The sequence below is a fragment of the Scyliorhinus torazame genome, chromosome 3, assembly GCF_047496885.1.
Source record: "Scyliorhinus torazame isolate Kashiwa2021f chromosome 3, sScyTor2.1, whole genome shotgun sequence".
In the NCBI taxonomy this organism is placed as follows: Eukaryota; Metazoa; Chordata; class Chondrichthyes; order Carcharhiniformes; family Scyliorhinidae; genus Scyliorhinus; species Scyliorhinus torazame.
The window spans coordinates 58,691,014-58,761,073 of record NC_092709.1 but is presented as its reverse complement, the minus strand read 5'-3'; the positions used below and the strand labels follow the sequence as shown (position 1 = coordinate 58,761,073).

At 47.0% G+C, this 70,060-nt stretch overlaps 1 protein-coding gene across 5 annotated transcripts; it reads left to right on the top strand.

Annotated features, from left to right (window-relative positions):
- The first annotated feature begins 24,879 nt into the window (after positions 1–24,879).
- On the top strand, positions 24,880–42,396 carry spry1 (sprouty homolog 1, antagonist of FGF signaling (Drosophila)). Of its 5 annotated transcripts, none has more exons than XM_072495692.1 (2): positions 24,880–25,081; positions 39,589–42,396. In XM_072495692.1, exon 2 carries the CDS (start codon positions 39,644–39,646, stop codon positions 40,616–40,618), a length of 975 nt encoding a protein of 324 aa, XP_072351793.1. In that variant the 5' UTR covers positions 24,880–25,081; positions 39,589–39,643; the 3' UTR covers positions 40,619–42,396. The 5 variants fall into 5 exon arrangements, 4 of the variants coding, with proteins under 4 accessions (XP_072351793.1, XP_072351794.1, XP_072351791.1 ...); XM_072495693.1 differs by lacking the exon at positions 24,880–25,081 and adding an exon at positions 25,738–26,204; XR_011940113.1 differs by lacking the exons at positions 24,880–25,081; positions 39,589–42,396 and adding exons at positions 27,046–27,872; positions 32,038–32,932.
- The last annotated feature ends 27,664 nt before the right edge of the window (positions 42,397–70,060 follow it).

Below are 70,060 nucleotides of genomic sequence, written 5' to 3'. Positions count from 1 at the left end.
CATACCAATGACATACCTCAGCTCTTTCTCTCAAGTTGGCATAAGTCACATTGAAGCTGTTCTCACAAGCGTGGGGGAGAAATCCCTTTGAATAGTACAGTGTCTGCTTTTCTGGCCTGTGGCCAGGAGTTTCAGTCATTTCCAATAAACTGTTTCAATGCTCTTAACAAAATATAGGGAATAAATGTGAAATGAAGCCAGCTTCAGACCTTAAAATGTGTCTAAAATAATGGAAGGCTTCTCATCAGCATCAGCCATGACTGTACCAGCAGTATCTTGTACTTACTCATGGTCTCATATTGTGCGGGTTTAGTCAGACAATAACAGACCACACCATCGACTTGAGGAAATGAAGTGTAAGATTGCTGAACCTATAACCTGTGACGCAGCCAGAGTCACCATATGTAAATTACATTCCACTTGAGCGATTCTTCCTGCCACCACTTCCATTGGAAAAATGCTTACTGAGTCACTTGATGGAGAAAGTAGCATCAGAACCCAACATCTCTCGAAAGAACCCCTCTCCGAAAATGCATTCAAATATGCCCCAAAACAACCAGCAGTCATTTGATAACAAATGCTTTCATTTGGAATGAGTTCTGTATGCAGTCATCAGCCATCTTTTACATCAGATACAATCAAATGGCAAAACCCATTTGAAGCTATCAACTGCGCTCAACAACCTGCATTGAAAAATACAAAGAAAGTGATTACTTAAATAATATCTTAATTTAGCCAGTTTTTTTCATTTAGTCCAAAAGTACATCACCAGATCTCCATCAGTTCTTAACTCATTTTAGTTTTGGGGTCGATACTTCCCACATACCCCCATCCGCGCACACCACAGTCTCAGGTGTTATGGACGCCTGGTCAGCTCTCAAACAGAGGCTAAGTGGCTGAACCAGATGCCATAACTTTTTTAAGTTTTAATGCGGTGCGGAAAGATCGATTCATTCCAGAAGTGATAATATAAGGAATAAGGCTTGGTTATTTTATGAACAAACTTTATTAAAACAAAGGAAAACAATATTTAAACTTTTGATTCAGTTCTAACACTAACAGATTACATTCAGTTTCTTAACATTGACACATTAGTTCCCATTACACAACAGTGTACATGAACATGCAGCTCTTGTTCCACTATCACAGTCAGACAAAGGAAATATTTGCATTTACAGCGCACTTTTCTTCTGTTAGGGACATTTGTTCAGAATCTTTTTTTCAAAGTCTGTCTCGGTGACAACATTCATGATCTCCATGGTAGATTTCCACAGCCTTCTGCCTGTAACTGTTCAAAACAGCATTTCCTGTCTGTCTCTCTCACTCTCTCTCTAAGCTCCGCCCATTCCTGCAAATAAAGGCTCTCCCCTGAGGTGGCCAGACTTGAATCTATTCTCGTTATCTTGGCTGATTGCCCACTCCCATTTACACAAAAGGACAGAGCTACGTGATTTATATGCAGCTAATTTTCCACTGACAGATAGATCATTGACTCTGTGATGGGTTGATGGCTGGTCAAACACGGTTGTCCCGAATGACAATGGATCTTGAGTGGATCATTCTGGCTGAACCAGGGCATCCTGTGTATTCCCACTAATGAGGTTAAGTCTGAATGGGACAAGGTAACTCAGGCTGAAGGCATATCCCTCTGACTCTGCTGCTAGCTGTCTTTTCCTTCAGCCTGTTTAACCTCCAAATTGCCTGCTACATATTGGACTCCATTTCTGGATCCAAGTTTCTAATATCTCCCTATCAGGACACAGGGTCTAAACTTCCAACACCACCACCAACCCCCCACCCCCACTAAATCCCCTGTCTCAGATAAGACGTCTGCCCCCCCCCCCCCTGCCGAATGTCAAGGTCTAAACTCTGACTCAGGGTCTAAACTTCCACCAACACACTCCACCCCCATTCTCAGGTCTAAACTCCCCTACCCCACCTCTCTCCAGTCTCACAGCCACACCACTGAACTTCAGGTCCCTGGCCCTGCTGCTGAACTCCATGCCACTGGCCTCACAGCTGCTAAACTCTGGGCTCTTCCATGGCCACCCCCATCCCCTGATGCTCCAATCCAACTTGAACCCAATATTTATCTTGCTCCTGCCACCATTGCTGCTGGGAAACTGCAGCAGAGTCAACTTCACTATCACTTGCAGTTCAGCCAGCTCTGCAACCGGAACTCTCCATCTGAGTGGGTGGGGGGAGGGGGGGACAGAGAGAAGGGAGGGAGAGAGGGATAGGGGAGGCGAGAGAGGAGGGAGAGAAAGAAGGGGAGGGGGAAAGGGGAGGCAAACAAGGGCGGGAGGGGAAGAAAACTGATAAGATTTGGGGGGATGGGATTATTTGGGGGGTTGGTAGGAGAGAAAACTGTTGCAAATGATGGGCAGGGGAAGCTCAGGGATGTGCTGCACCAGTTATAGGTTGTGAAAAAAAACATAAAATGAGCTTATCAAAACATATGTTAAGACAGAGTCTGCTTTGTCTAAAGTTAGCTTAGTTTTAAGATGTTTGAAGCTATCAAAATTCAAAAGTATAGAAAATAAACTCTGATCATTTTTGGTGTCTGAATACTCTTAGCAATTGTTTGAGCAGTGCAATTTGGGGAAATTGATGATAACGATGTTAGTTACACTACTTGCAATGTTAAATGGGTGCAAAATAAGTACCTTTGAACGTAATTTATGTCAAACGATAGCAATATGATTGCTTTTGAGCACAATTGATGTCAAATGTTTCCAATGAACGCTATTGAACGATGTAGGGTATGTGGCATAAAACCCTCATACGATTAAGAAGAACCTGAAAATGAAACTTGTGATGGTCAGCTGTTCTGTCCAGGTGGACTCATTTTATTGTCCAGTGGAGTTGATATTGTCGGAGGGACTGACATTTCGAGAGTGATACTGAGCTTTGGTGCATCTAAGCTGCTGGTAATTATGACATTATTCCATCTTGCCAGTAGTGTGATGACAATCTATTAGTCCCAAGAGAGGAACAACACCAGGCACTACATAGGTCTATGAAGGGGCAATACCAAGATAGAATAAGACCATTGATTCCTAAATGGACAAGGGTGCTAATGCTCTTCCATTCAATCATTAAAACACCATGAGCAGTTTATGTAATCAATTGCTGTTTTCCTCAAAAGGCCTTCTTTCCTTACAGAATCAGAATCACAGAACAATACAACACAGAAGTCTGCACCAACGCATGAAAAACACCTGACCTGCCTACTGATCCCATTTGCCAGCACTTGGTCGAACGCCTTGACTGTTATGATGTGCCAAGTGCTCATCCAGGTGCATTTTGAAGGATGTGAGGCAACCCGCCTCTACCACCCTCCCAGGCAGTACCTTCCAGACCATCACCAACGGCTGGGTGAAAAAGCTTTTCTTTAAATCCCCCCCCAAACCTCCTGCCCCTGACCTTGAACTTGTGTCCTCTCGTAACTGACCTTTCAACCCAGGGGAATAGCTGCTCCCTATCCAAGCTCCTCCTAATCTTGTACACCTCAATCAGCTCACCCCTCAACCTTCTATACTCCAGCAAAAACAACCCAAGCCTATCCAACTTCTCTTCATAACTTAAATGTTCCGTCCCAGGGAACATCCTGGTAAATCACCTCTGCGCCCCCTCCAGTGCAATCACATTCTTCCTATAATATGGCGACCAGAATTGCACACAGTACTCCAACTGTGGTCTCACCAAAGTTCTATACAACTCCAATGTGACCTCCCTGCTTTTGTAATCTATGCCCCAATTAATAAAAGCGAGTGTCCCATGCAAGGGAAATTTGCATACCTCCGTTGTGGTCACCCTAATTTGAAGGTACTTTGTGGAGGAGCTGTTGTCAAGTGACACTTAAACCCGAAACACTTCTTCAGTGTTTCCCTCCCTACCCCCTCCTCTAACCAAAAAAAAACAACCGCTGTGAAGATCAAGAGGAAGACTGGAGGTCAGTGACTGGTAAGTAGTGTTTCTGTTTTCTTTTCATTGGTATATTGATTTTTTTTTTTCTTCGTTGTTTCTTTATTTATTTAATTTTTGTGGGTAAATTGTAATTGTTGAAGTTAACCAAAGGTTGAAGACATGGCAGAAGATCTCAGACCCGCGTCATGCTCCTCGCGTGCGATGTGGGAGCTCAGGGACACGTCCACTGTCCCTGGCTCCTTCACATGCAAGAAGTGTGTCCAGTTGCAACTCCTGTTAGACCACTTGACGGCTCTGGAGCTGCGGATGGACTCACTTTGGAGCATCCGCGATGCTGAGGATGTCGTGGATAGCACGTTTAGCGAGTTGGTCACACCGCAGGTGAAAGGTACTGAGGGAGATAGAAAATGGGTGACCAAAAGACAGAACAAGAGTAGGAAGGCAGTGCAGGTGTCCTCTGCGGTCATCTCCCTGCAAAACAGATTATATCGCTTTGGATACTGTTGAGGGAGATGGCTCACCAGGGGAAGGCAGCAGCAGCCAGGTTCATGGCACCATGGCTGGCTCTGCTGTGCATCTGGGCAGGAAGAAGAATGGCAGGGCTATAGTGATAGGGGACTCAATTGTAAGGGGAATAGACAAGCGGTTCTGCGGACGCAATCGAAACTCCAGGATGGTATGTTGCCTCCCTGGTGCAAGGGCCAAGGATGTCTCGGAGTGGTTGCAGGACATTCTGGGGGGGGGGGGGGGAGGGTGAACAGCCAGCTGTCGTGGTGAACATAGGCACCAACGATATAGGTAAAAAGCGGGACGAGGTCCTACAAGCTGAATTTAGGGAGTTAGGAGTTAAACTAAAAAGTAGGACCTCAAAGGTAGTAATCTCAGGATTGCTACCAGTGCCACGAGCTAGTCAGAGTAGGAATGTCAGGATAGATAGGATGAATGCGTGGCTCGAGAGATGGTGCAAGAGGGAGGGATTCAAATTCCTGGGACATTGGAACCGGTTCTGGGGGAGGTGGTGGGACCAGTACAAACCGGACGGTCTGCACCTGGGCAGCACTGGAACCGATGTCCTCGGGGGGGTATTTGCTAGAGCTGTTGGGGAGAGTTTAAACTAATGTGGCAGGGGATGGGAACCGATGCAGGAAGTTGGAAGGTAGTAAAACAGGGACAGAAACAAAAGGCAGTAAGGGGGAAAGTGTAAGGCAGAGAAGCCACAGTCAAAAATCAAAAAGGGCAACAGTACAAGGTACAGTGACTGAGGGGAGCTCAGTGAATAGGACCAGGAATACTAAAAGGAATAAAACGGGAAGTGAAAACATTAATGGTAAGCGACGCGGCAGGTTGTTACATGAAGATATGGGTTCAACGACAAGGAAAATTAGGAGAAAGGTTAAGAGGAAATATAACTTAGGAGAGGTTACTGATCGAGGTGTTAAGATTCAGAACAGAGGTAAAAAAGGCCAACTTAAGTGTACTTTACCTGAATGCTCGTAGTATTCGGAATAAGGTAAATGAGTTGATGGCGCAAATCGTGAATGACTATGATTTAGTGGCCATTACTGAAACATGGTTAAAGGATGGTCACGACTTGGAGTTAAATATCCGAGGGTATCAAACTATTCGGAAGGACAGAGTGGATGGTAAGGGAGGTGGTGTAGCTCTGTTATTTAAGGATGACATCCGGGCAACAGTAAGGGATGACATTGGTGCTATGGAAGATAAGGTTGAATCCATTTGGGTGGAAATCAGGAATAGTAAGGCGAAAAAGTAACTGATAGGAGTAGTCTATTGGCCACCAAATAGTAACATTATGGTGGGGCATGCAATAAACAAAGAAATAACTGATGCATGTAGAAATGGTACAGCAGTTATCATGGGGGATTTTAATCTTCATGTCGATTGGTTTAACCAGGTCGGTCAAGGCAGCCTTGAGGAGGAGTTTATAGAATGTATCCGCGATAGTTTCCTAGAACAGTATGTAATGGAACCTACGAGGGAACAAGCGGTCCTAGATCTGGTCCTGTGTAATGAGACAGGATTGATTCAGGATCTCATAGTTAGGGATCCTCTCGGAAGGAGCGATCACAATATGGTGGAATTTAAAATACAGATGGAGGGTGAGAAGGTAAAATCAAGCACCAGTCTTTTGTGCTTAAACAAAGGAGATTACAATGGGATGTGAGAAGAACTAGCTAAGGTAGACTGGGAGCAAAGACTTTATGATGAAACAGTTGAGGACCAGTGGAGAACCTTCCAAGTGATTTTTCACAGTGCTCAGCAAAGGTTTATACCAACAAAAAGGAAGGACGGTAAAAAGAGGGGAAATCGACCGTGGATATCTAAGGAAATAAGGGAGAGTATCAAATTGAAGGAAAAAACATACAAAGTAGCAAAGATCAGTGGGAGACTAGAGGACTGGGAAATCTTTAGGGGGCAACAGAAAGCTACTAAAAAAGCTATAAAGAAGAATAAGATAGATTATGAGAGTAAACTTGCTCAGAATATAAAAACAGATAGTAAAAGTTTCTACAAATATATAAAACAAAAAAGAGTGGCTAAGGTAAATATTGGTCCTTTAGAGGATGAGAAGGGAGGTTTAATAATGGGAGATGAGGAAATGGCTGAGGAACTGAACAGGTTTTTTGGGTCGGTCTTCACAGTGGAAGACACAAATAACATGCCAGTGACTGATGGAAATGAGGCTATGACAGGTGAGGACCTTGAGAGGATTGTTATCACCAAGGAGGTAGTGATGGGCAAGCTAATGGGGCTAAAGGTAGACAAGTCTCCTAGACCTGATGGAATGCATCCCAGAGTGCTAAAAGAGATAGCTATGGAAATTGCGAATGCACTAGTGATAATTTGCCAAAATTCACTAGACTCTGGGGTGGTCCCGGCGGATTGGAAATTAGCAAATGTGACACCACTGTTTAAAAAAGGAGGTAGGCAGAAAGGGGGTAATTATAGGCCAGTGAGCTTAACTTCGGTAGTAGGGAAGATGCTGGAGTCTATCATCAAGGAAGAAATAGCGAGGCATCTGGATGGAAATTGTCCCATTGGGCAGACGCAGCATGGGTTCATAAAGGGCAGGTCGTGCCTAACTAATTTAGTGGAATTTTGTGAGGACATTAACAGTGCGGTAGATAACAGGGAGCCAATGGATGTGGTATATCTGGATTTCCAGAAAGCCTTTGACAAGGTGCCACACAAAAGGTTACTGCATAAGATAAAGATGCATGGCATTAAGGGGAAAGTAGTAGCATGGATAGAGGATTGGTTAATTAATAGAAAGCAAAGAGTGGGGATTAATGGGTGTTTCTCTGGTTGGCAATCAGTAGCTAGTGGTGTCCCTCAGGGATCAGTGTTGGGCCCACAACTGGTCACAATTTACATAGATGATTTGGAGTTGGGGACCAAGGGCAATGTGTCCAAGTTTGCAGACGACACTAAGATAAGTGGTAAAGCAAAACGTGCAGAGGATCCTGGAAGTCTGCAGAGGGATTTGGATAGGCTAAGTGAATGGGCTAGGGTCTGGCAGATGGAATACAATGTTGACAAATGTGAGATTATCCATTTTGGTAGGAATAACAGCAAAAGGGATTATTATTTAAATGATAAAATATTAAAACATGCTGCTGTGCAGAGAGACCTGGGTGTGCTAGTGCATGAGTCGCAAAAAGTTGGTTTACAGGTGCAACAGGTGATTAAGAAGGCAAATGGAATTTTGTCCTTCATTGCTAGAGGGATGGAGTTTAAGACTAGGGAGGTTATGCTGCAATTGTATAAGGTGTTAGTGAGGCCACACCTGGAGTATTGTGTTCAGTTTTGGTCTCCTTACTTGAGAAAGGACATACTGGCACTGGAGGGTGTGCAGAGGAGATTCACTAGGTTAATCACAGAGCTGAAGGGGTTGGCTTACGAAGAGAGGTTGAGTAGTCTGGGACTGTACTCATTGGAATTTAGAAGGATGAGGGGGGATCTTATAGAAACATATAAAATTATGAAGGGAATAGATAGGAGAGATGCGGGCAGATTGTTTCCACTGGTCGGGGAAAGCAGAACTAGGGGGCATAGCCTCAAAATACGGGGAGGTAGATTTAGGACGGAGTGTAGGAGGAACTTCTTCACCCAAAGGGTTGTGAATCTATGGAATTCCTTGCCCAGTGAAGCAGTAGAGGCTCCTTCATTAAATGTTTTTAAGATAAAGATCGATAGTTTTTTGAAGAATAAAGGGATTAAGGGTTATGGTGTTCGGGCCGGAAAGTGGAGCTGAGTCCACAAAAGATCAGCCATGATCTCATTGAATGGCGGAACAGGCTCGAGGGGCCAGATCGCTTACTCCTGCTCCTAGTTCTTATGTTCTTATATGCCCTTTTCACCACCGTATTAACCCGCCCTTCAGCCTTCAGAGATCTACGGACAAACACGCCAAGGTCCCTTTATTCCTCAGAACATCCCAGTGTCATGCTATTAATTGAATACTTCCTGGTCACATTACTCCTTCCAAAGTGATTCACCTCACACTTTTCAGTTAAATTCCATCAGCTCTTTTCTGCCCATTTGACCATCCGATCTATATCTTCCTGTAACCCAAGACACTCAACCTAACTGTGTTTTTAAAAAATGTTTTTATTAAAGATTTTTAATGTTATACAAAACAAAGGTAATTGTGAACGAACATCAAATAACATTTTTTTTTAATATACATTGATTGTCTTTCGTTATTTACAATGGTTCTGGCTTCTTGTTTGGCATTCTCCGGAAGGCTCTCACTTCCAGCCAGGTCCCCAACACACAATCTCACTGTTAATCACCCGGCCAACCTTTATGTATTCCGGAATCTTACTGATCCTAATCCCCATGGTCATGGTACCTTTCTTGTTTTCCACCAAGTGCTGCCTCATTTGCCAGTCCCATTGGGCTAGCTGAGCTTCTCTTGATACTATTCTTCTATTGATTGCTTACAATGGTGACTCATCACCTAAACTTTTCACCCATTCTCTCTACATTGATACAGCATTTTAAACATTGCGAAATGCCCCAGCATTTACAGAAACTAATATGGACACTGAGGGCTCATAAGCATAAAATTAAGAGAAGTTGGTGGAAGGTATGGTGAGAGAGGGAATTTTTGAAGGAGGGACAAATGACAGAAAAAACAGAACAACGGAAGGTGAAGAATCAAAGTCTTAGGATGCGAAGGCATTAAGATCTAGTCCACAAGGTGCAGGGAAGAGAGGGAGACTGCAAAGCAAGTCAATGTTAGAAAGTTTGTTCAAGCACAAAGGGCAGATGATTGCAGAGGTAAAGAGGAGCAGGGCTGAGAATGAGCATCTTGGATGAAAGGGTCTACAGGTTGAATGAGCTGACTGATCATCGCACGTGGTACAGGAAGCCATTCAAGTGGTGGGAGCACAAAGGAATGTTGTGGTGGTACGGGTTACTATAACAAAGGGAAGAAATGTGATGGGTTTTATACTGTTTCAGAGCAGGTGGAGCAAAGTAGAAGGCCGTGATCGATGTGAGCTCGAAGAGATTTGACAAGATGTTTAGGGCACAGGACAAAGGGAATGTTAAGGAATATTGAAGGTGCTGATAGTGGCATAAAGGTAATAGAGAATAGTATGCTCATAGAAGAACAAAGGTCAGTACTCAGTAAAATCACAACTTCGGAACAAGATGGCTGTGGTGAATGTATTCACCTAAGTATGAACTGTCTGCATAGTGCTGTGATCTATGACCTGGAAATGATAATACGGTCTACTTCCAGGTACTGTACTGGAATCACCGGGGGATATCTAGACCGGCCACCTGTGGGTGGCACTCATTTGTACAACAGATACTGGCAGGCGAGTTCCTGGTTAATAAAGCCTAGTATTCACTCTTTCTCACTGTCTCACAGTGAATTGACGGTATAACAATTTATTATCCATCGACAGCACCATGGAAGCCACTCTAAAGCCAGATAAGCTCGAACTCGACGCGCGAGCGACAGAGGCCAAGGAGATCTTCGAACACTGGCTTCGCTGTTTCGAGGCCTACCTCGACTCCTCCACAATGCCTCCCTCTGAAACCCTCAAGCTGCAACTCCTTCACGCTCGGGTGAGCCATCGAATTTCCGTGATGATAGAGAAAGCTGCCACGTATGAGGCTGCGGTCGCGACCCTCAAGGCGCATTTCGTGAAGCCCGTAAACGAGGTGTTCGCCCGACACCTCCTCACTACTCGCCGTCAACACGCCGGGGAATCGCTGGATGAGTACCTGGAAAACCTGACCCTACCAGCAAGGAACTGCAGCTATCGGGATGTGACGGCGGAGGAGCACATGAGCCTACAGATCCGGGACACCTGCGTGGCTAGGGTCTGATCGAACTACATCAGGCAGTGCCTGCTGGAAAATGGGACCACTGACCTGCGGGACACGGTAAAACTAGCCACCTCGTTAGAGGTGGCCTACCAGAGCCTCAGTGCGTTCCCCGCGGACCCAGCGAAACACTTGTGGACACCATCGTCGCGGCCCCCATCAGACCCGACTACGTCACAGGCCTGTGCCGCGCGGCTGCCCGTCCAGACCGGGGAACCGCAGTGCTACTTCTGCGGCCAGAGTCAACACCCCCGGCAGCGTTGCCCAGCCTGCCCAGCGACGTTCAGTGACTGTGGCAAAAAGGGACACTTCGCCAGAGCCTGTCTGGACCGACCTAAAGCCCAGAAGTCGAAAACTCACCAGGCCCGACCCATGGACTCACAGGCCCGCAGACCCCACAATGTGGCTGCGTGCCAGCCGGGAATGCCCCCTTCAGATGCGTCATCAGCCTCGTGCGACTCATGGGGGCCGCCATCTTGGTCGCCGGCTCCAACACCGACCGGCACGTGCAACTCATGGGGGCCGCCATCTTGGCCACCGGCTCCGGCACCGGCCAACACGTGTGATTGATGGGGGCCGCCATCTTGGTCGCCATATTCGACCCAGCCCGACACATGCGACTCATGGGGGCCGCCATTTTGTGATACTGCCGACCACACAGGCTACCCACAGCTTGGCGCAGTCACCCTCGACCAGCCAAAGCACCTGAAAAATTCCATGATGGTCGTCTTGGTCAACGGGCACGAGACCCCCTGTCTTTTTGACTCCAGGAGCACGGAGAGCTTTGTTCACCCTGACACGGTAAGGCGCTGCTTACTTCACATCTACCCGCATCCCAAACAATCTCCCTTGCCTCCGGATCCCATTCGGTTCAGATCCGGGGGTACTCTATTGCTAACCTCGTGATGCAGGGCGCCGAGTACGCTCGTTTTAAGCTGTACGTCCTCCCTCACCTCTGCGCCCCCCTACTGCTTGGATTAGACTTCCAATGCAGTCACCGAAGCCTGACCCTACAGTTCAGCGGACCCTTACCCCCCCTCACGGTATGCAGCCCCGCGACCCTCAAGGTCCCCCCCCACTTCCCTCTTTGCGAACCTCACTCCCGGCTGTAAGCCCGTCGCCACCAGGAGCAGGCGGTACAGTTCCCAAGACATGATTTTTATCAAGTCGAAGGTCCAGCGACTGTTGAGGGAAGGGATCATCAAGGCCAGCAACAGCCCCTGGAGGGCACAAGTGGTGGTCGTCCGGACCGGGGAAAAGAATCGGATGGTTGTGGACTACAGCCAGACCATTAACCGGTTCACGCAGCTAAATGCATACCCCCTCCCCCACATAGCGGAGATGGTCAACCAGATCGCACAGTACCGGGTGTTCTCAATGGTCGATCTGAAGTCGGCCTGCCACCAGCTCCCGATCCGCCCGGGAGATCGCCACTACACTGCCTTGGAAGCAGCCGGCCGACTCTTCCACTTCCTCAGGGTCCCTTTCGACATCACTAATGGGGTCTCGGTTTTTCAGAGAACGATGGACCGAATGGTGGACCAGTACGGGTTGCGGGCTACATACCCGTACTTGGACAATGTTACCATCTGCGGCCACGATCAGCAGGACCATGACACCAACCTTCAGAGGTTCCTCCAGGCCGCCCAATCCCTCAACCTCACATATAACAAAGAGAAGTGCGTTTTCCGCACTACCCGACTAGCCATCCTCGGTTACGTCGTGGAGAATGGAGTCCTAGGGCCCGACCCCGACCGCATGCGCCCTCTCATGGAACTTCCTCTTCCCCACAGCCTCAAGGCCCTCAAACGCCAACTGGGGCTATTCTCCAATTAAGCCCAGTGGGTCCCCAACTATGCGGACAAAGCCCACCCACTTATTAAAACCACCACATTTCCCCTGACGGCTGAGACCCGCTTGGCCTTCAGCCGCATCAAGGCTGACATCTCTAACGCCGCAATGCACGCGGTGGATGAGTCCGTCCCCTTCCAGGTAGAGAGCGATGCATCAGACGTCGCCCTGGCCACCACCCTCAACCAGGCGGGCAGACCAGTAGCCGCCTTCTCTAGAACCCTCCATGCTTCCGAAATCTGACACTCCTCGGTCAAGAAGGAAGCACAAGCCATAGTGGAAGCCATACGGCACTGGAGGCACTACCGAGCCGGTAGGAGGTTCACCCTCGTCACCGACCAGCGGTCGGTTGCCTTTATGTTCGACAACGCACAACGGGGCAAGATTAAGAATGACAAAATCTTGAGGTGGAGGATCGAATTCTCCACCTACAATTACGATATCAAGTATCGTCCTGGGAAGCTCAATGAGCCCTCAGATGCTCTGTCCCGCGGCACATGCGCCAGCACGCAAGATAGCCGACTTCGGGCTATCCACGATGACCTCTGTCACCCGGGGGTCACCCGGCTTACCCACTTTATTAAGGCCCGCAACCTGCCCAACTCCACTGAGGAGGTCAAGGCCATGACCAGGGACTGCCAAGTCCGCGCGGAGTGCAAACCGCACTTCTACCGGCCAGACAAGGCCCACCTGGTAAAGGCCTCCTGGCCCTTTGAGCGTCTCAGTATTGACTTCAAAGGGCCCCTCCGCTCTATCAACCATAATGTATACTTCCTATCCGTCGTTGATGAGTACTCCCGCTTCCCCTTCGCTGTCCCCGCCCCGACATGACCTCGGCCACGGTTATAAAGGCACTGCACAGCATCTTCACACTGTCCGGTTTTCCTGCGTACGTCCACAGCGACCGGGGCACATTGTTCATGAGCGATGAGCTGCGTCGGTACCTGCTCAATAAGGGCATCACCTCGAGCAGGACTACGAGCTATAACCCGCAGGAAAACGGGCAGGTGGAGAGGGAGAACGCGACGGTATGGAAGGCCGTCCTTCTGGCCCTCTGGCCTAGAAGTCTCCTGATCCCCTGCTGGCAGGAGGTCCTCCCCGACGTTCTCCACTCCATTAGATCGCTCCTCTGCACAGTCACGAATGAGACCCCTCATGACCGCGTGTTTGTCTTCCCTAGGAAGTCCATCTCTGGGGTCTCGCTTCCATCCTGGCTGACAACTCCGGGACCTGTCCTTCTCCGGAGGCACGTGAGGAGCCATATGACCGACCCCCTGGTCGAGAGGGTCCAGCTGCTGCACGCCAACCCCCAGTACGCCTACGTTGCGCACCAGGACGGACGGCAAGATACGGTCTTCCTACGTGAACTTGCGGCAGCTGGTTCCCATGCCAAGGTGCCCCCCGCCACCCCCAGCACCCCTTACACCCCCTGGGTCTCCTGTATTGCCCCGCGCCTGCACTGCACCACCCACCACCCCCCTGCTTACCCCCACCCCTCAATCGTCTCCGACACGCCGGACTGAAGCTCAAGCTCCAGACAACACGCCCCCGGAGTCACCACCTGCAACAACCATGCCCGCCGCATCGCCAGAGCTGAGGAGGTCTAAAAGAACGATCCGGCCTCCAGACAGACTGAACATTTGATGACCCCCACGTCACCCCCGCTGGACTTGATTTTTTTAAACATGTATTCACCTAAGCATGAACCGTCTGTATAGTGCTGTAACCTATGACCTGGAAATGATAATATGGTCTACTTCCAGGTACTGTACTGGAACCCTGGTGGGCTCCGCCTCTGCTCCAACCTCACAGGGGGATATATAGACCTGTGGGTGGCACTCATTTGTACAACAGATACTGGCAGGCGAGTTCATGGATAATAAAGCCTAGTATTCACTCGTTCTCATGGTCTCACAGAGAATTGACGGTATAACAATGGCTCTGTGGGGGTAGAGGTTGGTCTGAGGGAAGCCGCACCCTACTGGCAACCCAGTGTAGCACATCTCACAGCATCTGAAGTTGCAAATTGTGGAAAATGTTCTTTCTCCTTGAACTAAGATTCACCACATTGATTAGAACAAATATTAATCCCAAAACATGAATTTAACAACTAGTCCCTGGTCGGCATTGAACAAGGTCTTCAGTTTGCTTTTAATTACAGTCCTTAAGATGTTCAGTGAAACAGGAGTAGCTTGGTTAATTTAGTTGCTGTGAACATAAGTAGGTACTGTCGTCTGATCAATTTAGAATCAGCTTTATTCTGGTAATTTGCATATTATATAAGGTTTAGTGCAAACTTATTTCACAACAATTTCCTGACGGTGACATTCCTAAAGTGACCATTGTGTTTAATATGTTCTGGACATTCAGTGAAAGGCAACAAATTACATAATCACTGATGTCAGGGACGATAATTATAAAACTAATGAGGCATAAGAAAATACAGATACTGATCTATCAGTGGAATCGGAAATCATAGAATTTATCATAGAATTTACACTGCAGAAGGAGGCCATTCGGCCCATCGAGTCTGTACCGGCTCTTGGAAAGAGCACCATACCCAAGCCCACACCTCCATTCTATCCCCATAACCCAGTAACCTCACCCAACACTAAGGGCAATTTTGGACACTAAGGGCAATTTATCATGGACAATCCACCTAACCTGCACATCTTTGGACTGTGGGAGGAAAGCGGAGCACCCGGAGGAAATCCACGCACACACGGGGAGGATGTGCAGACTCTGCACAGGCAGTGACCCAAGCCGAAATCGAACCTGGGAACCTGGAGCTGTGAAGGAATCGTGCTAACCACAATGCTACCGTGCTGCCCCACAATGCTACCGTGCTGCCCCCACAATGCTACCGTCTGCCCCCACACTGCTACCGTCTGCCCCTAATGAAGCAGTTGCTTAGATCCATCAGTTATGTGCCAACAAAGCATTTGAAGTGGTCATTGAGGCTATGGAGTAACGATGTAAGGAGCGGATTGCTGAGGTATCTCACCAGCGCTGGAGGCTATCATACAATTCAAGGTTAGTGGTGAATGAGAGCGAACAGAAAATACAAAATCTCAATAAATCTTTTCCAAGGTTGTCAATGTTTTCCATTTTATTAATGATGTATTGATTTTTCGCTATTGTTTTAATATACAAAAGGCAACCGGGATATAAATTCTCCATCTCACTCCCGGTCTATCGTTTATTTCAATTAAATACAAAAGTGCACATTTATCAAATTGCAATCAAGATTGCAAGCAGTGGCACCGCGATCATATTGTACAGCAGTTTTGTCAGTGAGTAAATTACAAGCATGATACAACCTGAGATATGCTGCAACCATCAGCACTGTGGATCTGCTCATTTTCCTGCACTTCATTCATTGACAAACTTCAAGAGCAGGTCCCATGGGCCAAAGAAATCTAAATTCAATTATAATCCTGGCCACTGCTATTAGCACCTTCTGGCTGCTGCAGGTGAGCTGTTTTAAGAAGTCACTGCGACCTTTTGATCATAAAGGAGGGAAGAAGGAATCAGTAACCATTTTTATGCTTTCCTGAACAGTCATTAGTCCACACCTAGGATACCTGAAGAACTTCTGATCTGTGGGTGTTTCGACGCAGTACTTTGCACCAATTTTCTTCAGCAGCCTCCCCCACCATTCTCCACAACGGGGTGCTTATTGAAAGCAACCATGGAAAAACTAAACAAGATGCATGGTGCTATCACTAATTCACTATCACCTTAATGATGGATCTACTAAAACATAGGCTTACTTACAACAACTGGAGAAGTCCTTTGAGAGAACAACGGAAGTGCACACCTTAAAAAAATGTTTGAAAAATAAATTTAGAGTACCCAGTACATTTTTTCCAATGAAGGGGCAATTTAGCGTGGCCAATCCACCTAGCCTGCACATCTTTTGGATTGTGGGGGCGAAACCCACGCAAGCACGGGGAGAATGTGCAAACTCGACATGGACCCAGAGGCAGGCACGAACCTGGGACCTCGGCGCCATGAGGCAGCAGTACTAACCACTGTGCCACCGTGCTGCCTGTGAACATCTAAAATAACGGTTATCTGCCCCATTTACCTATAAACCACACCTGGGAAACTGATTCCCAGCTGAAGGGGAAAGCTACAATTGCAAATTGCAATTTTCCTTGTTAGCACATTTTAACGGGAGAGTCCAAGACCACAAGCCTTAGAATATGCAAATAATGACAAGTTTCAAATCTGTTGATGTTAATTTGTAGTTTTGCGTGGGATTAAAAGGGAACGGTGTTCTCGCAAAAATTTTTGACAAACTGTGAGATCTTTATGCGGAACTTAATAGCACAAACCACGTTGAATCTTATCATCGTAACACAGTAACATCATTATGGAAATGATATGCAATCCCTTCTGGCTTGTCTCACCTCCTGTCCTCCCCTATCTCCTCCCACCTTCCTTTTTAAAATAGTTTGCACAGGACGTGCCCATTGTGTAACTAACTGCCAAGTTAGAAGTTTACCCTGAGTTAAACAAATAGCTCTTAGATTGCGTCTTTATTTGATTAGAGATTCTTTTTGAAAGATTTGAAGTAACTTATTCAGGACAATTCCGTGGCAGTATAGCAACTCAAATAAAGTTGAGCGTGTCTTTCTGCAAATAGTTTGTCAGTTTGACTAGAATGAATAAGAAAGACAAGGCACACTTCTGTTCAAAGGAAAAGTACACTGTGCATGATTATTTGAAATACTGTCTTCTGTAGTACCCTAGTGTCTTCCCTCAATCTGCACGGCCTTCTGTCTCAGTTACCCAACTAAATACATCATTCACAAGGAATGGGTTTGATATTATAACGTATTTTATAATGTTTCCAATGTGTAAGGGTGCTTCCTGTTCATTTCCTTTTTCCCCCTTCTTCATTTTTGCTGTTATCATTTTGACCAATGGATGCTTAATGGACATGCATCTTTAAGTCAAGCAGCAGAGAGAAGGAGGAAATCAAGAAGTCGCAACATAGTATATGGTGCTGCTAGCTTTGGACAGCATGACCCACATTTTTCAACACCCGAGAGATGGGGTGGGTCTCGGTTCGATAGATTGGCTGGCGGCCAATGAATTGGTCGAAAGGCCGTATTCTGCTCGGTAACTGGTCATGATTGGGTCCAGCCTGAGTGGGATGATTTCCAGAGACCTAAGGAAAGCAGAGTTTGACTCTTTCGTTCTCTCTCCCACCCCACCCCCCACCCCTCCCTGGCCCTCTCTCTCTCCCTCTCCAGAAAGGCTGTAAATTGATGTATTCCTGAACCTGCAGAGAACCTGAACAAATGAATCCACAATGAAACCAACACAGGCTGCAAACAGAGACATGGATCTGAAAGCATACTTTAAAAAAGATCTGCTTTAAGACAACCATCTGAAACAAAGACCCTTTTCCCTTTAACTTATATTTTTACACTGTTCTCCTCCCCTCTGTGTGTCTTGTGCATGTGTGTAGAGGGCGGGGGCAAGTTAAAGTGGGGGTTAGGAATTAGATAATAGTTAACCAGTTTTATTTGCTGTGTATTTCATTATAGTTCTTGTTATAAATAAAAACGATCGCCATCAAGACCTGTGTCCTACATGAAAATGCCACCAGTCGGTACTCCCATATACAAGCGGCTGAAATGGCGTGGCAAGGTCCCCACGAGGCGGAACAGGTCCAAGTGATTGAGCACCTCCAGGGCCTCAGCCTGGATGAGGGCGGCCATTTCGCGCGCTTTTTGAAGACGCCCGTACTTGTACACACCAAATGAGGGGACGGCGACATGGAGGAACGTAATGCGCAGGCGCGCACCACCATGACCACACCGCGCATGCGCGGTGGCGCAGCGAACATGCTGATGTCACGACGTGCGGCAACTGTGGCTCCGCCCATTTAAAGCGGCAATGCCCCGCAAAATCTCGACAATGCCTACGATGTGGAAGACTTGGCCACTATGCTGTCTGCTGTCGAGCAACTCAGCCTGCCAATTCATATCGCTTCAGCCAACCTCGTAGGAATGTCCAGGCAATTCAACCCACGGTCACCGAGTCCAATTCCGACCTCCCACACAGCAGTGACACCGAGAACCCGAAGGCGCCTTTACGAGTTGGTGTCGCAACGAAAAACAGGATGTCCCCGAAGCAAAGACACCAGCCGCTGTCGGTATACAGCATCGATCCAGACGATGAGTGGTGTGCCACCCTGATGGTCAACCGGTCCCAAATACGATTCCGCCTGGACACTGGTGCCTCCGCCAATCTCATGGCGTTGTCTGCTTTCCAAAGCCTTTGTGTCAAACCAACCAATCTCCCATCGGCCTGCCAGCTATTGGACTACACTGGAAACATCATTCCTGCTACCGGCTCATGCCAACTCGAAGTGACGCACAAGTCACGAAAAGCCATCCTTCCTTTCGAGATCGTGGGCTCCTTGAAGGACTCTCTGCTTTGCGCACAGGCGTGCAAGCTGCTAAACCTTGTTCAAAGAGTTCACTCTCTCTCTCCTGATGACACGTCTGCCTTCCAGGATGCTGACTTCAGGGCGCAACTCAACGCCATCATCGACCAGCACCGCGACGTCTTCGAAGACATGGGCACGCTCCTATATACTTACAAGATCCTTCTCAGACAGGATGCCACACCTGTGGTGCATGCACCTCGCAGAGTCCCAGCACCCCTCAAGGACCGCCTCAAGCAGCAGCTGCAGGACCTCCAAGACCAAGGAGTGATCTCCAGAGTTACGGAACCAACCGACTGGGTCAGTTCCATGGTGTGCGTAAAAAAGCCTTCCGGCGAGCTCAGAATCTGCATTGATCCAAAGGATCTGAATCGCAACGTAATGAGGGATCATTACCCAATCCCAAGCGCGAAGAGATCACATGCGAGATGGCTCGCGCCCAGCTCTTCACCAAACTTGACGCCTCGAAAGGATTCTGCAAAATTCAACTAGACAGATCCAGCAGGAAACTCTGTACCTTTAACACCCCTTTTGGCAGATATTGTTACAACAGGATGCCATTTGGGATCATATTGGCATCAGAGGTGTTCCACAGGATCATGGAACAAATGATGGAAGACATTGAGGGTGTTCGCATCTATGTCGATGACATAATCATTTGGTCCACCACCCCGCAGGAGCATATCAGTCGCCTCCAGCGCGTGTTCAAACGCATACGGGAGCAGGACCTACGCCTCAACAGAGCCAAATGCTCCTTCGGCCAGACGGAACTCAAGTTCCGAGGGGACCACATCTCCCAGTTGGGTGTGCGGCCGGATGCGGACAAGGTGGCTGCCATCACAGCCATGAAAATGCCAGAGGACAAGAAGGTGGTCCTCCGATTTCTGGGCATGGTCAACTTCCGAACGAAGTTCATCCCTAACCTCGCCTCTCATACCACAGCTCTCAGGAACCTGGTCAGGAAGACGACAGACTTCCAATGGCTTCCTGCCCACGAGCGCGAATGGAGAGAACTTAAAACCAAACTTACCACGGCCCCGGTATTGGTCTTTTTTCATCCAGCGAAAGAGACAAAAATTTTGACCGATGCCAGCCACTCTGGCATTGGGGCAGTGCTCATGCAACGCGATGAGGCCTCATCATGGGCCCCTGTTGCATATGCGTCACGCACCATGACCCCCACGGAACAGCGCTACGCGCAGATAGAAAAGGAGTGCCTGGGCCTTTTGACCGGTGTCATCAAGTTTCATGATTATGTGTACCTCGTTCCCCAATTCACCGTCGAGACCGACCATCGCCCGCTGGCCAATATAATACAAAAAGACTTGAACGACATGACGCCTCGCCTCCAGTGCATTCTGCTCAAACTCCGGCGATACGACTTCCAGCTCGTACACACCCCGGGCAAAGACCTGATCATAGCCGACGCTCTGTCCAGGGCAGTCAACACCCCGTGTGACCCAGCGGGATTCGTCTGCCAGGCTGACGCCCATTTGGCCTTCGTGGACTCCAATCTACCGGCCACGGATGAACGCCTCGTCCAAATTCGCCTCGAGACTGCGGCTGACCCCCTGCTACAGCCTGTCATGCGCCACCTAACAGACGGGTGGCTCAAGGGCCAATGCCCGCAGTTCTACAACATCAGAGACGATCTGGCGGTAGTCGATGGTGTCCTTCTGAAGCTGGACCGCATTGTCATCCCGCACAGCATGTGCCAGCTTGTCTTGGAACAGCTACACGAGGGCCATCTTGGCGTGGAGAAGTGCCGCCGACGGGCCCGAGAGGCAGTGTACTGGCCCGGCATCAATGACGACATCGCCAATACAGTGCTCAACTGCCCCACCTGTCAGCGGTTCCAGCCGGCCCAACCAAGTGAGACCCTACAGCCCCATGAGTTGGTCACATCCTCTTGTTCCACGCGCTGGGCAGGGACTATGTTCTGATTGTAGACTATTTTTCAAACTACCCGGAGGTGGTACATTTACACGACATCACATCGTCTGTAGTCATCCGTGCCTGCAAGGAGACCTTTGCTCGTCACGCCATCCCACTCACTGTGATGTCGGACAATGGCCCCTGATTCGCAAGCCAGGAATGGTCCAACTTTGCGAGGAGGTACAATTTTGTGCATGTGACATCCAGTCCCCTGTACCCCCAATCCAATGGCAAAGCGGAGAAGGGCGTCCACATAGTCAAACGGCTCCTCTGCAAGGCTGCCGATGCGGGATCCGACTTCTACCTGGTAGGCCCTGCTGGCCTATCGCTCGGCCCCACTGTCCACTGGCCTGTCGCCAGCCCAGCTGCTCAGGGGTCGCACTCTGTGGACGACGGTGCCGTCCATTCACGTCCCAGACCTCGACCATTACATCCCGATTTAAATCCTGGGACGCCTTAGCCCTCCATCAAAAGATTGATCGAAAATAACCATGTTCCAAAGGTTTTATATTTTAAATAATGTTATTATGATCTGCAGGTTGGTGAAAGCAGATTCAACAGTGACTTTGAAAGGGGGGGGGGGGGGGGGGGGGTTACATGGGGAGAATCGCAGGGTTGGAGGAGAAAGAGTTGGAAATGAGTCTAATTGGCGAGGACCAGCTCGGACGCGATGGTCCAAATGCGCCTCCTGCGCTGCATGGTTTTCTGATTCAGTGGCTCGGCACTCTGCTTTCCAAAAATATGAGTCATTTGAATTAGAGGGTGCCTCAGCAGCACTTTGTTCCAATGCTTGAAAGTTCCTCTTGGCTGGTGAACGGTATGGATTAGCCAGACAGACAAAACGCTTCAGCCACTCATTTATGCGTCTCAGGTTGATTTGCGATGAGTTCCCGTCTCCGGAGCATTTACCGTTCCACCCCGCCCGCCCCACCGTACATCCACATTTTAGTTTGAACCCTTCAGTTCAGGATATGCGAAGAAGGCTGTTTAGCTGGATTTTAATCCAGCTGCTATCACGGAGGCAGCTTTGCCTCAGTTAGATTTACAGAAAAGCAGTTCGCTGAAAACACCGCCCAACATGTCCCCCGACACACGCTCGTCGTTTGCAAAGTGCTCGCGCGATTTTAGATGGGAAATATTTGCACGGATAAATTGAAAACCTTTCAATCTGTCATGAAATGTGTTTCTTTTCTCGCTGTAGGAGAGTGATGACCGAGGCCAACTCATTCGGGACCACGGGCTGGGTGTGACTGAGAGGCAAGCCCGCGTGTTCAATGTTGGAGCAGGTTTCCAGTGAGGTTATTGTTGGGGCGAAACCCATATCGCGCGTCCTCGCCCCACCGCGCACACACAATTCCCCCCCCAAAATTCCTCTTTCGTTCCTTTTTTGTCTTATATTGGGTTAACTGAGCCCCTTTCAAACTCAGCTTTTGTTGCCAGCTTCCTCTGTGCTCTGATTCAGTTTAATCTTTGGCAATGTACATTCAAGGAGTTCGCCCTATTATAGACGTTTCCACAGAGGGTGGATTTCTGCTTAAAACTTCACAGAGGCTCTGTATTCATGGTTAAATTACTGGATGCTTTTTGCTGGTGGAATATGAATTCTACAATTTCTATGGAGCTCGACATACCGGAGCTTAACTCTAACTAAGTGGACGGGTTGAGGGAGACAGTAAGATGTGGGGTATTTAGAGTAGGACACCCTGAGTCCAGTGACACTCGGTAACAACGCAGCGAACATTGGCGCCCCTGCAGACTGCAAATCCATTGAGAGGAATAGATCACAAGACAGATGCAGTTGAGGAAGGTCCCTGGTTAGTTTAGCCATCCTTGTCTTCCCGCCGTCACATTAGACTGTTTGCTAAGTGATTCCAGAGCTTTCATCTGCCCGAACGCCCATTCCATACCTCGGTCACTCTTTGTGAGCAGCTTCCTGAGATCTGTCCGCCTTTTGCTGGTTTGTCTTTTATCGTGGTTTAGTTTGAAGTATTGTCCCAATCTTCTCTCCCCCCCCCCCCCCCCCCCCCAACCGAAAGAGCTTGTGTTCTTTGTTTACAAGTTGGCAAATGTTCTACCCAGTGCGTATGTTACAGTTTACAAAGTACATTGCTGCTAATGAATGAACTTTGATTCAGGGCGAATCCAAACTAGTAGAGAATGAAAACAGCTCCTAGCTTTGAATTCGCTTGTGTAGCAGACAGTGGAACAGCCTCTCCAGTAAACGGCTTCTCCAGGGGCCCTTCAGCAGTGCATTGTGATTCCGGTGCGGTGAGATTTTCCACGCTTAGTTGCAGAGTGGATTCTATAAATGTGAAGCAAACTTTTTTTCTCTCTCCCTAAAGCATGTTTCGTTCCCAATAGTTGTCACGGTACAATACGCGTGTAGTAGTAGATATGGTGAAATACGGATCACTTTGGCTAACAGCTGTGTCACATTTACATTGTATTAAACAGCGGCTTTTCCACAGTTCCCAGTCCATTCAGGTTCTATGGTGGGAGGGCTCTCATCTCCGGCCTTTCCCTGGTCTATGTGTGTCTTGGGGAGACCATAAGAACACCTTTGCCTTAGTTCATGGTCCTCCAGCAATAGTTGACATTTGTCTCAGGGAGGGTCCATCCCTTGGAACAGTCAGCAAAGCTCAGAGTCCCGTGTTACTGAGTTGGTTGGGATGGACTTTGACAAAAATCACCACATTTCTTTCCCAACATTCTTCGCAAATGCAGATTTCAGAAGGATGGGGGCCTTGCCTGGAGATCAGGATGCTGTGGTGTGGTGTAGAGGGAGGTTCTGATAGGGAGTACAGTAGAATTCCCTTTTCCCATACTTTTCAAAGGGCTTTTTCTGCACAAACGTTTCCACGAGGGGCAAATGATATATATGGCAGTAAAGTAAAGTCGCCTTAGACCCATGTGACCATAGATTGTTTTCCCCTTTAAGGGGGAACGCTGATTGGTGGTGATTTAACCTGAGGGTCACCACACGAGGGGCAAAGTAGAGAGGGGCCTTCATGAATAACCTCAGCCTGTTGGCCTCCCTCTGCATCCCAAACCAGCTGTCTAGCCAACTGAGCTAAACCGATGGTATATATGGCATAGTCTATCTGAATGGGGTGGGCGTGACAACGTTTCCAGAGCTAGCTTTCCCCCTGAGTAACAGTTTAGAAACAAAAATCCCCTCTGAATCTGCTGGGCATTTAATCAATGGCACCCACTCCAGTGTCACCTCCAAGTCTGAGACGGTCAAATGTGCAGTTCGAAATCAGATTAAGACCTTTCTCCAGGAGTTAATGCCATCATTTGCATTTTATCCTGATGTTGACTACTCGTCAATTTCTATTCGCTAAAACTGGTATTCAGGAAGGCATGGCCTATTATTATTAAGGGTTTGGTAACTTGTTACCACAGCACCCCTTACAGCAGCCCCGATGTGTGATGGAGCACAGTGGCTCTGCCTGGGCTCTCTGAATGACCCATTTACCAAATGAAAAGGTAAACAGAGTCCATCAACGCCAAGATAACCAAATCACAGACCAGGCGTACCGTGAAGCTTGGATCCAATCTGCCCAACTCATTCGAGCGAAAACATCTCTCACCTCCCGCCCTTCCCCAAGCCCCGAGTCCGCCCGCCTCACTGACGGGCGGAGAGTGCGGGGGGAAGCGCTCGCAAAACCTTCCGCTCACCGCGACAACAGCTCCAGGTGACCCCCCCCCCCCCCCCCCAGGCTTGAGGACACAGCCCCGGGACCTTCAGCATCCAAATGGGGTGGATATCGCGCCTCTCTCTCTAGATACATATATATGTTCACCCGCGTGTTTGAGCCCAAAACAGTGAGTCGGTTGCGCAGCGTCCGACAGGAAGACAACACTTTAATTCCATTGATCACTTTCCTTGTTATTTTGGGTAATAGTCGCGGAATGTGTATGTCTACCTGGGGGGAGGGGAGGAGCAGCAGAAACCCTGAAGCGTCTCTCTCCGATCGACCTCGAGTGGAGACTGGGAGACTTATTTTGTTCCCAAAGAAAGTACTCCTGCCCCAAGAACAGGAGAAGTAAATATGTTCAATTTAAGGGGGGACATTGATGTCTCCATTGCAACTACCCTGAATATGCAGCAACCGATTGTGTTCCTCATTCAGCACGGCGAATTCAATTAAACAGCGGATGATGACCCCGCGGTACCCAGGAAGTTGACGCCTATGAATATAATTGAAGATTAGTAAAGGAAGTCCCCGCGCTGTTCTGGGAATAGACGTGAAATGGGTGGGGGTGGTGGGAGGGGTATTAAACATGTTACATTCGCCTCTGTGTGGACTCTATCGGAGGGAGCCTGTGGTTAAAGTTGGCACTCCGTTAACCAGCTTGTCTCTATCCGTGTCACATCCGATTCTAATTGTGCTGCCCCCTGTTTTCCTGATCCCCTCCCCGGGGACGGTCGGAAGGACGAGCTTTGTGGTTTGATAGACACACGACGGGGACAGAAATGAGTCAATTAAGATATCAACAGCACACATACCATTAAGTAGATCATGGGAGGTCAGTATCTGTCTTATTTTTCGAGCCTCTTTAAAATATACATTTGACGAAATAATGACCAATTTCCAGTTTTGGAATGACTTTATTTAAAAGGAGAGGGGGTTGGGTCATCTCCGACAGGAAGGGATTTAAGTCTGAATGTATGAAATCGATTAGACTAAAGGTTCTTCTCTGCTCCTAATGCTCAGCCTGTATTTATTTATCTGTTGTCGAGTGGATATGTCTGTGTTTCATCATTTCTGCTCGCTCACGCAGCGGGGATAGTGTTGTCTCTTTAAACCCTACCTGCAGCTCCTGCGGAACTTGGCGTTGTGATTTACAATCCTTTGAAGCCCCAGCCGCCCCCCCCCCCCCCCCCGCCCAAATCGGTCAGTTCCTTCCCCTCCGGGCCTGACATATTCTCGCCTGATGAAATCCCTGATAACTGGTCTGGGAATGAGATGATGGGCTAAACAGATAAATCCCTTCATTTCTTTAAACGTGTCTTCAGCCGTTCCGGTGAGAGAGGGCGGCTTAATGATCAGTCAGACTTCAGATGAAAGGGGAGCCAGAGGGTTAATGAATGAGCGATTTCCTGCGCGAATTAAACCAGCCAAAGAGGCACGGGTCGCCCCAAAGGAACACTCAAGAGACAGGACAGTAACAAAGGAGGTGTCTGTAATTCATAATACAGATATACTGTACTCAGGGTGAACGGAAGAGGTTCAGTACCATCTGCCCGATTCTTAAATATATCATTAAAATATCACTGTCTACCTATCTATTTATATATAAGGTTACCCCACGTCGCAGTCCAAATTGGACGAGCAAGTATAACCAGGCATTATTTAACATTGCACATAAATTATACTAGGAGGCACTCAGTGTAAGGCTCCCCGCCCCATGCAGAAAGTTTGGTGGATTTGCATTAACATTCTCAGCATGTGTTCGGTGGCAGGAGACAGTTGTTTTTGGTGTATTCAAATGACTGGAGCAACAACAAAGAGTTTAGGAAGTCGGGATCTCCCCCCAGTGTGATCTGAGCACAAACGCATTATTCAAAGGTAGGGGCTGTTGAATGGGTTCAGCTCGTCGCTACCTGGATTTTGTAATATCCCGACCAGCGGATTTATTTATATGTTTGGTAAGTAGATAAACCCCGAGCTAAGTTCAGAAGTTTTAAACTCCTAATGTATGTTTAAGAAGGGCCTTTGAAAGCGAGATTTCTTCGTCGCTGGTCTTTTATTTTTGATGAATATTTCCTCTGCCTCTTTTGTAAACCACATTCGCTTTTCTCATCTGAAAGCTTTTTCTCCCTGTATAATGGGAAGCAGCAGGATGCGAGAGAGGGAGGATTGCGCTGAATTCCGGTCTGCGGTTTATTTTACAAATGAATAATAATACCGCCCAGGGCCGAAGGCACTGAGGGCTCATTCAATATTAGGGACATTTTTCTTAGTAATATATGGAGTGCTGTGTGTGTGAGAGAGAGAGAGCGAGAGTGTTTCAGGAGCCAGGTGTATCAAGAACCAAAGTAAGAACATGTGTATTTTCTTGAATCTCATTGCGATGGAGTGGAACACGTTAAACAAACTCGAGTGAAATACTGTATTTGTAACTAATCGTACTTTTTTAAAAAATGTGGTCTCCATTAACTTAATATTGCAATAAAATTCAAGTGAACCGGTCTAGGCTGGAATATGGATTCTTTCAATATATTGAGTTGATGTTGCAATTTGTTGTTTGGTTGAAATAAAATCGACATCTAAGTGAAATCAGACCAACAATCTTGCAGCGATCATCTCTGGTCGGATGCGCCGTTTCCTCTGATCCGATTAGCGGGACATTTCCCACCAATCTAACTTCAGCGTCAACCCTGTCGCCCTGCCCAGGCCACCAATCCGTTTCATTGACAAAAAGAAAAGGGGGGTGGCGCCTCCTCTGTTCCAATCTGAGGCCGCTGTCCCGACGCAGCCAATCAGCATCCACCGGATATCTTGTATCCTTTTTACTCCCCTCGGGGGGACCAATAGGCGGCGGTGGAATGCACATTGCCGGCCAATCAGCAGCTGTGGAATGCGAGGTGTCGCCCAATGGGGGTGAAGGGAAGGTGGTGTGTGTTTGGTGGGGAAGGAGCAGGAGGCAGTGGCGGTGAGAACAAGTCCAGAGCTGGGGGAGGAGAGGGAGGCTCCGAGGGAGCACAGCAACTAGCCACTCTGTGGACATCTAAAAGGGGAAGGAGCCTCTCCTGTTTGCAGAGACACCGGTCCCCCGAACACAGCCTCACAAGCAGGCGCACCAATAACTTACACAGGAGCCTTACACACACACATAGTTGTCATAACACACAAACACATCCAGCCATACCCAGGCACTGGTGATTGCTTTAGATAGGAAATCAGGTTTCCGGACGGGAGACTGCCACAGGGGAAACAGAAAAGGATTGCTCTGTTCAGCAGAGAGTGTCATTAAGGGGGGAGAAAAAGCTAAGAGCCCCCCCACCACCACCCTAGCCCCTGGCACGCAGCAGTGCAGTGTGGAGGCAGAGGCAGCGCCGCGGAGGAAGTCACCGAACGGACGGTGTGCAGACTGGAAGTGCTGCCAGCATCACAGCCCCCACCACCGGCCTCCTTGTGCAACCGGACCCGCTGCAGCCTCACCTTCACTCCTACCGATCCGGCGACGCATCAACGGCGTTCCTGCCAAACACTGGGTGATATAAGGCTTGAGACTGGATCTACCTCCTTGGAAAAGACTTTTGTGTACCGCGCATAATAAAATGGATTTGTACTTGGTGGATATATGGAAATAGGTAAGATTCCTTGACATTGTGTAGCATATAAATAGTTTTTTAAAAATCGTGGCTAGCTTTGACAAAACGCGAATTGGTATTCATGGCGCAGCTTAATTTAAAAAACGAAAGATTTTTGGTTTGAATCCGTAAGTAAAAATGGGAAAGTTGCCGGAGATGACAAAATCTTCAGGTTGAATCCTCTTCCACTTGTGAAAATGGCCAATTGAGTTGAATGACCCCGGTGTTTGGAAGTGGAAAGTCCGCCCCCGTGTGGTGTTCTCCATCGCCTGGAGTGCCAGCCTGTTGCTGCTCGATTCATTCATAATTTCCCTCCCCTCTCGTTTCCCCCCCTCTCTCTCTCCCACTTCCCTCGGCTCGGTGAACGACCAGAGCTGAGAGGTGCTCTGGGAGGGCGCTGCTGGTATTCGGCTGCTGTTGGTATTTGGCTGCTGGTCTCGTCTTCCTTTGCGCCTGAGCCGTTTGCATTGAACTCATCGGCGGGAAGCTGCTACCAATGCAGCAGGAATTGACGAGGAGGAAGGGAGGGAGTGCAAGATCCTTTCCCCCTCGCCCACTGCCTGCCGCAGAGAATACGGCTCTTTTTGCAGCGAGTTTCGCCACAGCAACTGCTATTTGTAACCAGGTGATTTGTGTTCTGCGGGGTGGGGGAATCAGCCTTGTCGGTGTGAGTGAGGCAGCTGGAGAGAGGGATTCGGCTACATGCAGCAATACTGCAGCGGTGTGGGGCTGGAGGATCTTTACACTATTCCCAGATGAGTGTGTGAAGGGCCGGGAGAGCTGAAATGATTTTTGCATGAGTGGTCCGAGCTGTTGAATGAGTGAGAGGACGGGCGTCTTCTCCCCCCTTTCCAGCTGCCTGGGAAGTCAGTGAGGGGGGTTGCGGGACTTGTTGTTTCTGAGTGCTCTTGACTGCAACATTGCCCAAGGATCAAGGGCGCCCGTTGTGTGCGTGTGGGGAGGGATGTGTTGCCTTCTCAGACATTCTGGCTGTCTGCAGTGGGGAGCTGCCTCTGCTCTCTCTCCCCTCCCCTTACAGTCACTTCCAACGTTGAATCGAGTCTGACGAGGCAATTTGTAACCTTCAAACATGGGTTGACTGAAAGGAAAAATAGTCTGTATGCGACGGTGGCTTTTTGTTGTTCTGCAGGAAACCCCAGGGCAGAGCGGTCTGCAAAAACATAAACCCCAGAAAACACAAATCCGGGTTGTTCTGCAACTCTGCCAACACAGGCCACAGAGCAAAGTCAAATGCCAAGGTCAGGGGCTGGATCTGAATTTGGGGAGGGGAGCGAGCTCAGGGCGGGGCGCGGGGGTGGGGGAGTTCTGTCCATTGCAGCGACTAAGATGAAAGCTGAAGTTTTGAAGTGGAAGGCAGTGATCCCAGGTCAGGGGGTGGCCGAGGTCAATATGGGGAATTCTCTGGGTGCACGTTGCGTTTCCCAGACCAACTCCCTGCCTGCAGCTCCTCACTGCACAAGGCAGCGAGTTAGAAAGTTCGAAAACGCTGGCATTCTCCCGGGCTTTGTTGAATAACAGACACCGTTTGAACAAACGTTGTTATTATAATTAATTGGCAGGTGCCAGCCTCCGTGTCTCTTGTAACTTTTTGTTCCACGCTGCTGGCAGAGCCATGTTAAAATCTTCAGCGCCCAATGGCTCCTTCGGGGTGCAGTTTCCAGCGAGACGACATGTATTTTTGAGTCAACATGCTGGAGAATTCGCCAGGGTTCAAGTATGCTCTTCTGGTGAGGGTTTGACTTCTATCTAAACTTGGCCGTCATCCATCCCAGTTTCACCTTTAAACTTCTATTAAAAGGTAACTTGCAACCTGCTGGCCACAAAGCAGAATAGACAGTGCCTATAGAAGGATATCATTTAGAAAGAGCACGGTGCTGTAATTCACTGTTGCATACACAAAACTGCTTTTGGAAGAAAACCGCGGGATGACGCTGTGAAATATGTTCAAAGATATTACATTCTTATAAATGAAAGCTAATATGTTGCATTCTTCTGTGGAAATTTTATTCACTACTGAAGTATAACTTCCTGTCTTTATCACACTTGTGATAAAACTGGGGTTTTGGATATGAGGTGACTGGTGATTCCCAGTGATTAGATATATTCTAATCATTTCATAATCAAATTGTGCCTGCAGAAAAATGAACCTGATTTGTCCTCCCACTCTGCTTTGATGGAATAATACACCTCCCCCTCCAATAGAATCATAGTGGTTACAGCACAGAAGGAGTCCAATCGGCCCATCATCTTCATGCTGGCTCTCTGTAAGAGAGCTACTTCGGCACCCCCCCCCACCCGTTCCCTGTTTTGCTCAAACTCATGCCAGGTTGGCTAAAGTCTCATCAGATGTGGGAATGCCACCATTTTATTGTTGGAAACATCCAGAAACCTTGACGGACATTCTGTTCAGACACCTGTGAAATACAGCATCACAACTATTTACTTCAGGCCACTGTTCTATCATTCATCAATCCTGATACTTTTAAACAGTGTGATAGACTTTGGGTTAAGAACAGAAAGTGCTGGAAAAACTCAACTGGTCTGGTAGCCATCTGTGGCGAGCGAACGAGTTAATGTTTCGAGTCGAATACAGCTCTTCTTCAGAACAAATTCCAGTGTTTTGCTTTTGTGATAGATCCTCATTTGAGGTAAAGTGGGGTAATGCCTGTTTTTCTCCATAATTATTAACTCTTGACAGCATTGCAGGAACATGCACCTTTGAAGTTAGTTTGTGAGAGTATATATTCTGTTAGTAGGGCATTAATTATCAAACCCCCCACATATTCTCCTTGTTTTTGATGAGAGAAATGTTATGTCCTGTTTTAGAAGCACCAAAATCTCTTGGGAGTAGCAGTCCTGTTATTTGATGGGCCTCTGAATTCAGTTTTCACTCCATTCTGGCCCCCTGGTGCCTTTCCCCCCTCTCCAATACATACGCATTCCCATGCTCCATTTCGCACACCATCCACTGATCTTTTGTGTGGTTGCCCACAGCACTGAAAGTCTAATGTTGAAAACATTTTGTCCCTTCCCTCAATCAGATATGCTTAAGCTTTGACTTTTCAGGGAGACGTTTGATCATCCAAGTCATTGCTTCAGGTGCTGTTTTTGGCGTTGGAACACAGGCTGAAGTTGCTCACTTCTGGATATATATATTTGCCACTTAAACTCAATGTTGTCACTCATCACGGGAGGCAGACTCCGAATTCTTATGATTGTGCTTTGCAAGTTTAAAAAACTTATTTTCTCAGCCGATCTCATCAAGTCAGATTGAATGGGAAAACTTGTTATATTTGGCTCCAACTAACTTACCCCTTAGTGCCTGTCCTCCATGGGGAAGGACGTTTATCACAATAGTCTCTCACCCCTTGCGTTGTGCAAACTGTTCTTGCATGTGAAGCAAAATGAAAAACCTTTGCGGTTTTGGTGGACGAGAATTTTCCAACCTAGTTGTTAAATTATGAATAATTTTCCAGTTGTTTTTCCCTCCCAAATCTATTATATTTGTGCTGGAATTGAAGGACTGAACTGTATTTATTAACCATACCACTATATTATTCAACTTCATGTGTGGAAATCACTCAGTAAAGTGGTTGCATTTTTGTGGCATTTTTAAGGCAAGAATGCCTCCTGCACAAAAATAAGCTTGCACTGTGCAATGTTGCGGAAGCTCCCAAATTAAAACCGCATTATGGATACCACATGGCAGTAGTTTCTTAATTCAGCCCTGTTTGTGCTGACCAGGATCCAGTGCTTCATTGTCAGTATAATCCTTGTGCAGTGAGAGCAGAGTACCAGGTGCTTATAGAAATCCAGCAGATCCTGGCAATTCTGTGCAAGGCAATTGTTTTAACCCATTGCTGTCCTCATTGTGGTACAACAACCTACACAGTCTGAAATTTCAGCAGTTATTTATAAAAATATAACTTTTCAGGATGAGGGAGAAATGGAGAGGGAGATTGCCTGGATAATGTGGTGCTGGAATGTAATCAATAGCTACTTTGTAGGAATAATGGTTCTGCATTAAATATGCAAGTCATTAAGTGTGCTGCAGTTGTGTTATCGACATTTCTAATAGACAGTGCCTTTAGAAGGCTATCATTTAGAAAGAGCACGGTGCTATAATTCACTGTTGTATACACAGAACTACATTTGGAAGAAAATGGGGAGATGATGCTGTGAAATATGTTCGGTACTTGGTGAAGGATGACGACATTGAGCATTATGATTCTTTTCATCCCGCCAGTGTCAACAATAAGAAACAAGTACATTAACCCTGCAACAACTGACTCCACTTTGTGTGGGTTTTTTTTTTTTAGTTTTGAACATCAAAAAAAGTCATGAATTAGTTTCTTCCCTTGCCTTTTTTTAGACTGATTTTAGTCTTTTCGGAGTTATATGGTACTTTTAATTTTCACTGTAAAATGTAGCAGGAAAACAGTTCTTTAGTGGCATATGAAGCTGGATTAGCTCAGTGAGCTGGACATCTGGTTTGTGATGCATCGCGAGGCCAACAGCCCTGGTTCAATTCCTGTGCCGGCTGAGGTTATTCATGAAGTGCTCTGCCTTCTCAACCTTGCCCCCTCTCCTGAGGTGTGGCGATCCTCAGGTTTAATCACCACCAGTCAGCTCTTCCACCTCAAAGGGGAAAGCAGCCTATGGCCATATTATTACTACTATTATAATTAATACTACACTTCTGTATGCTTCACCCAATGCCAGTGTCTATGTAGTTACATTGTGTATCTTGTGTTGCCCTATTATGTATTTTCTTTTTATTTTATTTTCTTCCATGTAATAAATGATCTGTTTGAGTTGCTTGCAGAAAGATACTTTTCACTGTACCTCGGTATTTGTGACAATAAACAAATCCAATCCAATATATCAAATTATTATTATTATCTATGAGTATGGCAACTTTACTTTTTTATGTATCCCTATTACAAGTTGTGAGTACATTTGTATCCTCAGAACTGACTTTAATGCAGTGGCCCTGTTCTTAAGGCCTTCCTCCACTTGAAATAAATAAAATAAATGTCCTCTTATTGTGCATTCTTTGCTGGGTAATGGGGCGTTTTGAGCTGCGACTATCTTCATTCCTCTTCTGTGGTGCCCAATAGGATGCATAGTTTGAAGAGACTGCATCGGATGATGACAGTTCTTCTTCTCTCTTTCTTTCTTTCTTTGCTGCCTCCCCCCACCCACCCTTAAGATAAGGTTGTTTTATTGTGGGCATACCTAGCTGAGGCAGGTGAGGCCAAGGTCATGGCACCTTTAGAGGGGTACTTGGAAGTATGGCAATCCTTTGGGTGGGAATTGAAATCAGTCAGTTAAGCTTATGCCTTAATCCCCATACCTTTGTTAGATAATTTAAATTCTAAAGAATCCCATCCAGTGGGATGTACACTGCTGCTTATTTTTCTTATTCAGCTTTGACAGCGATTTACTGAGCTGGTTTTAGGATAATCTGTTATTTAAGATTTTATGGTGGAGAAGGGGGTCTTCATTGACTTAATGCTAACACTTTTGGGTAGTGTATTCATACTAATGCATATTTTACTCTTCATCTCCTGAAGATACTGTTTAAAGCTCAGTATCCATTCCATGCGTATTAACAACCCCTCTGGTATCTCGTCCCAATTGCCATTTTTCATTTATGAATCTAGATAATGGGTGCTGACAGTTTATGTGGGATCTGGGGGAGGGGGAGGGGGAGGGGGGGGGGGGGGGGCACGAGGCTGTAAATCGCAGCCAAACTTGATCCCGCTACCACTGAGTAGTCATCAGCAGTAAGTACTTTGATTTTGTTTCTTTAATTCCATAGCCCAGAAATGTAAAACCTTTACTGCTATTTCAGCAGAGATCGGTTAACAACATAGAGCAGGGACTGAACATAAGACCTTCCGGAGGCACCGGTGAAGTGATCTATTGAATGTCTAAATCATTTTTGAAATTGGAAAAGGTTGAATTTATAATCAATTTGAAAGCGTTCTCTTTATCACAACATAATTTGCACTTCGGTTGCTTAGCAATACTCCTATATTAAATTGTATTGATCTTTATTACGCAGCGATTTTTATTTTTGGTAATTTTGTAACAATGCAAAACTTGTTGAAAAGTGGCCCCACTTCAGCGCTGCAAGTGATTAGCTGTATAGTGTGGGAGTTGATGCTGGTGACCTTTCCTTTCACCGAGCCACTTGTGTAAACTTCCACCTACTGTATGAGTAAAGGTTGGAAGAAAGAAAACACCATAATGGTTCTGGCCTTGGCACGGGTGTACTTTTATCCACAAGGTAGTGTAAAATTTAAAACAAATTGCAACTGCTCAGGAAACAATCTTTTGGGAAGCCAGCTGTTTTCTTATGGCTATCTGGGGCAATATTTAAACCTATAGTACTGTACAGCCTGAAGGAAAAATAGGTATAACTCCATGAAACATATTCAAAACTTTCATGCTCAAAGAACAAAGAAAAGTACAGCACAGGAACAGGCCCTTCGGCCCTCCAAGCCTGCGCCAACATGCTGCCCGTCTAAACTAAAATCTTCTACACTTCCGGGGTCCGTATCCCTCTATTCCCATCTTATTCATGTATTTGTCAAGATGCCTCTTAAACGTCACTTTCGTCCCTGCTTCCACCACCTCCTCCGGCAGCGAGTTCCAGGCACCCACTACCCTCTGTGTAAAAAAACTTACCTCGTACATCTCCTCTAAACCCTGCCCCTCGCATCGTAAACCAAATGCCCCCATGTAATTGACCCCTCTGCCCTGGGAAAAAGTCTCTGACTATCCACTCTGCCTATGCCCCTCATCATTTTGTAGACCTCTATCAGGTCACCCCTCAACCTTCTTCGTTCCAGTGAGAACAAACCAAGTTTATTCAACCTCTCCTCATAGCTAATGCCCTCCATACCAGGCAACATCCTGGTAAATCTCCTGCACCCTCTCTGAAGCCTCCACATCCTTCTAGTAGTGTGGCGACCAGAATTGAACACTATACTCCAAGTGAGGCCTAACTAAGGTTCGATGCAGCTGCAACATGACTTGCCAATTTTTATACTCAATGCCCCTGCCAATGAAGGCAAGCATGCCGTATGTCTTCTTGACTACCTTCTCCACCTGTGTTGCCCCTTTCAGTGACCTGTGGCCCTGTACACCAAGATCTCTCTGACTGTCAGACTGTCAATACTCTTGAGGGTTCTACCATTCACTGTATATTCCCTACCTGTATTAGACCTTCCAAAATGCATTACCTCACATTTGTCCGGATTAAACTCCGTCTGCCATCTCGCCGCCCGAGTCTCCAAACGATCTAAATCCTGCTGTATCCTCTGACAATCCTCATCGCTATCCGCAATTCCACCAACCTTTGTGTCATCCGCAAACTCACTACTCAGACCAGCAACACTACGAACAGCAAAGATCCCAGCACTGATCCCTGCAGAACACCACTAGTCACAGCCCTCCAATCAGAAAAGCACCCGTCCATTGCTACTCTCTGCCTTCTATGACCTAGCCAGTTCTATATCCATCTTGCCAGCTCACCTCTGATCCCGTGTGACTTCACCTTTTGTTCCAGTCTGCCATGAGGGACCTTGTCAAAGGCCTTACTGAAGTCTATATAGACAACCATCCACTGCCCTACCTGCATCAATCATCTTTGTGACCTCTTCGAAAAACTCTGCTGCTGGACTGCTGTATTGTAGTTTTAGGATCTGGGATAGGTAATCCTCTGATTGATATATTGGGAATTCCTGGGTCTCAGCTCTGTGATCAAATAGAGATGCAGACAGCAGTCCAAACATAAAAAACTGGTAAGCCCAGGCGTTCTAGGCTAGAGTGGAATATTAAAGTTTATTTTATTCATTTAGGCATGTGGATGTCGCTGGCTTTGCCAGCATTTATTGTCCATCCCCAGTAGCCCCAGAAGGTGGTGAGCTGCCTTCTTTAATCGCTGCAGCCTCTCAGGTGTAGGTATGCCCACAGTGCTGTTAGGGAAGGAGTTCCAGGATTTTGCCCAGCGACAGTGAAGTAACGGCGATATATTTCCAGGTCAGGATGGTGAATGACTTGGAGGGAAAGCTCCAAGTGGTGGTGTTCCAGGTATCTGCTGCTCTTGTCCTTCTAGATAGTGGTTGTGTGTTTGGAAGGTGCTGCCTAAGGAAACTTGGTGAGTTCCTGCAATGCATCTTGTAGATGGTACACACGGCTGCCACGGTGCATCGGTGGTGGAGGGATTGAATGTTTATGGAAGGGGTAGCAGTCAAGCGGGCTGTTTTGTCCTGGATGGTGTTGAGCTTCTTGAGTGTTGTTGGAGCTGCACTCATCCAGGCACGTATTCCATTACACTCCTGACTTGAGACTTTTAGATGGTGAACAGGCTTTGGGGGGTCAGGAGGTGAGTTACAATATATATTTCTATCGTGCTGCTAAAGACAGGATGGCATCTCCAAGCACTACTTTATGGAGGGAAAAAACAGAGTGTGTTGACCAAGTAAAAAATATAGGATTGAGGTGAGGGACTGGGGGACATGGCTGAGGAAGAGGTTTTAAACAGATCTTTGAAAACAGGGAGGGAAATGACAAGGTGGGAGAGCTAGAAAAGGCATGCAAGAGGACAGGAAAATTAGTGCTCATCCATTCCCGTTGCAGATTTCATTTAGATATTTTCACCCCTCAGCGAAGGCTCTTGTCATGTTTGTTGTGAAATAGGCGACAGGACCTGTAACATGAAACTCACAGCCCATCAACGATGATGAACAATTCTTGGCTTTCCTTCCCATGTCAGCATGGCCAGAAGACATCATCCTCAGTCACTGGGGCATGGTCTTGGTAGACAAATGGCATCACAGTAATGTCACTAGACTAGTATCCCCCATTCTTTCCTGATCTGGCCTGATGACTCCGTACCGCAGCAATGGGATTGGTGAATCTCCTCTAAAATGGCCGAGGCAGACCTCTCATTTCAAGAGCAATTAGGGATGGGCAACAAATGCTGGCCTTTCCAGTAATGCCCGCGGAAAGATATAAATAATTTCTACTCCTCATATGTACAATGCCTCTCAGGAACATTGTTCATCTCTGTACCTCATTGCTACAGAAATCTCCAGGTAATAAGTGTCCAATACCGTTTAAAGTAAAACAGAAGAACCTCTGCTTATTTTATATTCAGTTGCCACTATGATGGGCAGATAATGAAAATTGTTGTAATCATGCTTTTCCTAACCAGTACGTCGATGTGTTGCCTGAGTCAGCCTTTGATTGATAGCCTTGGTTTTTCGGAGACTCAAGGCCATTTTCACTTTCAACACCCGAGCAGTGATCAGGCAGAGCTGATTGCCATTGCACTGTGGGACCCACCTGATGTTCCGCCACATTGAATGAGATGCAAATGGCAGGTGCTAACATGGGTGCACAAGTTCGCTTGAACAGCTTACCATCCAGGCGGCGAAGGTGAAAATGGCCTGCTCGATGTGTAACTGTGCCAGTGTATTACTGTTCTTGCTGCATGCTTATCTGGGAATGCAGGCTGATGTTTGCAGCAGCATAAGAAATGTTAGGTGGAATTGGCCAACGTGATTTCATGCTCACTCGACGCAATTCAATGTTACCAAGTGTGAGGCTATCCATTTTGGGAGGAATAACAGCAGGATGGATTATTATTTAAACGGTAAGATGTTAAAACATGCTGCCGTGCAGAGGGACCTGGGTGTGCTGGTGCATGAGTCGCAAAACGTTGGTGTGCAGGTGCAACAGGTGATTAAGAAGGCTAATCAAGTTTTGTCTTTCATTGCTAGAGGGATGGAGTTCAAGACTAGGGAGGTTATGCTGCAATTGTATAAGGTGTTGGGGAGGCCACATCTGGAGTATTGTGTTCAGTTTTGGTCTCCTTACCTGAGAAAGGACATATTGGCACTGGAGGGAGTGCAGAGGAGATTCACTAGGTTGATCCCAGAGTTGAGGGGATTAGAATATGACGAGAGGTTGAGTAGACTGGGACTGTACTCATTGGAGTTTAGAAGGATGCAGGGGGATCTTATTGAAACATATAAAATTATGAAGGGAATCGATAGGATAGATGCGGGCAGGTTGTTTCCACTGGTCGGGGAAAGCAGAACTAGGGGGCATAGCCTCAAAATAAGGGGAAGTAGATTTAGGACGGAGTGTAGGAGGAACTTCTTCACCCAAAGGGTTGTGAATCTCTGGAATTTCTTGCCCAGTGAAGCAGTTGAGGCTCCTTCTTTAAACGTTTTTAAGAAAAAGATAGATACCTTTCTAAAGAATAAAGGGATTCGGGGATATGGTGTACGGGCCGGAGAGTGGAGCTGAGTCCACAAAGATCAGCCATGATCTCATTGAATGGCGGAGCAGGCTCGAGGGGCCAGATGGCCTACTCCTGCTCCTAGTTCTTATGTTCTTATAAGATTGGAAGGCCCGATGAGATTTTGGCAATGAGCTGTTTTAATGAGATTTCATGAGATGCAAATGAATGTAAATGATATTCCCTTCACCAGGCAGTGGGAGAATGCAAACTGTTTTTACTCAGTCGGGTTTCTGACTTTTTGGCTCCCACTGGACTCTACAGTCCCACCCACCACCAAACCCATTGTGGGTGGGGTGGGAGAATTCCACCCATAGTCTTGAGCACTACAGACTGTGCAGGTCTCCTTTTGGGGGGGGGGGGGGGAATCCAAATTGTGTTTTTTGTTTCCTTTCCTGTCAAAAATAAAGTCTGGAGGTGCATGCACACCCCATCCATTAAGTGGGTACAGCATGCACCATGAGCTTGAAAAATAAAATAAGTACCAGGGATTTTCTTTTTCTCACATTCTGATGGACATTGTTTTTCTTTTAACTGATTCAAAACCTGAAAAGCTCCAGGCATTTTTTTTTGGTGAAAGTTGTGGAAAAAAATGACTTTAGTAATTCCTTTCAATACTAACTTTGCTTCCCCAGCATGTTAGTACTCGCGATCTTCGGTAGCCCCCTCTCCCCCAGCAGACTTTCTACAAAATTCTCAACTTCATTCGTACATCATTCTACTTCTGCAATCTCCAGCACCTCTGCGTCTCGGGATGTATGTTTTCCTCAGCTGTCCGAATTCTTTATGCCTCCATTTCTGGCAAAGTGTTTAGCCTCTGTGGCCAGCAAAATAAATTCTCTGCCTTTCTATGTCTCTCCCCAACCTTATAGGTCCTTATAATTCCCCCACCTCCCCTATTTCATATCACACCTTTGGCTGTCTGCTCCTGTGCTGGAGGACATCTTGCTCGCTACAAACTGCTAAATTAAAAAGAGAAAAACATGTTTTTTTTGCCTCAAACCTTTATCTGGCTCTGTGCAGATCTGCAAAATTTGACTGGGCTGCATTAACCCAGCCTCCTTCCTTACAGATGGAACAAGCTTAGCAAGAAATAGGAAAACCTTCTATTGCTGGGTAAGGAGTTTGAATGAGTGTGCAGACTGTTAATCAGTATCTGGCCCAAAGTAGAAATAACTTTTGTTGCCAATAAGGCTGCCTCGTGCATCCAAATGCAACTTTCATTGTGGGAGCTGTGGCTATAGTCCAGTGGGTTAAGTGCTTTCTGAATCTATTATTTTACCATAGCCTGGGATCCTTGTGATCCCTTAAGTGATCGTTGAATGTAGCAATGTGATTGTAATATATCTTTTTCCTCTCTACTTGTTTTGGCAGAATTTCAGATGCATGCCAAGCCTACGGTGAATGCCGGAAGTTGTGATCACCACAGATGGAGGCCCGTATTCAGCACGGCGGTGGTGGTTCATTGGTTGTGATCCAGCAACCCTCTCTCGACAGCAGGCAGAGACTTGACTATGAACGGGAGCTGCAGCGCACTGCCATTTTATCCCTCGATCAGATTAAAGCAATCAGAACCAGCAATGAGTACACAGAAGGCCCTGCTATTGCGAAGAAGGCGACTAGCCTTAGTAGTAGCAGAATCACACAGCGGCATGACAAGCATGAAAGGACTCACGAAGTGATACCGATCAATGTGAATAATAACTATGAGCATCGGTCCACTCACCACACACACGCCGGCCACCACTCCTCCACCAGGATGCCTGTGTTGAGCAGGTCAACCAGCACGGGTAGTGCAGCTAGTTCAGGGAGCAACAGTAGTGCGTCATCTGAGCAAGGACTTCTGGGACGTTCACCACCGATACGGCTAACATCCAGCCACCACAGAGCAGACCGGACGATTAGAACACAACCTAAAGCATCTGCCTGTACAACGGAGGTGCCAAAATGCTTGGGGAAGGAGGATTTGGCAAAGCATAGATTTATATGTGAGCAATGTGGGAAATGCAAGTGCAGGGAGTGCACAGCACCAAGGACCCTGCCTTCGTGTTTGGCTTGTAACAAGCAGTGCCTGTGCTCAGCAGAGAGTATGGTGGAGTATGGTACATGCATGTGCCTGGTAAAGGGAATCTTCTACCACTGCTCCAATGACGACGAGGACTCCTGTGCAGATAATCCTTGCTCGTGCTCCCATTCGCACTGCTGCTCCAGGTTTTTGTGCATGGGTTTAATGTCCTTGTTTCTGCCCTGTTTACTCTGCTACCTGCCAGCCAAGGGCTGTATCAAACTTTGCCAGGGGTGCTATGATCGTGTAAACCGGCCCGGGTGCCGATGCAAGAACTCGAATACTGTGTATTGCAAACTCAAGAGTTGTCCCACTCCAGGGGAGGACAAACCCTCCTGATCCGGGGCAGCAGAACTCTTTAACACTTCCTTTATTTTTCAATTTTGAAATCATGCCTGTGTGTTTACCCACTTCAGCCGAGGACTGGATATCATCAAAATACAGCCACTGTTCTAATCTTAGCCCATTCTACAATTGGGAGGTGGCTGCTTTCTATCAACATGGAACAGCTTCAGTTCTGCCTGTCAGGCTTAGGGTCATGAATGTTGCTGGTCCCCAGAGGTAAAGAGACATCCGCATCACTTCAGAGAAGTAGACCATTGCTTTCTCACTTGCAAACAGCCCCCTTTACTAGTTTGTACTGTCCACAGATATTTTATGTTACACAAACTATACTGGTATTCTTTACAAATCAATAAAAAAAATTAGCATTATTGAAACTAATTAACCAGATTCTGAGGGGTGTCTGATTTGTTTAATATATGGATGTTACAATACAATTTCCGACATGCCGAGGTAATTGGGGGAAACCACTGATGCGATGGTCACAAGGTACTGACCTGCACCAGACTGGCCATCAGATAAGTTTAATCAGGTCCTGTTACTCTTAATAAAATTGCTACCTGACATTTTCTAATCTATGCAAAAATTCTCCTGAAATTATCCAGGGTATATTTTTCCCTGTTCACTTGTTTTTAGTGATGAAGCAGATGTGATAATAAAGCTTGTGTTCTCTGCTTTGCACTCCATGTGCTTTACTGTGAACCTGGGTCCTTATTCTGCCCATTTCTAAAACTACTTTTAACAACAGTGTATCATATTAGTCAACTGTATTACTGAACGAGAAGATTTCTGGTGTTTGCTATTTGTGGAGAAATTGTTGACATGCCCTGTATGTTGGGTTTATAATTTTACAACACTTAGCCAACATTGAAAGTTTTCACCTGAGTTACAACGCAAACGTACTTGGCAACCTTTATAAACTTAGAATACAGGATCTCAAAGAATTCCATTTGCTTCATTGTATAATACACAGTGAACCAGATTGATTTCTGAAGTATAATACATGCCACAAGTTCTGAACACATCTCTGTAAGTTAATTGAACAGGAGAAAAGATTAATATTATCTTAAAAGGAAAGTTGAAGGACTTGTTTTGTCATCGTTCAAAGATCTGCACTGGCCCAAACAATTGCAAATTGCCGTGTTCTGAACTATGTCCACCATATTGTAAATCTCTCCCCATTTTAAGTCTTGGTGTTATATTCCAACCTAATCCACAGTGGGTGTTTAATGCAGTGGTTCAGAATACCCTTTAATTTTGTATTGATTTAATGGTGTGTTTTATACAACGGAGTAACAATATGTTCTGAGAGATGATGACTGGATATCAGAGTCATTCGCAAAATGCTTGAAAGGCTCTTGATATATATAAATTACCATTTTATTGTGACATCCATAATTAAATATTGGGTTGCCTTTAAATTGATGGGATTGTACTTTGGTTTATGTCGTTAAATTTGCCCCGTTAACTCTCCATCCTTCTGTCTCAAGCCAAATTGTGGTTTTCTTTGTGTATATATTTTATGTAAAAAAAAAAGAAAGTTTTGAGGAATCCTGACTGTTTTTTTAAAAAAAAGTCTCAAAACTTCTTTTGTTGTAAAGAATATTTATTATGTGAAGCTCTATTATTTTATGGTATTTATTTCAAAAAGCTGTCTGAAATTTTACTCATTTCTGAATATAACAAATATTACTTACTGCGAAAAATTAAGGGTGGCACAAATGAAAATGCATATGTTAACTATAAGGCAGAAATATATAAATTAATGAAAATAACATCTTGTGTGTTGCCTGAATCTTTTATTCTTACTTTGGATTCTCATGCAATGTTCTAAAAAGACGACGGGCAGGATTTCCTGGCCCTTCCGCCGGTGGGGTCTTCCAGTTCCGGAGAAGGTGAGCCGCTGATTCCCCGCTGGGGAGCTGCCTCCGCTGCCGGAAAAGGCACTGGGGGGGGGGGGGGGTTTGGAGATGGAAAATCCCACCCTACATTTATAGATCCTTATTCCTTTCCTCAGAAATACCCCAAAATGCTTGCGAGTAATCACTTTGAAATGTAGGCTGGGATTGTCTGATCCCTGTCTGCGGTGGGAATTGTGGGTGGGACAGAAGATTTGATGAGCCAGCCAAAGGCCTGTTGACTTTGGGCGGGAATTTCCGGTCTCCCATTGGGTAATGCGGGGCCAGAAAATCCCGGAATTAGTCTAACTACTGGAAAGTGAGCTGCAGCAAGTTTCAGGTATTTGCACCACTACCAATTCAATCAATCATTCAACTTTCTGTTGAAGAAATTTCCTGCCCCAAAACTGAAGGATCACTCAGCAGACAAATGCAGAATGTTGGTGCAATACTCAACTGCACATATCAGATAGGATATGGTGTGATCTATAGGCCCGGACTCTCCACCCATGTTTTTGACAGGCAGGAAAGCCAATGGGGTTGGAGAATTCAAGTCAAATGGCTTGAATGCTGGCAAGATTTCCTGTTCACTTTGTCCCCACCAATGGTGTAATGGGGTTCCTGCCCAGAAAGGACAGGAACCCCATTAACATACATTAGCGGCCTTCCCCACTGTATTTTCCCCTTGCGGTAGGGTTTACAACTAGTCTGGACCAACGGGGACCTGGCAAAGAGAACCTGCCTGGTAAGTACTGCCCCCCCCCCTCCCCCCAGGGGGCAGTGTCAGGGGCACTGCTGCTGGGATGTGGGTTTCAGGTTGGGAGGCCCAGGAGGAGGGGGGTTCCCAGTGTTCTCTTTGTTGAGAGTTGGCAGTGTGCATGGGGAGGGGTCCTTTAATTTATTTTTTGAACACCTGCGTGACATTGTGGGACCCATCTTCAGGGTTTGTTTCTAAATTTGAGTTTCAAAAAAGCCACCAGTGGAGCCGACAGGCTACAAAACGCTTTTCCCGCCTGAGTTGACATTCAGTTAAAAAAATGAGAAAATCCTCACCCAGGATATTTTTCTAAACGCATGCTGCTGACTGGTGATGGTGAATTTGACCATATTTAGCGCTGCAGAACACTAAACACTAGAAAACATAGATTGTTTTCCAAGTTTTTTTGTTGGATCAGGAATTCCATCGAACAGAATGCAAAGTGGTCTCGCCTGTCAGAATATTGTGGTTGGATTTGGCATGTGTTTATGCCGAATTTTATGGTCAAGCCAAAGATTTGAATAAAGGATTTATTTTATCCCAGGTATTGATAATGACTCATTAGGACAAGGATTGTCATGAGATAATGTGGCAATCACAGTGGTTAGCACTGCCGCCTCGCAGCGTCAGGGACCCAGGTTCGATTCCGACCTTGGGTGACTGTGTAGAGTTTGCACCCCCACCCCCCCCTGCCGTGTCTGGGTTTCCTCTGGTTGCTCTGGTTTCCTCCCCAGTTCGAAGGTGTGCCGTTTGGGTGGATTGGCCATGCTAAATTGCCCTTTAGTGTTTAGGGATGTGCGTGTTAGGTGTGATTACAGGGTTGCAGGGGTGTGGGTGCTCTTTCAAAGGTTCGGTACAGACTCGATGGGCTGAATGGCCTCCTGTCGGGATTATCACCTGTGCCATAAGTGTTTTGCACTTATGAAAAAATGTTGGTATAACAAAACTGATATAATTCAGGTCTAACTTACAAGTCTTGTTTTTCTTCTTGCTTCTGATTTTAAAACTGCCATTTAAAATGAAACATTGAGGGTTGCAATCCCCATCCCTTTGCACCCCTTTCCCCTCCCATTTGGTCCCTTCTAATGAAGACATTGAGATGAACTGGTGTAAGACTCAACACATTTTCCACGTTCAGTTCCACTAATAACCTGAATGACAAACGTGCCCGCAATGCGCTGGCTGTTTGTGACTTTCATAGAATCATAGAATTTACAGTGCAGAAGGAGGCCATTCGGCCCATCGAGTCTGCACTGTCCCTTGGAAAGAGCACCCCACTTAAGCCCACACTTCCACCCTATCCCCGCAACCCACTAACCCCACCCAACCTTTTTGGACACTAAGGGCAATTTATCATGGCCAATCCACCTAACCTGCACGTCTTTGGACTGGGAGGAAACCAGAGCACCCGGAGGAAACCCACGCAGACACCGGGAGAAAATTCTGCACAGACAGAGAGCCAAGCTGGGAACTGAACCTGGGACCCTGTAGCTGTGAAGCAACTGTGCTAACCACAGTGACTTTGCAAGACATTGAAATAACTACTCTGGACTTCTTACAACCAGCCATTTCAACCAGAAATTAGACTGGTAAATGGGCCACATTCTAATTTCAGCTGGTGTTTACTTTGTTTAGTACATGTGAGTAGGATGTTTGCTGTCATTTTTGGAACAAGGAATATTACAAAATGAAAGGTGTGGTGAGTAAACCTGTTGTGTAACCTTGCTGTATAGAAGTAAATGGTTGGTATCTTGGAGACATTTTAAATGGGTGTTGAATATTAATTTCTCTTTTTTCCCCAAATTTCATTTTTAGTCAATTAGCATGAATGTTTAGCATAATATTAAAGTTAGGCCCCATACAGACCAAGGGCAACCATCCCCATGTTAGATGCAAATGCTTTGCATCACAAAGTGCACAAAATGGGGAAAATTGTTTCTTACTGGCAGAATGACATGAAGATCGTGCCACAGATTCTGCCAGGCCTGCTCAGGAAATGTACATTGGCCTTTCGGAAGGGGCACAGATTCACGAGAATGATACCAAGATGCAAAGCGTTAAATTATGAGAAAAGTTTGTATAAACTTGGCTTATATACCTTTGAGTTCTGAGGATTGAGGGGCGAATGAGTTAAAAATTATTAAAGGGGTGATCGTGTGATGTGAGCGTGGGAATGACTACGGTTTGCTGGGCTCCAGCTCTGCTTTCAGTCTTCGTTTTTATCCTTGTACTTCTTTTGTGTCTTTTTCATTTTACATGGCTTTTACTATGTACCGTGGGTCAATGTTTCAGCACTTTTGAGTAGAGACAATTTGCTTTAACCCTTGTTGCTTCGTGGGGCCTGGTCCTTGGTGGCACAGCTGCGTTTATTCCTGCCGTGACCGTACAGTGCACACCGATGTATGATGGCTGCCAGCAATGAAGGTGATCCGTCTGATTGGGGCACAATGTTAAAGCCCAATTTCAAGAGTTGCGAGGTGTTTCTATGAAAGTGGTGGTGGCGCACAAGAAGGTTCTTGTAGCACAGAGAGCACCGTTTCTGCTGGAATCCTGCCTCCACATGGTTGAGTCCCTGTCGCATGTGCTGTCATCCATCCTGAGGAATTTGGGTGAGGATGAATGGGAACCGATGAGGAGCCTGGTTGTGCCTCGTGTCCCCAGTGAGGTGCTGCAGGAGTTCCCAGCTAAGATTCAAAACTGCCAGTCAGTAAATGTATTGGGAAACTCAAACTAGAGGCCGGGCAGCTCAAATTCAATGGCGCACATTTAATCCTGTCTCCGAGGCCTGGGGTTGGGTTGGCCTTCTTTTTTCTCTTCTCCTATTGGGTTGTGGAATGTTGGTCCTGTTGTTTGTATGTGTACTGCATAGTTTAGGGAGGGGGTGGGGGGTAGTTGGCAGGAGAGATGTTGTGTTCCGTACTGGACCGCACTGACTTAGCTTGGGTATTGTGCAGAGACAGGGCTGTCACGGGGTCCTTGGAGCCAGTTCTCCAATCTTTTTCTTTGTGCCAGGGTTGGGCTAGGCCAGACTTGGCATCACGGCCAGTATCCTGTTGCTCCTTGGATGAGGGTACCTCCCTTGAGGGTGTTGAGGAGGAGTCTGATGTGGGTATGTTGATATCTAGAGAGGTGAAGAATGGGAGAGGGTCCGAAGGTTGTGTCCAGTAATTATCCTTATCCTTTTCGTCTTGGGAGTTGGAAGGGGCCCACTTGGCAGTTGGTTATCTGATTCTCATCTAGTTGTAATATCTTCGGAGCTGGTTTGTAGGTCCGAGGGGTTAGTTCTGACATTTCTTGTTCTGTTGTGTAGCAGTGGGGCTGGATAGTGGGCCAGCGGTCAAGGGTCCTCTATTCAGCCCCACTGCTTCTCCATCTATCATAGGCCCTCTATCCACCCCCACTGCCCCCCCCACACAATAGTGTAAATCTAATACTATTTCCAATTCCCTCTAGCCATGACAAAGAGTCATCCAGACTCGAAACGTCAGCTCCCTTCTCTCTCCACAGATGCTGCCGGACCTGCTGAGATTGTCCAGCATTTTCTGTTTCTGTTTCCGATTCCAGCACCTGCAGTAATTTTGCTTTTACCTGAATGTTGCTGATTTATGTCTAGACTAACAAAATGATTAAAATGGGGAAATCCCCACTCAAATTACAGCTGCAGCTCAAATCTGCAGCCTGGCTGTGCACCCCGGTGAAGGGTGAGATCGTCACTTCTATTGGTGAGCTACAAGGGCTGGAATCGGATATAATCAGAAGTCAGCATGTCTGGACCAGCAAAGGAGTGAGAGGGGGAGGGATGATCAGAGGTGGTGGATAGGTAAATAGTAAAAAAAAAATCTTGTTTACCTCATCCTTTTCAACATTTCAACCATTATAGTGTGCGAAATTTCCAGTCTTAACATAACTCTTTTTTTCACCCAAAGGTCTTCTGCTGAATTTTGCGTGAACCTAGTGGATTATTAATTTCCTGCCTTGTTTCAAGAGCTGCACTTTGAGGCTACCTACTTCAGGTTGTACACATCAGAAAACAATAGCTAATTTTTAGGTCCCATTTTAGGGCTCTTAGGAATGAGGAAGTGGTATGTTTTACGAGTGATTACCAGCAGAAGTTATTTAGCTTGCCCCTTTAGTTCAGTTTCATTCACTATTTTGGTTCCAAATGAGTATCCACTTGAGTGAGCTCCCAAGAGTTCAGCTGCTGGCTTTGGAACCATACCTCGGTATAGATAAGTGCATTCAGGAAAGATGAGGAAACTGTACAGTAATGGTGCTGGGGGATGGGTGTGGGCGGGTAGCTGGTAAGAATGATTACTTTCTGAAATATGTTGCACGTGCAACTGGACATCCCTGCACTTACTTGCAGCAGTCTTCTGAATAAAATGTTATGAAACCAATATACACCACTGCAGTGACTACACCAACACTACAGCGAGGGCCAACTGACTTGACCTTTAGAAGTGACGTTGAACTGAGACCCGAGTCTACCCTTTCCAGTAGATCAGGTGAACATTAAAGATGCTATGACTACTGGAACAAAAGTAGGAGGTTCTCCTTGGCCAGAATGCTATGCCCCCATCAGCGGGTTTTTAGGTCCGGGCAGGGGGAAGGATTTGAAGAGACAGGATTCCCTTACTGGCCACTTAAGGGTCGTTTCCTACCCAGCTTCAATTTTTATGCTGGTGGGAGGATTGAACATGTGTGGGGGAAGGCCAAAATTCAACAGAGCTGGATCTCTGGGGGCAGGGGTGGGGCACCTCCATCTGAAGCCCTCTTCTGAAGTCAGGTTCTTCCTACTTAAGGTCCGGTGGCTCCCTCTTCCCCAGCCTATCCCCCCTCACCGAGATCTCAAACTCCCTTCCCTCTCCCACCAGCTCCCCCAGGCTTTCCCTACCTTCCAAGCACTGGGACCCCCTCGGACTTTCCTGGACTTAGGTTCCAACGTCGTCCTGCATTTCTTCTGTCCACTGCAGGGACTGGAGAGCTGCCAGCCAATCAGATAGGCTGACAAGTGGGATTGGCCAACTATTCAGATGGCAGGAAGCGAGACCCCACTATCTGAAAAATCTAGGTCAGAATTCTAGCCTCAATAATAAGTGTTGACAACAGGCAAACTAATAATCCATCTCAGTGGTGAATATGGGACACTGTAAGCACTGAATGTTGTGTTTGTCTCAATATCAATACAGTACGAAGTCTTACAACACCAGGTTAACGTCCAACAGGTTTGTTTCAATGTCACTAGCTTTCGGAGCGCTGCTCCTTCCTCAGGTGAATGAAGAGGTCTGTTCCAGAAACACATATATAGACAAATTCAAAGATGCCAAACAATGCTTGGAATGCGAGCATTAGCAGGTGATTAAATCTTTACAAATCCAGAGATGGGGTAACCCCAGGTTAAAGAGGTGTGAATTGTACCAAGCCAGGACAGTTGGTAGGATTTCGCAGGCCAGATGGTGGGGGATGAATGTAATGCGACATGAATCCCAGGTCCCGGTTGAGGCCGCACTCATGTGTGCGGAACTTGGCTATAAGTTTCTGCTCGGCGATTCTGCGTTGTCGCGGGTCCTGAAGGCAGCCTTGGAGAACGCTTACCCGGAGATCAGAGGCTGAATGCCCTTGACTGCTGAAGTGTTCTCCGACTGGAAGGGAACATTCCTGCCTGGTGATTGTTGCGTGATGTCCGTTCATTTGTTGTCGCAGCGTCTGCATGGTCTCGCCAATGTACCACGCTTCGGGACATCCTTTCCTGCAGCGTATGAGGTAGACAACGTTGGCCGAGTCGCACAAGTATGTACCACGTACCTGGTGGGTGGTGTTCTCATGTGCAATAGTGGTATCCATGTTGATGATCTGGCACGTCTTGCAGAGATTACCATGACAGGGTTGTGTGGTGTCGTGGTCACTGTTCTGAAGACTGGGTAGTTTGCTGCAAACAATTGTTCGTTTGAGGTTGCGCGGTTGTTTGAAGGCAAGTAGTGGGGGTGTGGGGATGACCTTGGCAAGATGTTCATCATCATCAATGACATGTTGAAGGCTGTGAAGAAGATGACGTAGTTTCTCCGCTCCGGGGAAGTACTGGACGACGAAGGGTATTCTGTCGGTTGTGTCCCATGTTTGTCTTCTGAGGAGGTCGGTCCGGTTTTTCGCTGTGGCGCGTTGGAACTGTCGATCGATGAGTCGAGTGCCATATCCCGTTCATACGAGGGCATCTTTCAACGTCTGTAGATGTCTGTTACGCTCCTCCTCGTCTGAGCAGATCCTGTGCATACGGAGCGCTTGTCCATAGGGGATGGCTTCTTTAATGTGTTTAGGGTGGAAGCTGGAGAAGTGGAGCATCATGAGGTTATCCGTGGGTTTGCGGTAAAGCGAAGTGCTGAGGTGACCGTCCTTTATGGAGACGAGTGTGTCCAAGAATGCAACTGATTTTGGAGAGTAGTCCATGGTGAGTCTGATGGTTGGATGGAACTTATTAATGTCATCGTGTAGTCGTTTCAGTGATCCTTCGCCGTGGGTCCAAAGGAAAAAAATGTCATCGATGTATCTGGTGTATAACATCGGTTGAAGGTCCTGTGCGGTGAGTAGGTCCTGTTCAAACTTGTGCATGAAGATGTTGGCGTATTGGGGTGCAAATTTGGTCCCCATGGCTTTTCCGTGCATCTGGATGAAGAACTTGTTGTCGAAGGTGAAGACGTTGTGATCCAGAATGAAGCGGATGAGTTGCAGAATTGCGTCTGGAGATTGGCAGTTGTCGGTGTTGAGTACTGAGGCTGTTGCAGCAATGCCGTCGTCATGGGGGATGCTGGTGTAGAGTGCCGAGACGTCCATTGTGACGAGGAATGTTCCTGGTTCAACTGGTCCATGGGTGCTGAGTTTCTGTAGGAAGTCCGTCGTGTCGCGGCAGAAGCTGGGCGTACCTTGTACGATGGGTTTCAAGATGCCCTCGATGTAGCCAGAGAGGTTCTCACACAGGGTCCCATTGCCTGAAACGATAGGGCGGCCTGGTGTGTTGGCCTTATGTATTTTCGGGAGGCAGTAGACATCTCCAATGCGGGGAGTACGTGGGATGAGAGCACGTAGGGTGCTCTGAAGATCTGGATCCAAGGTCTTGATCAGTCTGTTAAGTTGTCGGATGTGTTCCTTGGTCGGATCTGCGGGTAACTGTCTGTAGTGTTCTTGGTTGTTCAGTTGTCGGTATACTTCTTTGCAGTAGTCCGTTCTGTTCAGTACGACAGTGGCCCCCACCAGGTACGCGGTACATACTCGTGCGACTCGGCCAACGTTGTCTACCTCATACGCTGCAGGAAAGGATGTCCTGAAGCGTGGTACATTGGCGAGACCATGCAGACGCTGCGACAACGAATGAACGGACATCGCGCAACAATCACCAGGCAGGAATGTTCCCTTCCAGTCGGGGAACACTTCAGCAGTCAAGGGCATTCAGCCTCTGATCTCCGGAGGTAGGCGTTCTCCAAGGCGGCCTTCAGGACCCGCGACAACGCAGAATCGCCGAGCAGAAACTTATAGCCAAGTTCCGCACACATGAGTGCGGCCTCAACCGGGGCCTGGGATTCATGTCGCATTACATTCATCCCCCACCATCTGGCCTGCAAAATCCAACCAACTGTCCTGGCTTGGTACAATTCACACCTCTTTAACCTGGGGTTACCCCATCTCTGGATTTGTAAAGATTTAATCACCTGCTAATGCTCGCATTCCAAGCATTGTTTGGCATCTTTGAATTTGTCTATATATGTGTTTCTGGAACAGACCTCTTCATTCACCTGAGGAAGGAGCAGCGCTCCGAAAGCTAGTGACATTGAAACAAACCTGTTGGACTTTAACCTGGTGTTGTAAGACTTCGTACTGTGCTCACCCCAGTCCAACGCCGGCATCTCCACATCATCAATATCAATAGTTAGAGGACTCCCCAAAATAAGTCAAATGTGATGTATTTTAAAATGTTTCAATTTAATAAGGTGCTATATAAACGTAAGTATTACTTACACAATATGCAGACAGTGAACATTTGTGTAATTTGCAGTTGCTCTGTCACATGGTTAAATATACCTTCAGGTCCTGGGTAATAAAATCAGGAAGATCTTTTGTCCCCGATAGGCTACAATGCACTCATCACAAAACCTCCACATCAAACAGGTAAAACCCCTGATTACACGGCAACAGTAGGTAAACTAAATTCAAAGGAAAGTTTATTACCAAACATTTTTTTAAAGAACAAGGTTGGGATTTTCCGCTTCCGTTTGCTTCGGGCGGGTTTGGCGAACATACACTAGAAGGCCAAAGTTGTGTTTTACATTGTTGTGAAAGTCTGCCGCAATCACTCCCTTCCCCTCATCCGTGGCGGGCCAAGTTTTCCATCGTTCAACATCGGCAACCTCATTTGAATATATTTGCACCTCATTATTAGGTCCATTTTCTGGAATCATACATCCTTGTTAAAAAATCCATCCACAGCGGTGTGATGTCAGAATGGTGTGAATTGCAACTAGCTTCCAAAAGCATGCACCTGGAGAGAACCCCTGGGTGGTGAACCTGGAGGTGAGTCCAGTGCTTAGAATCATAGAATCATAGAATTTACAGTGCAGTAGGAGGCCATTCAGCCCATTGAGTCTGCACCGGCCCTTGAAAAGAGCACCCCACTTAAGCCCACGTTTCCACTTTATCCCCGTACCCCAGTAACCCCACCTAACCTTTTTGGACACTAATGGCAATTTATCATGGCCAATCCACGTAACCTGCACATCTTTGGACTGTGAGAGGAACCCACGCAGACACAGGGAGAACATGCAGTGACACAGGGTTGACCAACCTTTGACTTGTGGGCAAACAGGGCCAGGGTTTAGAGAAACCCAAAGTGGACCATGGAGTTCACCTGACCCACAACTTTTAATAGATTGTGGTATGGGGAGCACACGGCCCACTGTACAGGTGTGATACAGCAGAAATGGAAAAGTCATTTTTAAAGCAAAACAATGTTTATTTTATGAACTCAAGTTAGCCTTTTTAAAACATACAGTGAACATCTTAGCAACCATCAATTCAAATACAACCCCCAAAGAATACAACACTAAGTAATCCTTAATAACTTCCCAAACAACATTCAGACAAAAGAAACGCCTTTTAACAGAAGCACATTAGGTTTACATTCACTACTGAGAACATTTATAATTCTGAATTCACCAAATGATCAAGAGATAGTCTTTTGATGGCAGAGAGAACAGCGGTACACCTGCTTGGTCTGGCTTCAGCTCCAACACTGAAAACTAAACTAAAACACACCCTGCAGCAAACAGCCTAAAACGAAAGTAAAAAGCTGACAGACAGCCCAGCTCCACCCACTCTCTGACTTCACTGCAGTAGTAAACACCCATTTCTTAAAGGTACTGTCACTGCAGATATTTATATACACACCCATTTATAAACACCCATTTCTTAAAGGTACTCTCACATGACACCAACCGTTGACTTGTGGGCTTTACTCAGGGGTAACATTGGGGGGATGGGGGAAGAGATCAGGGTAACACTGGATGGGAGGGTAGCACGGTGGTGCAGTGGGTTAGCCCTGCTGCCTCACGGTGCCGAGGTCCCAAGTTCAATCCAGGCTCTGGGTCACTGTCCGTGTGGAGTTTGCACATTCTCCCCGTGTTTGCGTGGGTTTCACCCCCACAACCTAAAGATGTGCAAGGTAGGTGAATTGAACATGCTAAATTGCCCCTTAATTGGAAAAAAATGAATTGTGTACTCTACATTTATTTAAAAAAACACTGGATGGGAACCGAGGTAACATTTGAAGGGAACTGGGGGGCGGGGGCGGGGGGGTTTGACTCCAGGGTATAGTTACCCTAGTCGGGGGAGACTGAGGGTGTTGCTGTGAGGGAGACTAGGGGTGCTGACTCGGGGTAGACCAGGAGTTTGACTCAGGTGAGACCGGGGGATGTTTGACTCAGCGGAGACTGGTGCTGTTGTCTAGTGAGAGGCCAGGGCGGTCACTTGGGGTGACTGAGTGGGGTGGGGGGGGGGGGGGGAAGGGGGGGTGGGTGGTAGACCAAAGGGGGTGGGGGAGACTGCTAAGTGTGAAAAGCACCGTTCTTGATGTTTCCTTCTGCTGCCTAGCCACTGGCTTCCGAGAAGGACCTCACAGAGGGAAGATAAGCCTGAGGCAGTGCATTGGTTGGTGGGGAGTCAAGACAGACTGGCGGTTCCACTGAAATCTGGGGGGACAGGGATCCTCTGGAGGTGTGATGTTGACAAGAACAAGACTAATGGAACGATATGTCAGTGATCAGTACCCTGTTGCAGCTGAGACCGTCCAGCTATAACTCAATTGACATGCCTGGTGTCAAACTAGTCATGCAGTTATGCCCACTCAAGCACCACTTATACGTGTGAGTTCCACTGCTTGCTGCTCAGCATTTAATTGTTGGCACACTGACCTTCAAAATCGATGACTGCCATGGTGAGCCTTTACCTTTGGCTGGCTGGGCAAGCAACTACATTCACTTACAGGGTTGGCGGTGATGCACTGCCCAAGGAGAATGCTCCTAATCATTGGCTGTGTGCTGAGGTGCAAATTGACAAGTGCCCTTCATAGACTAGGTTGAGTACAAGGCCTTGGAGCAAAGCCTTGGGCTTACTTGCACCTGAGGAGAGAGTTTGGGATGCAGTAGAGTGGCCAAAGCTATGGCCACTCCATCATGTGGTGTTGAAGAAGGGTATGGGCTCTTACTAAAACAGAATGCGAAGTAAGGACTGGGCATCAAGGTGGTGGCCAGGAAATGAGTCAGTGGGCGCTTTGAGTGGCAGTTTCAGATGATGAATGGACAAAGAGTGGTCCTTAGGAGACAAGAGCTAATCATCAAGTCTTTCTCTTTGATACTACAGTGAGGAGAACATACTAAATATGGAGCCTGGTAAACTTGCTGTCATTCTCCTCACTCATAGGCAGGAGGGAAGAAGAAGAAGACGTTAATGGAGGCGCCTGGCTCGCCAAAGGAAGGAGCAGAACCGTGAGGAGGGAGGAGTGATAAGGCCTGTTCTGCATGCAGGAGCTAAACCCCAGAGAGCTGTCACTCGGAGTTGCCTTGCTGGACCCAGGGTCTAGAGACGAAGCTGAACATACCAGCAGATGTCCGAGAACCAGTGTTGCTGAAGACTACGCATGTCCAGGGAACTGATTGGTTACATCTGCCATCTTCTAGAGCATCAAGTGCCATAGAGACTTGGAAGGCCAATGGCACTGAAAGTTACAGTGGTGCTCAATTTTTATGCCAATAGTTCCTTCCAGGGCACCACAGGTGACTCCTGCGGGATTTTACAAGCCTCCGCATACAAGTGCATCCAGGAGGTGACAAACACAATTATCATGAGGGCACACAACCTTTCCCATTTCAATTGGGATTAGGCAAGTCAGGATGCAAGAGCGATGGGCTTTGTGCAGACCTCTGGTTTTCACAGGTGCAGGGTGCCATCGACTGCACTCACGAGGCACTCAAATCTCTGGGGCATTAAGCAGTGAACTATGTGAACATGAAAGAGTTTCCATTCACTCTGTTCTGCTGGTCTTCAACCACACCAAATGCATCCTCCAGGTGTGTGCTCAATTCCTACATTCTGAGCCACTCTCAGATCCCTGACATTTTTCAGGGTGCAGAGAGGTTGCAGGGTTGGCTTGTCTGGGTAAAAGGCGTCATCACCCACTGAGGAGGTGGCTGATGACGCCTGTGCAGAGGACTCAGAGTAAAATCGAGACAAGATACAATGAGGCTCATGCTGGAACTTGCACTTCGATGGAGCAGACAGTAGAGATGCTGAAGATGATGTTTCGGTGCCTGCAACGGTCTGGTGGAGTCCTGCAATACAATCCACAAAGGGTGTCATGCACTGTGGTGGCTTGCTGTGCTCTGTGCAACCTGGTGCTGTAACGGGGAGGAACTGCCTGAGGAGGAGATGGGGGACCAACATGTTTCTTCCGATCAGAAGGATGCGAAGGGGACGAGGCTGAGGAGGTCCTCGAGGGAGAGGATGTTGGCCATGAGGCAATAGAGATGACCAGGTGAAGCAGAAAAGCTCAGGACGTGCTCACTGCTGCCAGATTCATGGAGGGTGACGAGGAGATTAAGTGAGGACATCTTATTATCTTTGCATAGTTTCTGTAAGCATTGCGGTCCCGTCTGACTGGTGGCAGCACATGGCCTCTGAGATGAGGTTCCTGTCATGGGGACACAGCGGTTGTCCATAGTCCCTACATTCCAGGAGGATGATGATGACTTGCACTGGGGACAGTGTACAGATCCTCACAGTGTTTCTGTGAATGTCTGATTCCTGTCTGGCTGGCGGCAGCTCGCTTGCTCTCAATGACCAGAGTCATATCATGGTGATGCAGCGGGAAAGTTTCAACTCTCCTGATCTTATGTCATCCTTCCTGAGCTATACTTTTCAGGTTCAGTGTCACCGGAGACTGAGGCAGATGGGATGGTGGGGTGGTGGTGGTTGGGGAGGAGGGGAGGGGGGGTGGGGGTGCAGCCGCAGCTCGATGGTATAGGCAGCACACATGGCTAATAACTGGAATGAGTGACGCCAGGCCAGTACATTGTGGGAGAACATCCTCATCCCCTATGAGAAACAGGCATTATTGATGTGTTCAGTCACTGTGAAGGGACCAATGTACTGGACACCTGACACAAAGCACATGGAGGAAACCCTGGACTGAACATCTTGCCTTTTTCTGGTGGGGGAACCCAGTTTTCAGGTTGGGACTACAGGAACACAGCTCATCAGAACAAGGAGCCACAGAAAGGGTGTAATTAATGAAAGTTTATTTACAGAGGTGAACGTCATGTACAAGTGTTTAACACCTGTGCGCATGCTGTGCAACTAGAGCTTCTTGACCTTTCTAACCCTGCCGCTACATCTTGGTGCAGCCCCAACAACAACAACAACAACAGAGGTTCCTGCCTCCTCCTGCTGTGGATCAGACGGTGCGGTGTGCTCACCAGATTGTGACACCGGGGTTGCTCTGGAAATAGGTCCCACCGAGGTGTGTGTCTCTGCACTGCTGCAGGGCATGGGTGAGTGCTGTGATGGTTCTTCTACATCGAGGTCTGGGAATCCCTCCTCTGTGCTGTTCTCGGGGCTGGAGTCGAGGCTGTGGCTGGTCAACTCCTTCAGCTGCTTCCCAGATGTGCTTGTGAAAGGAAGGAGAGATCCTTAGTGCATGGCAGGAGCTTTGAAATGAAATGAAATGAAAATCGCCTATTGTCACAAGTAGGCTTCAAATGAAGTTACTGTGAAAAGCCCCTAGTCGCCACATTCCGGCGCCTGTTCAGGGAGGCTGGTACGGGAATTGAACCCGTGCTGCTGGCCTTGTTCTGCAACACAAACCAGCTGTATAGCCCACTGAGCTAAACCAGCCCATAACAAGCAGGTGACATGACACATAAGAACATAAGAACTAGGAGCAGGAGTAGGCCATCTGGCCCCTCGAGCCTGCTCCGCCATTTAATGAGATCATGGCTGATCTTTGTGGACTCAGCTCCACCCTCCGGCCCATACACCATATCCCCGAATCCCTTTATTCTTTAGAAAGGCATCTATCTTTCTCTTAAAAACGTTTAATGAAGGAGCCTCAACTGCTTCACTGGGCAAGGAATTCCAGAGATTCACAACCCTTTGGGTGAAGAAGTTCCTCCTACACTCCGTCCTAAATCTACCTCCCCGTATTTTGAGGCTATGCCCCCTAGTTCTGCTTTCCCCGACCAGTGGAAACAATCTGCCCGCATCTATCCTATCTATTCCCTTCATAATTTTATATGTCTCAATAAGCCCTCCCCCGCATCCTTCTAAACTCCAATGAGTACAGTCCCAGTCTACTCAACCTCTTGTCATAATCTAATCCCCTCAACTCTGGGGATTACCCATGCTAACCTAGTGAATCTCCTCTGCACTCCCTCCAGTGCCAATATGTCCTTTCTCAGGTAAGGAGACCAAAACTGAACACAATACTCCAGATGCGGCCTCACCAACACCCTATACAATTGCAGCATAACCTCCCTAGTCTTGAACGCCATCCCTCTAGCAATGAAAGACAAAACTCGATTAGCCTTCTTAATCACCTGTTGCACCTACACACCAACTTTTTGTGACTCGTGCACCAGCACACCCAGGTCCCTCTGCACAGCAGCATGTTTTAACATCTTACCGTTTAAATAATAATCCATTTTCCCTACAACCGAAGTTAAGCTTACCGGCCTATAATTATCCGCTTTCTGCCGACCTCCTTTTTTAAACAGTGATGTCACGTTTGCTACTTTCCAATCCTCTGGGACCACCCCAGAGTCTAGTGAATTTTGATAAATTATCACTAGTGCGTTTACAATTTCCCTAGCCATCTCTTTTAACACTCTGGGATGCATCCCATCAGGGCCAGGAGACTTGTCTACCTTTAGCCCCATTAGCTTGCCCAATACTGCCTCCTTAGTGATTACAATCATCTCAAGGTCCTCACCGATCATGTCTTTATTTCCATCAGTCACTGGCATGTTATTTGTGTCCTCCACTGTGAAGACTGACCCAAAAAACCTGTTCAGCTCCTCAGCCATTTCCCCGTCACCTATTATTAAATCTCCCTTCTCATCTTCCAAAGGACCAATATTTACCTTAGCCACTCTTTTTTGTCTTATATATTTGTAGAAGCTTTTATTATCTGCTTTTATGTTCTGAGCCAGTTTACTTTCATAGTCTACCTTACTCTTCTTTATGGCTTTTTAGGGGGTCTGTGAGTGGGAGGTGGGGATGGAAAAGGGGGTCTGTGAGTGGGGTGAGTGGGTGTATGTGGCGAAGGGGTTTGTGAATGGGGGGTGCAGGTGGAGAAGGGTGTCTGTGAGTGGAGAGGGGGTGTATGTGGGTAAGGGATCTGTGAGTGGGGGGAGGGCAGGTGTTGAAGGGGGTCTGTGATTGGGGAGTGCAGGTAGAGAAGGGTGTGTGCGATGGGGGGGTGGAGGTGGAGAAGGGGGGAGTGGGAGGGGGAGTAGAGAAGGGAACCATGAGTTGAGGGTAGCATTTGGAGGGAGGGGTCTTTGGAATCGATGATGAATCCTGGGGGTAAAGTGGGAGAAGGATGGAATTGTGACTATTAAAGGGGACAATGGTCTGCAGTAGAGTGGGAAGTTGAGTGTCTCCCAATGACGGCTGAATGGGAAGTTTGGGTTGTTGAAGGGGATATGAAATGAAATGGGGATCTTTGCGGTGGGAAGCATAAGGTTGGGCACTTCCACAGTGACTGGGGTGGGCTCTTCAGGGAGTGAGGAAATGTGGACATTGACCGTGATGGGTTGAAGTGTAATGGGGGAGGGGTGGTTCAAGGGTGATGGTTCAGAAGTTGACTGTGATACACTGGGGCAATTGGGGGGGGGGGTGGTTAAATGGTGATGTGGGGGGAGGGTGGGAATGTGGGTAACATGTGGTGGGTAGAAGGTATTGGAACAAGTCTCAAAGGACACGGGCACCATGGCTGCTGGGAACCAATCAAGTACCTCAAAGTCCAGACATCAAAATGCTGGACGGGGGTTGGGTGATCGGGTGGGCGGAGCTACAGGGTAGCTCAATTTGACAACTGAAGGGAAGGCCAGCATGTAGTCCTGACTATGTAAAGACATTGCGATCGAATAGGGTGCCAAGAGCAAAGGAGCAGTGTGTGCGGGGGATTCTCACACATGGTTCATGTGGTTCAGGCAAACATCACTGCCTCTCTGTGTACATCTGATTCTGGGGGACGTAGACCCAGCCTTGGTTGACCCTTGAATATAAGGGCTGCACACAGACTTTAAAACTAACAGAATCAATAAAAACACATCAGGCCCCGTTAAACTGCAAGTGTAGATATATGAACAACTATGCATCAACCGTGAACAATGAGAGGGCACGCGTGCTACCATAGTGAAATCAGAATTTCTCAATTTTACATTGCTTACCTCTGCGTCTAGATGCTAGATGGGCGGTACAGTGGCACAGTTGTTAGCACTTTTGCCTCACAGTAAAGTGACCCAGGTTCAATTCCGGCCCTGGTGACTGTCTGTGTGGAGTTTGCATGTTCTCCCCATGCATGTGTGGGTTTCCTCCGGTTGCTCCGGTTTCCTCCCACCGTCCTAAGATGTGCAGGTTAGGTGGAATTATGGTGTTACGAGGATAGGGCTGGGAAGGGTGTCATGTGAGAGTACCTTTAAGAAATGGGTGTTTATAAATGGGTGTGTATATAAATATCTGTAGTGAGAGTACCTTTAAGAAATAGGTGTTTACTACTGCAGTGATGTCAGAGAGTGGGTGGAGCTGGGTTGTCCGTCAGCTTTTTACTTTTGTTTTTGAGCAAGCTGCAGGGTGTGTTTTAGTTTAGTTTTCAGAGCTGGATAGCTGCAGTCACAGCCAGAAGTTGTATGAATCTCTGTCTGTAATCTAAAGACTGTAAATCGATCCTGGTGATTTAAAACTAATAACAGTAGTGACTTTAACCTGATGTGCTTCTTTTGAAGAGTGTTTTAAGTCTTATGGATGTTAAAAGGAAAGCTTAAAGGATTACTTAGTGTTGTATTCTTTGGGGGTTGTATTTGAATTAATGGTTGCTAAGATGTTCACTGTATGCTTTAAAAAGGTTAACTTGAGTTCATAGAATAAACAGTGTTTTGCTTTTAAAAAATACTTTTCCATTTCTGCTGTACCACACCTGTAGAGTGGGCCGTGTGCTCCACATACCACAATCTATTAAAAGTTGTGGGTCAGGTGAACTCCTTGATTCACTTTGGGGTTCTGTAAACCCTGGCCCATAACAAATTGGGGGCTCGAGAGGGATAAAAGTCTATCTATTGGATTGGCTTAGTGAACTTAAAGACAGTGAGGGGTGAGCATATTGTGGGTGCTTTTCAGGTGTGGTATTTTAGTTTAAGTAGGGAGTGTGTTGTGGACAATGGCTCTTTCAGAGGCTCTGAAGTTTTTGGGGGTGGAGACGGTCACACGAAGTACCTTATGGACAGAGACTAAAAGCAGACTGTTAGATTTGACAAAACATTGCAGTTAACATTACCTGACAAAATGCGAAAAGATGCGGTAATTATGGCGGTGGCTAGGGATTTAAAGTTGCCTGAGATACAGTCTGACTCATTAGAAATGGCAAAGATGCAGTTGCAAATTAAGCAACTTGAACATGAAAAAGAATTAAAGCAGCTTGAATATGCAATGAGAGAAAAAGAAAGAGAAAGGAAGATACAGATCGGGGAAAATGAAAAGGAGAGAGAAGAAAGAAACAAAGAAAGAATAGCCCTAGCAGAACAAATAGAAAGAGATAGACAGGAAAGGGAAAAAGAGAGAGAGTTTGAACTTCAGAAAATGGCTATGAAACATAACAGTCAGTTAAAATTGGCAGACGTAAAGGGAAATGTACAGTTGGATGATAGTGATGAGGATAGTGAGAAAGAGCGTCATAGTCGAAGGCTTGGTGGGAATCTATTTAAATATGTCCAAGCATTGCCAAGGTTTGACGAGAAGGAAGTGGAAGCCTTTTTCATTTCATTTGAGAAGGTAGCTAAACAAATGAAATGGCCACAGGAGATGTGGGTATTACTGATTCAAACAAAGCTGATAGGTAGGGCTAGTGAAGTGTTTGCATCACCACCCGAGGAGGTATTTGGGACGTATGAGGAGGTGAAAAATTCCATCTTAGGTGCATATGAACTAGTGCCTGAAGCCTACAGACAAAGGTTTAGAAATTTAAGGAAAGAATTTGATCAAACATACATGGAGTTTGAAAGGCTCAGAGTAATTTTGATAGGTGGATAAGGGCTTTGAAAATAGACCAAACATATGAAGCTCTCAGAGAAATTATACTTTTGGAGGAGTTTAAAAATCCAATTCCTGATGTAGTGAGGACTCATGTGGAAGAACAGAGGGTTAAAACTGCGAGATTAGCAGCAGAAATGGCCGATGATTATGAATTAGTTCATAAATCAAAGTTTGGTTTCCGACATCAGTTTCAGCCTGTGAGGGATAGAAACTGGGGACATGAGAAATACTCAAGTGGTAAAGGTAAAGGTGATCTGATGGGAGATAATAAGGAGAGTGTACCTCAGATTAAAAAAGAAATCCAGGAGGGTGGAAGAGACATGAAAAGTTTCAAATGTTTTCACTGTAATAAACTAGGCCATGTAAAGTTACAGTGTTGGTGGTTGAAGAAAAGCACTGGGAAGGCTGATGTGGTAAAACAGGATAAGACAGTGGGGTTTGTTAAAGTGGTAAAGGAAAGTCCAAGTGAAGCGAAGGAGGTGAAAAGATTGTACAGCCTGATCAAGAGGTGATTGATAAGAAGATGACAGATCTCTTAAAATAATTTACTTGTGTGGGTAAAGTTTACTCATGTGTATCAGGAAGAGCAGGTAAAGAAGTCACAATTTTAAGAGATACAGGAGCTAGTCAATCTTTAATGGTAAGAGATGAGGAGTTATGTAGTTTGGGAAGAATATTGCCAGAAAAGGTGGTAATATGTGGAATTCAGGGTGAGAGGAGTAGTGTTGTTCAATTATGTAAGGTAAGATTGGAAAGTCCAGTGAAGAGTGATGAAGTGGTAGTCGGAGTAATAGAGAAACTATCTTGTCCAGGAATACAGTTTATCTTGGGTAATGATATAGCTGGATCGCAGGTGGGAGTGATGCCTACTGTGATTGATAAGCCAGTGGAAAATCAGACAACTGACGTGTTGAAGGACGAATATCCTGGGATTTTTCCAGATTGTGTAGTAACAAGGTCGCAAAGTCACAGGTTAAGACAAGAGGAGAAATCAAAGAGTGAAGATGAAGTTGAAGTGCAATTATCAGAAACGATTTTTGATCAGATGGTTGAGAAAGGACAAAAACAGGTGGAGGATGAGGCGGATATTTTTAGTTCATGAAAATTGGCGGAGTTACAACAGAAAGATGTAGAGATAAAACGGATGTATCAGAAAGCATTTACGGAAGAGGAATCTAAGTGTATACCAGAGTATTATTACCGTAAAAGTGATGTGTTGATGAGAAAATGGAGACCTTTACATATGCAGGCAGATGAAAAGTGGGCAGAAATTCACCAAGTAGTATTGCCGGTAGGGTGTCGAAAGGAGGTGTTGCGAGTTGCACATGAGGTCATTTGGGGATAAGGAAAACTTAAGCTAAAATCCAGAAACATTTTTATTGGCCTGGACTACATAAAAATGTAGTTAAATTTTGTCAATCATGTCACACATGTCAAGTGATAGGGAAACCTCAAGCAGTGATAAAACCAGCGCCCTTAATACCCAATCCAGCATTTGAAGAACCTTTTACAAGGGTCCTGATTGATTGCGCAGGACCGCTTCCTGAAACGAAAAGTGGAAATTAATATCTTTTGACTATAATGGATGTGTCTACTGGGTTTCCAGAGGCCATTCCAGTACGTAATATTACAGCTAAAAAGATTGTGGAGGAGTTACTTAAATTATTTACTAGATATGGACGACCCACAGAAATACAATCGGATTAAGGATCGAATTTTACCTCAAGGTTATTCAAAGAAGTTATGGATAGCTTAGGAATAAAACAATTTACATCAACTACGCACCATCCAGAATCACAGGGAGCGTTAGAAAGGTGGAATCAGACATTAAAGACAATGTTGAGGGCTTATTGTCAAGATTATCCAGAGGATTGGGATAAAGGAATTCCATTCATACTGTTTGCAATTAGGGATGCACCAAATGAGTCAACCAAATTCAGTCCTTTTGAACTAATGTTTTGTCATGAGGTAAGAGGACCACTTAAATTAATTAAGGAAAAATTGGTGAGTGAGAAATCAGAACTTACATTATTGGATTACATGTCAGATTTTAGGGAACGATTAAATAGAGCAGATGAGTTGGCTAGAGAACATTTAAAAGTTGCTCAAAATGTGATGAAACGGGTAGCGGACAAGAAATCCAAAGTTCGTAGTTTTGCCTGTGGAGATATAGCTTTAGTGTTGTTACCAGTGGTAGGTGAACCTTTAAAAGCAAGGTTTTGTGGACCTTATCAGACTGAAAGGAAATTAAGTGAGGTGAATTATGTGGTAAAAACACCAGATAGAAGGAAAACTCACCGAGTGTGTCATGTGAATATGCTTAAAAGGTACTTTGAAAGGGAAGGAGAGAAAAAGGAGGAGGTTTTAATCATTCTAACTCAAAGTGATGAAACAAATCCAGATGACTGTGAATTTGACATACCTCAAGTTAAATTGGAAAACGAGGATGTTCTTAAAAATTGGGATAAATTGTTGAGTTACCTTCCAGAGGAAAAACGGACTGACTTGGGAGAGTTATTGATATCACAAGGGCAAGTTTGTGGAGATAATTTGGGAAGTACTAAAATGGTTATACATGATGTAGATGTAGGAAATGCTGTTCCAAACAAACAACATCCATATAGACTTAACCCTTTAAAAATGGCACAGGCTAACAAAGAGATTGAGAGTATGCTTAAAAATGGCATAATTGAAGTGGGTTGCAGCCAATGGAGCTCACCCATAGTGATGGTGCCTAAACCAGACGGTACCCAACGGTTGTGTGTGGACTATAGAAAGGTTAATGCAGTTACAAGAACGACTCTTATCCTATCCCATGTTTGGAGGATTGCATTGAGAAAGTGAGACAATCAGCTTTTATTTCCAAACTGGATTTACTTAAAGGTTACTGGCAGGTCCCTTTATCCAAAAAGGCGAAGGAGATTTCAGCTGTTGTGACTCCAGATGGTATATACCAATTCAAAGTTATGCCATTTGGCATGAAAAACGCATCAGCCACATTTCATGGTTAACTAACAAAGTCGTTTCAGGATTACCCAATTGTGCGGTACACATCGACGATCTGGTAATTTTCAGCCAGACATGGACAGAACATTTGAAACATCTGATGGAGTTATTCGATCGACTTCAGGAGGCGGGTTTGGTGATGAACCTAGCCAAAAGTGAATTTGGAAACACCCAAGTCACTTTCCTTGGCCGTACAATTGGACAGGGTTGGATGGTCAGACGGGATGTGAAACCAACAGTTATTAAGGAGTTTCCGATACCCTCAAGATGAAGGGAAATAATGCGAGTTCTTGGCATGAGTGGATTTGATCGAACATTTGTGCAAAAGTTTTGTCGCATGATTGCTCCACTGATGGACTTGCTGAAGAAATGTCAAAAATTTCAATGAACAGCGGACCTTCAACAGGCATTTGACTGCCTGAACCTGTGATAACCAATGCTCCTGTGTTGGAGAATTGCAGGGGACAGATTGAACTAACGTATCTGACTTTATTTATTTTTTAAAAAATATATATTTTATTCAAAATTTTCAAAATTTTGTGGCCAAACATAACAGTACATAGTTTTTCTTTTAAACAACAACAAAGCAATATAAATAACCGTGGCCAATTTTAAACAAATAAATAAATAATATATAAACAAAAACAAAACCAAGTGGCAACTGCCTTGTCAAAAATAGTTACTCTCCAAAGATACAATCCAACAATCCAATATACATTACCTATAACAAGTGTCTATACATATACAATGACATCCCTGAGAGTCCGTCCGGTTCCTCCCCCCCCCCCCCCCCCCCCCCCGGGTTGCTGCTGTTGTCTTCTACTTTTCCATTCCCTCTATCTTTCTGTGAGGTAGTCGACGAACGGTTGCCACCGCCTGGTGAACCCTTGAGCCTAACCTCTTAATACGAACTTGATCCATTCTAACTTTATAAACCCTGCCATGTCGTTTATCCAGGTCTCCACAGCCGGGGGTTTGGCTTCCTTCCACATTAACAATATCCTGCGCCGGGCTACTAGGGACGCAAAGGCCAAAACATCAGCCTCTCTCGCCTCCTGCACTCCCGGCTCTTCTGCAACCCCAAATATAGCCAACCCCCAGCTTGGTTCGACCCGGACCCCCACCACCTTCGAAAGCACTTTTGCCACCCCCACCCAGAACCCCTGTAGTGCCGGGCATGACCAGAACATGTGGGTGTGATTCGCTGGGCTTCTCGAGCATCTCCCACACCTATCCTCTACCCCAAAAAATCTACTGAGCCGTGCTCCAGTCAAATGCGCCCTGTGTAGAACCTTGAATTGTATCAGGCTTAGCCTGGCACACGAGGACGATGAGTTTACCTTACGTAGGGCATCAGCCCACAGCCCCTCCTCAATCTCCTCCCCCAGCTCTTCTTCCCATTTCCCTTTCAGCTCATCTACCATGATCTCCCCCTCGTCCCTCATTTCCCTATATATGTCCAACACCTTACCATCCCCCACCCATGTCTCTGAGATCACTCTATCCTGCCCCTCCTGCGTCGGGAGCTGCGGAAATTCCCTCACCTGTTGCCTCGCGAAAGCCCTCAGTTGCATATACCGGAATGCATTCCCTTGGGGCAACCCATATTTTTCCGTCAGCGCTCCCAGACTCGCAAACGTCCCATCCACGAACAGATCTCTCAATTGTACTACCCCAGCTCTTTGCCATGCTCCAAATCCCCCATCCATTCTCCCCGGAACAAACCTATGGTTATTTCTTATCGGGGACCGCACCGAGGCTCCCGTCTTTCCCCTATGCCGTCTCCACTGCCCTCAAATTTTCAGTGTTGCTACCACCACCGGGCTTGTGGTGTATTTCTTCGGTGAGAACGGCAACGGTGCCGTCACCATTGCTTGTAGGCTAGTCCCTCTGCAGGACGCCCTCTCCAATCTCTTCCACGCCGCTCCCTCCCCTTCTCCCATCCACTTACACACCATTGAAACATTGGCGGCCCAGTAATAGTCGTTTACGCTCGGTAGTGCCAACCCCCCCCCTGTCCCTGCTACGCGGCAAAAATCCCCTCCTCACTCTCGGGGTCTTCCCGGCCCACACAAAACTCTTAATACTCTTCTCGATTCTCTTGAAAAAAGCCTTCGTGACCACCACCGGGAGGCACTGAAACACAAAAAGGAATCGCGGGAGGACCACCATTTTAACTGCCTGCACCCTACCTGCCAGTGACAGGGACACCATGTCCCATCTCTTAAAGTCCTCCTCCATCTGTTCCACCAACCGCGTTAAATTAAGCCTGTGTAATGTACCCCAATTCTTGGCTATCTGGATCCCCAAGTACCGAAAGTCCCTTGTTACCTTCCTCAACGGTAAATCCTCTATTTCCCTGCTGTGCTCCCCTGGATGCACCACGAACAACTCACTTTTCCCCATGTTCAATTTATACCCTGAAAAATCCCCAAACTCCCCAAGTATCCGCATTATCTCTGGGATCCCCTCCGCCGGGTCTGCCACATACAACAACAAATCATCCGCATACAGAGATACCCGGTGTTCTTCTCCTCCCCTGAGTACTCCCCTCCACTTCCTGGAACCCCTCAATGCTATGGCCAGGGGCTCAATCGCCAGTGCAAACAATAACGGGGACAGAGGACATCCCTGCCTCGTCCCTCTATGGAGCCGAAAATAATCAGACCCCCGTCCATTCGTGACCACGCTCGCCATCATACAGCAACTGTACCCATCTGATATACCCATCTCCAAAGCCAAATCTCCTCAGCACCTCCCACAAATAATCCCACTCCACTCTATCAAATGCTTTCTCGGCATCCATCTCTGGTGGGGGCATCATCATTACCCCTAGCAGCCTCCGTATATTTGTGTTCAGCTGTCTCCCCTTCACAAACCCAGTTTGGTCCTCATGAACCACCCCCGGGACACAATCCTCTATCCTCGTTGCCATTACCTTGGCCAGAATCTTAGCATCCACATTCAGGAGGGAAATGGGCCTATAGGACCCGCATTGCAGCGGGTCTTTTTCCTTCTTTAGGAGGAGCGATATCGATGCCTCTGACATAGTCGGGGGCAGCTGCCCCCTTTCCCTGGCCTCATTAAAGGTTCTCATCAGTAGCGGGGCCAGCAAGTCCATATATTTCCTATAAAATTCCACTGGGAATCCGTCTGGTCCCGGGGCCTTCCCCGCCTGCATACTTCCAATCCCTTTCACTACTTGCTCCGTCTCAATCTGTGCTCCCACTCCCGCCCTCTCCTCCACCTTAGGAAATTTCAGCTGATCCAGAAAGCACATCATTCTCTCCTTCCCTTCCGGGGGCTGAGCTTCATATAATCTTTCATAAAATGCCTTGAACACTCCATTCACTCTCTCCGCTCCCCGCTCCATCTCTCCCTCCTCATCTCTCACCCCCCCTATCTCCCTCACTGCTCCCCTTTTCCTCAGTTGGTGGGCCAGCAACCTGCTCGCCTTCTCCCCATATTCGTACTGTACACCCTGTGCCTTCCTCCATTGTGCCTCTGCATTACCCGTAGTCAACAAGTCAAATTCTACATGTAGCCTTTGCCTTTCCCTGTACAGACCCTCCTCCGGTGCCTCCGCATATTGTCTGTCCACCCTCAAAAGTTCTTTCAACAACCGCTCCCTTTCCCTACCCTCCTGCTTTCCTTTATGTGCCCTGATAGATATCAGCTCCCCTCTAACCACAGCCTTCAACGCCTCCCAGACCACTCCCACCTGAACCTCCCCATTGTCATTGAGTTCCAAGTACCTTTCAATACACCCCCTCACCCTTAAACACCCCCCCCCCCTCATCTGCCAACAATCCCATGTCCATTCTCCAGGGTGGGTGCTGTTCTTTTTCCTCCCCTATCTCCAGGTCCACCCAATGTGGAGCGTGGTCCGAAATAGCTATAGCCGTGTACTCCGTCCCCGTCACCTTCGGGATCAGTGCCCTTCCCAAAACAAAAAAGTCTATCCGTGAATAGACTTTGTGGACATAGGAGAAAAACGAAAACTCCTTACTCCTAGGTCTACTAAATCTCCAGGAGTCTACTCCTCCCATCTGCTCCATAAAGTCCTTGAGCACCCTAGCTGCAGTCGGCCTCCTTCCGGTCCTGGACCTCGATCTGTCCAGCCCTGGGTCCAGCACCGTATTAAAATCTCCACCCATTACCAACTTTCCCGCCTCTAGGTCCGGGATGCGTCCCAACATACGCCTCATAAAATTGGCATCATCCCAGTTCGGGGCATATACGTTCACTAAAACCACCGCCTCCCCTTGCAATCTGCCACTCACCATCACGTATCTGCCCCCACTATCCGCCACTATGGTCTTTGCCTCAAACATTACCCGCTTCCCCACTAATATAGCCACCCCCCTGTTTTTTGCGTCTAGCCCCGAATGAAACACCTGCCCCACCCATCCTTTGCGAAGTCTGACCTGGTCTATCAATTTCAGATGCGTCTCCTGCAGCATAGCCACATCTGCCTTAAGTTTTTTTAGGTGTGCGAGTACCCGTGCCCTCTTTATCGGCCCGTTCAGCCCTCTCACATTCCACGTGATCAGCTGGGTTGGGGGGCTCTTTACCCCCCCCCCCCTTGTCGACTAGCCATCTCCTTTTTCAATCCAGCTCCTCACCCAGTTCCCACGTAGCCGTATCTCCCCCCAACGGCGCCCTCCCGCCCCGACCACCCCACCCCATACCAGCTCCCCCTTCTCCCCAGCAGCAGCAACCCAGTTATCCCTCCCCCCCCGCTAGATCCCTTTCTAGCGTAATTGCACCCCCCATGTTGCTCCCAGAAGTCAGCAAACTCTGGCCGACCTCGGCTTCCCCCCGTGACCTCGGCCCCCACTGTGCGAGGCCCCCTCCTTCCTGCTTCCCTGTTCCCGCCATGATTACCACAGCGCGGGAACAAAGCCCGCGCTTCCCATTTGGCCCCACCCTCAATGGCCGGCGCCCCCAGCTCCTCATCCTCCCTCCCCCCCTCCCCCACGACATGGGGAAGAGAGAAAAGTTACAGGATCGCAGGATTAACAACTTGGGAAATCATCTCTTCCCCCATTTCCCCCCCCCTTCATCCCACGTAGTCACCCCACGAATTTGTCCCAAACGTTCTTTTTCTAGCCCACTTATTCCAGATTCTCCTCGACAGTAAATGTCCACGCCTCTTCTGCCGTTTCAAAGTAGTGGTGTTTCCCTTGATGTGTGACCCACAGTCTTGCCGGCTGCAGCATTCCAAATTTAACCTTCCTTTTGTGCAGCACCGACTTGGCCCGATTAAAGCTTGCCCTCCTTCTCGCCACCTCCGCACTCCAATCTTGATATACGCGGATCACCGCGTTCTCCCACCTACTGCTCCGGGTTTTCTTTGCCCATCTGAGGACCATCTCTCTGTCCTTATATCGGAGAAATCTCACCACTATGGCTCGAGGAATTTCTCCAGCCCTCGGTCTTCGCGCCATAGCTCGATAAGCTCCCTCCACCTCCAACGGGCCCGTCGGGGCCTCCGATCCCATTAACGAGTGAAGCATCGTGCTCACATATGCCCCGACGTCCGCCCCTTCTGCACCTTCGGGAAGACCAAGAATCCTTAAATTCTTCCTCCTCGCATTATTCTCCAGCACCTCCAGCCTTTCCACACACCTTTTGTGTTGTGCCTCATGCATCTCTGTCTTCACCACCAGGCCCTGTATTTCGTCCTCATTCTCAGCAGCCTTTGCCTTCACGACCCGAAGCTCCTGCTCCTGGGTCTTTTGCTCCTCCTTTAGCCCTTCAATCGCCTGTAATATCGGGGCCAACAGCTCCTTCTTCATCTCCTTTTTAAGTTCTTCCACGCAGCGCCGCAGGAACTCTTGTTGGTCAGGGCCCCATATTAAACTGCCACCTTCCGACGCCATCTTGCTTTGTGCTTGCCTTCCTGGCCGTTGCTCTAGAGGATCCACC

What these genes read in the sequence shown, in the direction of transcription:
- spry1 (XM_072495692.1), top strand. Translation starts at nt 39,644, where the DNA reads ATGGAGGCCCGTATTCAGCACGGCGGTGGTGGTTCATTGGTTGTGATC.